At 39.9% G+C, this 72,089-nt stretch overlaps 3 protein-coding genes across 3 annotated transcripts; 1 reads left to right on the forward strand and 2 right to left on the reverse strand.

Annotated features, from left to right (window-relative positions):
• Positions 1 to 10,925: 10,925 nt before the first annotated feature.
• vrtn (vertebrae development associated) lies at positions 10,926 to 13,214 on the reverse strand (the record flags this gene model as incomplete). The annotated part of the gene is made up of 2 exons (XM_080048033.1): positions 10,926 to 12,692; positions 12,903 to 13,214. 2 exons carry the CDS (start codon positions 13,212 to 13,214, stop codon positions 10,926 to 10,928), a joined length of 2,079 nt encoding a protein of 692 aa, XP_079904159.1.
• Positions 13,215 to 22,429: 9,215 nt separating this feature from the next.
• LOC307266386 (mitochondrial basic amino acids transporter-like) lies at positions 22,430 to 29,124 on the reverse strand. Its single transcript, XM_080048395.1, has 4 exons — positions 28,741 to 29,124; positions 26,523 to 26,566; positions 26,233 to 26,316; positions 22,430 to 25,247 (listed from the first exon to the last, which is right to left on the reverse strand). Exons 1-4 carry the CDS (start codon positions 28,766 to 28,768, stop codon positions 24,474 to 24,476), a joined length of 930 nt encoding a protein of 309 aa, XP_079904521.1. The 5' UTR covers positions 28,769 to 29,124; the 3' UTR covers positions 22,430 to 24,473.
• A 954-nt stretch (positions 29,125 to 30,078) lies between these two features.
• On the forward strand, positions 30,079 to 43,968 carry slc25a47a (solute carrier family 25 member 47a). The gene is made up of 6 exons (XM_080048099.1): positions 30,079 to 30,211; positions 39,067 to 39,110; positions 39,197 to 39,268; positions 39,606 to 39,785; positions 40,037 to 40,304; positions 41,933 to 43,968. Exons 1-6 carry the CDS (start codon positions 30,175 to 30,177, stop codon positions 42,238 to 42,240), a joined length of 909 nt encoding a protein of 302 aa, XP_079904225.1. The 5' UTR covers positions 30,079 to 30,174; the 3' UTR covers positions 42,241 to 43,968.
• The last annotated feature ends 28,121 nt before the right edge of the window (positions 43,969 to 72,089 follow it).

Below are 72,089 nucleotides of genomic sequence, written 5' to 3' on the forward strand. Positions count from 1 at the left end.
AAAACTTGCTTTGGTACTGGACTCTTGAATCGCAGTCTGTCGGTGAAAAAAGTTTTGCTGAGTCTGCAAATTAGCCACCAACCTCTCCGCAGTAGCATGCCGTTCTTGCGCTGATTGATTGCTAGCATAGTTAGCATGCTTCGTTGCAAAGTGACGGCTGATGTTATAAACTGAAATGGTTTCCTGGCATATCAGACATACAGCAGTTGATCGGACATCAGTGAAAAAATATTTTGCTGTCCACTCCTTATTAAACACTCGGCACTTACTGTCCACTTTTCTTTTCTTTGACCCGCTAATTTTTACACAAAGGCTCAATATACAACGTCGAAAAAGTTAAGTTGAGAGTCATGCTGCATTCATGTGCGTTTGGAAACATTAGATAAACAAGTCCCGATTTGATCTGGGAAAGATGTCAAATTTGTCGTGAGAAAAATATATTTTGTGATTTAAAAAAACTTTGTTTGTCAACGTTTAACTCAAACATTTTTAATAAAAACGTGTTAGAAAGGTGATTCATCAACAACAGTTTGGGATTTAATCCTAAAGAAAGAGCCAAATCGCCAATCAAAATGATGACCTTATGTTTATTTCGGACAATCCAAGGAGCACCTGAATGCAGCGAATATCACCACGGCACACTCCAACAAGGATCATTGCGGCGCTAAGTGGGGAAATGTGATATTGCAGGGACGTCAAAATTAATTTGATTGAATAATTATAAAATGTAATAATACAGTTTGAACAAGTCTGGCGGGCCGGATTAAAAAGTATTACGGGCCGGATGTGGCCCGTGGGCCGTAGTTTTCCCATGTCTGTCCTAGTGGTCAGACATCCTCTTGAGTATTGCCTTTCATAGCTGATCTCATTTACTGCAAGTTTTACAAGCAGAGGCATTCCTGGCTGATAATGAGTAATGCAGTCAATATTCCTCCGACAGATGAGACCTGTTTCGGATTGGACGCATGGCAGCACAGCTTCGCTATGGCTGCTTGCTTCAAATTCGAATCAGTGTGGGTCATCTGTTGCATGGCCCCCAGAGTTTGTTTCCAAAGCTGATAAATCAGGATGGATTGAAGATCCACCCTGCAGGAGAAATGACATTTAATTTACGGTTAATGAAAACAAAGCGATGTTCAACTACTTAATGTTTTTTTCCTCCTCTTCACCAGGAGGACAGTGACCATATCCAAACAAAAAACAAGTGATTGATTTTAAGGCTGAAAAGAGGATCACTAAAATACTGTAGTGCTGTTTTTGAAAAAAAAGTGAAATATAATTTTCTTTGAATTATCGGTCCTTTTTAATGGCAAAGCAAGCCTTAAATAACCTTTCTGTACAAGAGGAGGACTTTTCCTACAGCCCCATGCAGACCACTTGAACATTTGGAGAAATCCAAAAGATGAGATGAGGCATAGCCGGAAGAACTTTCTAATTCCATGGCACCTTGTGGCACAAGTATTGTTTGAAACATCAATCAGAATGGTTTGGTGAATCTAGCATTCCGTGTATAAATGTGTGGTTTGCAGTGCGGGTCAATGGAGCTCTGCACTTATGATGGTGCGGCATCCATAGGGAAGCACAAACGTCTATTTTTTTCTTATATTCACACTCTTTGCACCAACTACCTTGATTGATAGAAGATCATTTCATTTTCTCTGCAGGTGCCCTAGCCAACTACAATTGTGACTTTTTTCTTTTAACATTTTGAGTTGCCTACACCCTCCCGGCACCGATATCACTAACCTGCTCCGAGCAATTTCCTAACCCCACAGTATATTTTCAATAGATCAGAGGCAACACAAGCTCTCCTAAGGCTGGTATAACATCCGTATCTACCTGTACTATATATATATAAAAACAGTTTAAGCCTTTTTTTTCCCCTCAATGATTTCAAGAAACAATATGGTCCAAATCTCCAGACACAATCAAAGAGTTCTGCTTTTAGAGCGAGTAGATGAACAAATGCACTCAGACATATGGGGATTCGGGACTCCTCTGCCTTTGTGTGAAATATTACAGACCTGATTGGAAGTGACACACCTATAATTCAGAATAGTGAGATGGGACCGTGGAGCATTTGCTCCTGCACTCTTGTACTTGCTAACACACACACACAGACACACACACACACACACACACACACACACACACACACACACACACACCTAACGGATACGTACTTTCAAGGTACAGCAAATTTTCCCACATTTTCATCAGTATATATTTATGCTCATCAGTGCTGCAAAATCACATCATATATAATTTTGCAGCCTGCTAGCATGGTGACGGTGCACAAAAGAAGAACTGACATACAGCTAATGTTTTAGACCAGGGGTGCCCATTACGTCGAAGGCATTGTGGGTAGATCGCGAAGGCATTCTACTGCATTTTTTACTGGCTCAATATAGGCTTCTAATCTTTGAAGACCCTGTACAACTTTATTTAAAAAAATAAACAATTGACTGGCTCATTATAGGCCCCTAACCTTATAGGTAGGGGGGGCATACAGAGATCTGGCACCAGTACATTTTTGATATTTTTTAAATTACATTGTTCGTGGCTACGAAGAGCAGGGGCCTATATTGAGGGGTATACTGTATTTAAAAAAAAATAAAAAGGCTTCACAGAGAGATTTTTTAAACCTGTACATTTTTTCTTTCTGCTTTTTGGTAATTCTGTGTCCACAAATTATTCCAGAAAATAGTACTAAATAGCTCACATAGGACTCAGCTGATTTAGCCTTAGTATTCTTCTCAAAATGCACCAGATTGATAAAGTTTCACATTTTTCTTCCGGGGGGCATGCCCCTGGACCCCCCTAAAAGGCCCTGAGTATTACCTTGTGAATGATTTGTTTATTAATCAAAAGAAATATTACACATTTTGTGTTGTAAGACGGACTCTCAGGGGGCCTACGAAACCTCTCAGCCCCAGGGCCTAATATGTTTTATTATGTTATGTTAAAGGTGATTTTTTTTTTACTTGATTTAGTAGATGCAACCATAGATAAGTAACGATTTTATATTGATTGAGAATGACCTAATTAAAAAGGACTACATTAAATGCCCAGAAATAAGGCACAGATTATCTTCATTGTCTGTTTAGGAGCAATGTATACTGACTTTTGATGAGATCAATGCAATAAGTGTCCCTAGCAAATATCATGACATATATCATCTTTTTTTCATTATAAGCTATACAGAATGTTACCTTTTTTCTATCTTCTTGGTTCAATTAATTATTTAAAAAAATACAAAGTGTTCAGGTATTTCTTATGGATGATGTTGCACGGATTAATAAAATAAATAAAATGTGGGCATAAATCTTCAATAACCTTGTTTGTATGCAACCATTGTATAAACCCAAATACACACAAGCTCTCAAAAGGACAGTGAAATTTGTTTCCCTAAGCACACACCTTCTTAGTTCTTTAAATTTCTTTACTGCAGTCTTGAAGCAGTCCTACTGAAGCTTGAAACGTTGTATGACTCAAACAGCTGCAATAATTCAACCTTATACGTATACTCAACAAACGACTTCAACTCGCAGTATTTTCGTCAGTCTAAAATGTTTCTCCACAGTTTCAGTGCAGACATTGTGGAAGCTTTTCAATTGACTGCATGAGGGTGAAATGTGTTGATTTCAGCCTTAAAAATATCTGTCCCTTTCCCTTGTTAGCAGGACTTTATATTTGAGCCAAACACTGTCTGTCATAACTCTGCTTGTCAGTACAAGCACACGATGGAAGTAATACTATGAATACATATTAGGTTGTGCCGATTCTGGCAATCAAGACTTGGCTGTCATGAACGCAAAGGGCCCCAGATTTAAAAGTGTAATCTGGGAGTTACTACTGCAGACAGCCAGTTATTACCCGATAGTTATTCCCCCGGTACGTGGCTCTTCTTTTTCTCGTGCTGAAACGAAATCTAGCAATTAGCTCTTATCTTCTCATTTTGCAGACAATAGCTCGAGCTGAAAGGAGTTCATGGTTCACGGTGCTTTTAATCACAGCCCCGGACATTAGCCATTAGGGAAAGCTGCAGCTGTGTTAACACCCACCCAGTTCACAATAGAGCTCGCATGGTCATGATGATGGAGGTTCATTTGGCGAGGTGGAGGTTACTAATATGGCTGTCTTATTAACAGGGGAATCAGAAGAGGTTTAGCCTTCACTGAGCCCTGTTGCAAGCTCAGGCTAAGTGCATGTCTCATGATGGTCATGCTTGTACTTACTCTGCCCTTTTCACAATATTTAACCATAAAGTAAGAAGACTGTTTTAGTTTGCCAGGAATTAGAATGAGAATATCAACACCACTCTTATGTCCTGATATGAAGCTGGACCCAGAAGCCATTTAGCTTAGCTTAGCATAGAGACTAGTAACAGGGGGAAACAGCTAGCCTGGTAACACAATCCACCCACAGTCCCTCAAAACATAATAAACAATCTTGTCCGTTTCGTCCGTTTAACAAAAATTGGCAATAGTTATGGAATTATGTGAAGGCTTATTTCTTGGCCAGATTCACTGACTAGGTAATGATCTCCCTCTTGCCTCAACTCCAATCCAGCTGGGGTTTCTCAAGAGCTCCTGTTATAAGACTTGAGATTGATTGACAGTTAGGTGAACAGGGGGATAACATATGTTTCCTTCTGCCTTCAATCTTATCCTTAGATCCTGCTGCTTTATTGAACTTTGAAGTCGAAGTTTCTGCCCCCCTGACTCACAGTTTGGATTTTCCATGGAGGGATCAAGCTTGACCTGGCTCTCAACCATCTTGTGTTGAACCAAACTTGAGCAGGTGGTGGACAAACTGAAAAAGAGCACAAAACAGACATGCACAAAGGATTACATGATCGCAAAAATTGATTTGATCTATTTACCTGACCTTTAGTCCTGGTGATCATCTGTCGACATGTGGTCGGAAGCTCCAGCAGCAACTGGGATCAGAGTTGTAATGAATGCTCCTGCTAATGAATTGACAATACCTCATGATTCTCTCTTTCTCAAACACACACACACACACACACACACACACACACGCACTGACGTTCACCTTCATCAGTGAAAAAAGCTTCACAGAATTATTGATTCAGTGCAAACAAAGACTGGAACAATTGACAAAAGGAAAAATAAGTCAGGCGTTGTCATTCATTGATTTACTTGTCAGTGCAGGTCTCTGGTCAACAGCTGTACTGCGTGCATATGTACAGAACGTGTGCATTTGATGGAATGGGTGGTGCTGGACCGAACCACAGCAGCAAACCTACAATAGATCACTTTGAATGTGCAAGGGACATTGATCTGAGCAATATGAGGCAACACTAAGTACATAATACTTTCTTGTTGAATTAACTATTATTTTCCTCCTAAGGTTTTTAGAGCTTCATTGCCATGCCTTCGTGTGAGCATGCATGAACCCAACCCTTGAGCATGCTCAAGGGTACAGCATTATTAATATTTAAGCATACAAATTGCTCATTACTCATGGAAAATTCACAAAAAAAGAGCCTCGTGTCCCCAACTGATGTGAACAATTCAGGACCACATTTAACAAACAGCCATTTGCCTTGAGAAAAATGAATACACATCAACCTCTTTCCTTTTATTTTTTATAGAGTCTGTAATATACTGTCCTCATGTGATGGCACTGGTTTACACATCTTTAATTATTTAGTTGTTGTTTTTTGCCATCCTCAAGAAATATGCATCTGCTTATCCTCCGGAAACCCCGGATGAATTTTGTTGTATTTCTGCCTTCTAATGTGACATGATGCTGATTCTCATTAGGCCGCGCCAGCTGGTAATGACACAAATATGAATATTCTTGGTGAGGATAGAAACTCTGGTGATTCTCTAGAAACTGGGATTTTTCAGACCACGATTGAACCATTGAAGTTCCACAATTGAAACTTCTGCTAAGAGAAAAAAATATGTAAATGTGTCGTTATTTGAGAGGACTTGCCGCTCAAACATTAGATCCTCTGCCCTTCATACATTGTAAAGGATAAAAATACATGTGCATGAACCAACAATGTATTTTATTGATAGGCTGTGGAATTAGAAAAAGCAATGTCAATAAATATGACGGCAAGTAAATTAAGGATGATGAATGAGTTTTTCTGAGTCTAAAAAAAATCATGTATTGAGTTGGTTTTAAACATCATCTAGGGGGACAATAACACACCGTTAGTTTGGAGTTGTCTGGTTCATTAGACAGCTGAATAGACAGTCCTCATGTTGGCCTGGTAGTACAGAGGAACCGTTAGAAGTGTTCTGGCACAACATAATCCCTAAGGTGGGTTTATAGATGCTCTTGTCTCTTCTATTTTCTTTTCATTGTCTTCCTGTACTGTTCATTAAAACATTTTATTTCCCAGACGTCTTTGGGTTTATGCATTACTGGCTGCAGTGTCGGATTATGTTTATTAATGGAGTTATCAACAGCGGAATCTGCACCACACACCCCGAGCCATGCAGTTGCACATTGATTTTGTTTCTAAACCTAAGTGATCATGCCTGAGGTGAGCCTACATAAAGGCAACCAAAACCCATGGATTTTTCTCAGGAAGCAGACCACTGCCACCTAGTGGACACACTGTTTACATACCCAGCTATACTGCGTTAGGAACAAGGGAACTTACTGGAGCCTTGTCCTCAATGAAATATTGTTCTGAAATACATGAGGGTACGGGACTTTACTGGCATGAATCATCTTCTTTTTTCAAAAAAATTGCTTAAAGGCCTACTTCACCGGTTTGAATATGAAGGTGTATTGAATTCTGAGATCCTATGTAGTATAAATGTGCAAAAAAAAAAAAATCGGTTCATCCTAGCCTGAGAAAAGGCAGAAAGAGTGTTTTTTTTAACCCTATATTTCTCTTTCTCGTGACATCACAGAAATAGAAATATAGGGTTAAAAAAAAATCACTTTGTAAATATTACTGTGATGTCACAGTAAAAGACATCACAGTAATATTTACAAAGAAAGTTTTTTTTTAACCCTATATTTCTATTTCTGTGATGTCACGAGAAAGAGAAATATAGGGTTAAAATAAACACTCTTTCTGCCTTTTCTCAGGCTAGGATGAACCGATTTCAATTTTTTTTGCACATTTATACTACATAGGATCTCAGAATTCAATACACCTTCATATTCAAACCGGTGAAGTAGGCCTTTAACTTAGAGTGAGGAGTTGCGATCATTGTGAGTGCATATGCCCCCCTAAACCCAGGTCAAATCCATTGCCTCTGCAGAATTCATACCACTAAGGTTAATTGACAGCAAACCCGACACCTTAAGGGTCCCACAGGTCTGTTTTGTTTACTGGGGGAATATGGCATCCTTGAGATGCCTCTCTGCTTTATCGCTCTGTCTTTCTCAGCCGACTGCTGAACGCATATTCCTTGAAGACTCCGGCTCCCACCTGCCAACCCTCATTATTTTCATTCTTTTTTTAGAGATAAACAAGGTAGAGTAGCTCTGTGCCAGAGAGAGTTCCTCCTATTATACAGTAATGATGATGGAGATGACAAACAGACCCACAGGTAAAGAAAGAGGCTTCATCAAATATATTTGGTTTATGCCATGGTCAGATACCTTGGTGATTCTAAGACACCGATCACATGACTCTTTAAAACTAAAAACTAAAACTTTTTTTTAAAGTTTGAAATGCCATGCACTTAATCAAATCTTACTCCACTTCAGGAGGGAATTTAAAGTAAAAGTTCACATTTTTCTAAAATGTGTATTCAAACAATACCTCAATGCCCGTTTTTCATCAATTCAAATTGTTATTATTACTGCCTGGGATGTGATTTATTATTACTTCAAGTGGAATCCAAGGAAGGTATTTCATGCCTTAACCTGAATCAAAAAACACACACCAAAACTCACCCCCTTTAAGCATACATGTTCTTCGCTGAAGCTAATATCATCATAAGTCAAGTCGGTATCTTTACATGTTCCAGTCTTTTTAGATTAAAATGCTTTGTTTGTGTGGCCATCCCTCAAGAACAGCTCAGCAAAACAACCACCATCTGAGGAAATAAAAGGAGAAACATTTCCATTAAAAAGACTTGGACTTTGGAATATACCCATTTATTTTGGACTATCTCAGGTTGCTGCATTTTTGTTAAAAACAAGGGCTGCAGATGTTGTTTCCTTACCCTTAAAATAAGATAAGAAAAACACATAAAAAATTGTGTCTTTCTTATTAACTGCCTATTCTTATCACAAACATTCCTCTTTATTACTTTGTATTGATCATTCTTTTTAAACTTGTGATCGGGCCAATACATTTGACTGCAACTGGAACTGACACTGATGTGCAAAGGTATAAAGTAAACTGACCCTGTTGTCAAGCTGATAAAGTACCAGTTGGGTTCAGTGAAGGTTAAACCTAGCTGCATGATACAAAACACTCAGGGTGGCTGTTGCATATTATATTCCTTTTGGCCCTAAACACAGAGAGATGGACAACAATGAACATAGTAGAGGTCAAAACACAGGGGCTAAGAAATATTAGTGAAAAACCACACATAAATATAATAAGTAGTGGAGGTATCACCTGATCAAAACAAAGCAGTTCTTTAATAAGTCTGTCACAGCACCACTTTTTCTTCTCTCTACACCTCTAGCCCTCCCCCAAACTCTTGGATGTTCTTGGCCTTATCTCAAACACCTCTATCCCCATGCATACAATTAAAACCATCCCCCTCTCTCTGTACTCCATCCTACCCACTCTTTACCATTACATTCATTAGCATGAGTACAATAGCTTCATAGAGAAAAGGCAGTGAGCAAAATCCAAAATAAGACAACAAAAAACCGTCTAGAAGCTCATTTCTATTCTTTAGCCAATGGCTCAGTATGAGATATGTGGGATGGTTAGCATGTATGCAATTGCGAAGTGTTTGTGTTCCTTTTTCTCTTTTGTATGGCACACTGGTCATCAACATGAATTTACTTGGCTAGGCTATACATGTCTTTTGGGTCATAAAGTACTGCTGCCCTCTGCCACTGATGTGTGATGTGTTAAGCTGTCCAATTTACCCCCACCAGTTAATCAAATCATGATGCAGCAGATTGGGCATCATATTAAAAGTGCTTAGAGAGAGGTTATCTGTATCACTTAAGTCAGAATAAGGGCTCACCGGCTTGGAAGGAAGAACAATTGATTCAGGAAAATCACAGGTTTCATAGTTGACTGATTTATTGCACTGGTGCTTTAATAAGGCATGGAGCATAAAAAAATGGCACCTTTAACAATTTATCAGGCATGTCCTGTGTTAACGAGCTGACATGACAAACACCACATCCTAGTCATGAACAATACACAGCATCAAAAATCCAGCGTACAATTTCCCACGATATGAGACATTTTTTTTAAAGCGAAAATTAAGTAACAGATTGACGCTGATATAGTTTATTGATACACCGCCTAACAGCACAGATTGCCTTTCCAATTGAACGCAGTCTGTCAGTATCAACAGTACCAACTAAAGACATGTAATGTATGAGAAAAATAAATACACTTAGTACAAAGGTAGACTGACATCTATTTCTCAGAGTTGTACCAGTGAGGGGGCGCCTTTAGCTCAGTTGGTAAGGCGTCCCCCTCCCGGGCCGGGCCCAGCAGCAGACCCGGGTTCGATTCCCACCCGCGGTCGTTCTCTGCATGTCACTCCCCTCTCTGCCCCATTTCACCTCTGTCTCTCTGCACTATCAAATAAAGCATAAAAATGCCCAAAAAAATCTTAAAAAAAAAAAAAAAAAAGTTGTAACTTTGTGGAAGTTCTGCAAAATGCATCAATCTGTGCAGAGAAAAGGGGAACTTGAACTTATTTTACAGCAGACAAACATAGCTTATGATGGCATACATCCCTAAGTATAATAAAGAAATAGGTAGTTTTCACATGATGGATCGTACAAAAAAAATATAAAAATATCTTCAGTTATATTCAGTTTTCAAGTAAAGAAACCATGTAAACATTCTTTCAAAAATAGAACTGTAGGAAAATTCCAAACCTAACCAAAGGGTGCATACTGGTTAAGAAAATGCATTAAAAATTCCGTTATTTCAGTGCAAATAGGTTCATTACCAGGCATTTTTAATAGTTGGTTACTAAAACTACAAACATTTTGAGACAATCACCTAAACCTTCGGTGCACATAGTGAATCCCTGACGTGTGTACATTCAATAATCAAAAGTCAAAATATTAAAGAGGATTGGAACCCTGTGTACAGAGAAGTTTGAACAAGAAGAAGTAAACTCAACTATGCAAACACATACTGGCTCCTCTTAACATTGCATAGCCCAAAATAAAAAAAATTTAAATCATTAAAACCACCAGGTTGATCAACATTACTTGCATCAACACAAAAAGCACACATTTAAGCATTAACAATCTTACCACAATGAAAACTGAAAGAAATGTATGTAAAAGGACCCCAAGAACATGCTTAGCAATGATTAGCAAGGGGAATGTAGGAGAGAAACACAGCTTCAAACAGAATGGCATTCAAAAACAACAGCTTAGAACTGCCTGTTGCCTGGAGGGCAACATGTAACAGACCCACTACTCAGTTTCTTTTCACACACGTGCAAATGTCAAGGAGGGAGGAATGAGCTGTGGTGGTGGGGCAGAGGAAGGACACAATGCATTTAGATGCTAAGCAAGTGTACTTAACACTCTTTGAAAACATGAAATCAACAACGTGTAGGTAGTGTGTTTACCGGAAGAAGAAGAAAAAAAAATCAGGTAGAGAAAGGAATGTAAAGATTTTAGGGCCGAGAAGTTCCTCAACTGAGCTTTGAATTTTCTCCAGAAAGCCCTTTGCGTTTGTGTGCATGCTTGCGTGCGTGTGTGTGCGTGTGTGTGCGTGTGTGTGTGTGTGTGTGATTAAAGCCTTTGTGCATTCAGCCATGAACCAGTGACACCCCATGATGCAAAGCTCGCTTCCACATGTAGTATGTTGACCGTGGAGTGAAGGGGAAGTAAGACCTGAATTCTTTAAACGTGGGGAAGGCTTTCTCCTCGAAGCGTTGCTGCAGAAACAGCTTGGCCTTGGCCTTGAAGTTGGCAAGAGCCACAACATCCATCTGAAACATCTGATCATCTATGGGCGCCCTGACGTGAAGGGTGTGCTGTGAAGGTGGGGCAACGAAGGAGGGCATGGGGGACCTTTCTAGATATTTGGGACTCTCAACAAATGGGACCATGAGCAGACTTTCCATCCTCATCTGTGTTATCTTGTTCTCTGTAGTAGCAGTGTGCCCAAGACTCTCAGGAAGGATTATCTCTGTACTCTGCGTGACCATTTTCTTCTTATGGTTCGGCCCTCTACGCCACAGCCAGTAGAAACAAAGGGACATGGACGGGAACTTGAGCTTAAACTTCGTCAAAGACAGCTTGGACCTCTGGACATGCAGCTTTGCAGCATCTCGGAGCTGCTTTTTGCTCAGGTATGCCAGCCTGAAGCTTCTGTGTTTTCGTCCACAGATCCTCCTTCTGGGTGACCCAGGCTGGTTGGTGTTGGACAGGACTGGCGACCGACTTTTGGGACTGTGGCTCTTGTCAGCGTCTGAGCTGTCCTCACTGCTGCCAACGCTGCCTTTGTAACCTCTGTTGAACAGCATGGCCTCTCTCCTCCAGTTGTAGTAGGTGGATCTGGAGATCCCTGGGAAATTTCTTTTGAAGATCCTGAAGGGGAGGGAAGTGTTTGTGGAGATGCAACTCTGCAAACAGCGCTTAGCCTCCTGCATGTGAGCTAAGTTCTGGGCCCGCTCCATTTCCAGCTTGCCGAGGTTGAGGCCAAACATGCTTGCCACGCTGTCGTGGTGGTCCAGCTCATCCTGCTTGGCTTCAGGTGAAGACCAAGACTCCTGTTCCGTGCTCTTTCCAGGACTGATCTCTCCGGATGACGAAGAGGTGGAGAAGGTCCCTCCGGTTTTCAGGAGCTCGTGCTTCCAGTTGTAGTAAGATGACCTTGAGATCTCAGGGAAAAATTCTTTGAACTGGTGCAAAGGGATGAGCTTGCCCTCCAAGTAGCACGCCTGCAGGAAATACTTTGCCTCGTACCTGGCTGCTGATTTTTTGCAATGTGCCTGCGTCTGCCTCTTCCAGCGGTAGAAGGTGCGCTTGGTGATGTTGTACTTGTCCTTCAGACTCGGGTAAGACAGCTGCGATTCCTGGTTGAGCTGCCCCTCACTCCTGATCGGCGTCTCACTCCCCTCGCTCTCGGGGCTTCCGACCGTGAGATCACTCGTCTGAACCAGCGCCACAAAATGCTTGGGCCGGAACAAGGACTGGGACTGTAGCTCGCCGGACCACATGACATGGAGGGTTAGTGGCTCAGAGTCGGTGGGCCAGGTTCTCGGGCGTATGACCCGGTTGAAATAGGGTCGGATCTTGAGGTTGAACATGGGGTAGATGGAGTAGATGTTAAACTGGAGGACTGACGACAGGGCATACAAGTGCCACATGTTGGCAAAGGAGCCCGGGAAGCAGGACGCTTTGACATCCGCGTCAAAGATGGCCTCCAACACCGTCACGGGCAGATTGACCATGTCTTCCGACTCCTCAGCACAAAGACTGAAGCGCACAGCCTGGAGCATCATCTTTGAATCGATCATCCCAGACAGGTAGTATCTCTTAAACAGCACCATTTCCAATACTGTCCGTACCTGAGGAGACAATATTCATTTGATTAATATTAAAATTATGAGGTGAAATAGGAACAGTTAAAAGGTGGGGTCAGCGATCCTGTATGTTGGTTGACAGAACACATTCTACAGAATCGCTGACCCCACTCTCTTTCACAGTTTCCAGCAATGTATTGTGTGTTTAAAGGCTAGTATAAATTCAGGTCATAGAGACCAACCATCACTGCTCACCTGTAGCTCCATGCTAAGTCCAGTGTTGCCCACCAGCAGCACGCTAACGGCGTCAAACAGTAGGTTTCCCTCTCCTTTACAGTTCAGAGGCAGGAGGCCCGCGGGTGCATCGGCCGGGTACAGGCCATGGGCAGAGTCATCGACGCCTGCCCACTCGGGGAAATCCTGACATGGGGTGACGGGGAGGCGGAAAGGAGCTAGCACCTGGTCCACCTCCAGGGCAACTCTGGTCAGAGCGTCCAGGCCAGAGCTCTCTGTGGCCTCCTGGAGCTCCCCCAGAACCGACAGCACCACCTCCTTCCTTTGAATCATACCTGGGGATTGATGAGTGCTGTAGAGGGATAAATAGGAGGAGGAAGAGCTGGTGAAATAAAGATCATGGAAGAATAGAGGGGTGATCAGTGAAAACAGATGACTCTGGAGAATTTCAGTGATATCTTTTTTTTTAATCTCAATAAACAATAGGGAATTGACAAAGGAAATGTGTACATGGCTTTGTTATCAGTAGACTAGATTATGTAAATTACTTTGGTCCATCCAATGGCAAACAACAGCCTAATCAAAATTCTGCTGGTGTCTTAGAGCAAAGTAAACACATCTTCCACGTTCCACATGTATTGCACTGGATTAAATTCTGCATCATGAAGAATTAAGATGATCCATACACAGCCTGATTCTTAATGTTCAGTCACCTCATTGACCCGAGTCTAATGGCGCTTTTCCACCGCACATATAGTACAGAGCTGCCAAGTCTCACTCTTTGGCCGTGAGACACGCAAATCAACCAGTTCACACTCTCACACCTCAAATTTCTCACGCGGAGAAATTAATCCCCAAAATAACATTTGTTTTGCGGGACTTTTATTTAAAATTTCTTATTTTGAAAAGCTAACAGACATGAGTGCCGTGACTTCCTCTTTCTGAACGCGCGTTAACGTTATGCTTTGATGTGCACTGTGCATTCGAAGCGGGAGGCGAGCCCCCTACCTGCACCTTCTCTTCTGAGGTGTGTGTTGATAGCCTGCCGAGTTACCGCTGATAAGAATTGTGTCCCCGCCGGCCGGTGAGCGCGCATGCATCTAACATATTAACCCTTCAATCTCACTCAAGTAAATTCAGAAGATCTTTGGATCGTTTTGTATATTGTTTTTGGTAATTTAGTTTGAAAATTAGGTTTGCAAAGTAACAAATGGCTCATCCGCAAATAAAAATGCTTTTATTCTTCTGTGTAATGAACTGTAGCCTATGTATTGCACATTTATAGCACTTTTCATAACACAAATCAAGGTAGCCTAAGAGGAGGGACCAAGTAACCCAGATGTTTTATTTTAGCCTAGTAGTTTGCATTGGTGTTCAACTGTTCCCTAATTTTTTTCTTATTTGAATAAAGCCTAATGCTGCTAGAAAAATACCACCAGCCACTCAACCCTCAATAGTAGACATGATATAGAATAATTACCTTTATTACAGTTTAACCAAATGTTTTAACAAAAGGCTACAGGAGATATTTGAAAGCACTACACATGCATTGTAGGCTATTCAATTAAATTTGTGTCAGAGAAACCGTGAATGTTCTCTTTTACTTTACATAAAAATGAATGTAGAAAAGGCACACATTGCTTCATAAAAATTCACCAGAATGCAGGAAATTTAGTGTTTAATGCTCAAAACTTTCCAGATCCCCACTTATAATATGTCCACACCCAATGTTTAATTAAAACATGTCCTACGACTTTGCAATTCATGAATTGGTTTATTTTAATAAGATTGTTGATGTTTTATCACATTTTCCAATTGTCTTTTATTTCTGATTTATTGTGAACAATATGTAAACTTGCAGGACACTAGCAAAAATGATTGGGTGGGAAAGAGGACACGGTTTTGGGTCCCTCGGCCAAAAAATCTCACTCCAAACTTTTGGTGAAACTTGGTAGCCCTGCATATGGCTCGACTCGACTCAATTCAACTTGGTTTGGTAGCAGCACGGGTCGTTTTCCACTGCAAATAGTATCTCCTGGACGTGGGCGGGGTCGTCATACAAAGGGGCTGAAAGCCAACTCCGGAGCAAAGTAACAAAGCAGAAATTACGAGCAGTTGTTGCCTTATTAACTGAACCAACCTCCAAAAAGAGAAATACCCCCCTTGTATCTGTTTGCTAAAATAAGTAGAATAATATTGTGATGGGCCAAGGGAGGGTTGGTATCCCGATGGGTGACTGACTCTGCCACACAGCTGTAGGGATGCGTCATACCTATGCACGTAAACACGGACATGATATAAAGTTGAATGTTTAGTGCTTGTTTCAGGATACGTGTTTTCAAATGCAAGCCGTGTCTCAGCCTGAATATTTTATTGAGGTAATCAGTTCAGTCCGAAGCTTGTAATGTAATCGCTCGCTATCATGTCTGTCCCAGCTGGCTTCTATAGGCTATTTAGCCTAGCTGCCCTACATGTCTCCACTCGTATGTTTAAAGTAACTTCCCCAACAACCAACACAACTGGGTGAGCTTAGCGAATATATGGCACAAAAAAAATCAGATCTGTGATGCAAATCAAATGAAAGAGAGCCAGAGAAGGCTGCACGCGGCGAGACAAACTAGGCCTACACTCAAAAGTCCCGGAGAGTTGGGGAGAATTAAACAACAGAATGATGCCGGTAGTCTCTGGCCAATCAGAAGCGTCGGCTGTCTGCTGACGTCACCTTTTAGCATCGGCTCAGCTCGCTTGGAACCTAGAGCGAGGCGATACCAAAAAAACAACCTCAGCAGGTACCAGGTACCATGTTTTTGCGATGGAAACGCCAAAAATGCGAGTTGAGCTGATACCATGCAGTGGAAAAGCGTCATAACAAGTCTTACAAGTACGACACTGGGCCATGTAATGCCCTATGCGAATTACATTCAAACAAAAGTAGCCTATGTCAAATTCGATTAGGCTATATTTGATAAGAGTTTGATTTCTTATATTTGCGTAGTAGGCTACCCTATAGCCTATCTATTCAACGACAAAATAGTCCGATAGCCTATGATTTATTGGGTCAACAAACAAATTTAAAGTGCTTTCCTACAGCAGCAGCACAGGGGCTACTTTCTGGTGCGCCATGTATGTTTTGTATTGTTTGGGCTCGCTGTGATTAAATTGTCCGTTTCGGTATATTTGGAAACCTAGCCTACCTGAATTTGCCAAGTTTGCATCAGTTCAAGACAATGTATCGGTTATCAATTTAGCCCCTCCGCTTAAAGAACATCAACAAAACGTATGTTAAAATAAAATAAAAAACAACATCCTCCTCAGTCATTAATTGCGACTCAGTATCACAACAATTATTTTCCTACCTGAACGTCCAGCCACTGGAGAAGAGACTCAAAGGAAGCCACTTGTTTGCAGCGCAGGGTTCCACAGCTGTTAATCTCTCTGTGTGTGTGTCTCTGGGAGTTTCAGTCCATTGTGTGCGTGCAGCTCCAGAGTGGCCTGTCCTCCGATGCGCATTGGCGATTTGGGGAGCGATAAGCAGCACCTCCCTTCAGGAAATAGTTCATTGTCGATTCGCCTTTCTTTTTCTTTTTTTTTACTCTGCGTGGAGAAACACCCCCTCTCCACCCCCATCCCCTCCCCTTTCACCCCTGCTCAAGCAGACTACAGCCAGGGTCAATTTCAATGTGATGTGTTAACAAAAGCCAATGTGTCATGGGCCCTCAGAAGAAAGAGGCAGTGGGTTTACAAGTAAGGGTGACTTTGGTCGAAGTCTCCCTTTATTGCTTAATTGGTTAAATTATTCTGCGATACAGAACATTTAGAAAACGTTTGCAGCAATGAATGAAAGAAGATAAAGAATACAGACTTTATAGCTATTTAACTCTTTCTCTTTCACAGTTTCCAACAATTGATTGTGTGTTTAAAGTCTAGTTTTGTGGATTAGAGTGGATATGTGCAGACAGGGTGTGGACATGGGCTTTCTATGAGAGTAGAGGAAGGCTCCCTCGCCCAATGTCTGCCTGGCTGCTTCCTCCACTGTATCACTTTTAACACCTCCTCTCCCCTGCCTTTTGCAGGATTTCAGTAATCAAGGCCTTTTGTTCCACACACGCACAACAATCCCAGTGACTGTCCCCAACCCCCCACAGCCCCTACTGTAGAGACCCCAACCCACTTTACACACACACACACACACACACACACACACACACACACACACACACACACACACACACACACACACACACACACGCACACACACCAGGGGACAACAGCATTTGGCCCCCACTGATCTGTCCACTCCAAGCACTTGGCAGACACGCTGGTGCCTGAGTTCAACAGGGTTCAATGCTTTGACTTGAATCTTATCAGCCACTTGGACAATGTGCTAGAGTGTGGTGTCCTGTATGTGTGTGTGTGGGGTGGGGGGGGGGGGGAGATTACAAAAGAATAGGAACAATTTCAACACTTTGGTTTGTATTTTCTGACATTGCAAGCGGAGATTAATGGGACTAGACACCCACTTGTTAACAGGTATGGTAATGTCTGTGTGAATAAAAAGTTCTCTCTCTCTCTTGATGAAGAGCATCCTGAAAATGTTTGGAGTCCAAGCACAAGCAGCAGGATTAGTGTGACCTTACACGTAGTCGAAACTAAATTCTGATTAGTGGTGATGGTGACATGTTTGGTAAGGGAAGGTCAAAGAAAGTGTGAACAATTGCATCAGGGGAGTCCGGTGTATAAAAAAAGGAGAAAAAAGAAAATTAAGGTCACACCGAAACTACCTGAACACTTTTTATTTCATTTTCAAAGCTACTGTTTAGAAAGTAAATTGTAGCTTACATTAGGAAGGTCCAAGACACATCTATAACACAGCTTTCATGTATTAATAATGCAGATATTATTCAATATACTGTATCTTCATTGCTTGAATACCTTGTAGAAAAACCTCATAGCTGAAGTTGGTTTTGGCAGTGTTGTACAACTACAGTATACTGAATAAGCCACAGCTTCTTCAGCTCTTCAGATTTGAGAAGGAGTTCAGAGACATTTTATTAACTTTTAATATATTTTATAGGGTTTTATTTTACTCGTGGCTGTTTCCCTCTTACATTCCCACTTTACCTTCATCTTCTAATCACTTACATGTCTTAAACTAATTGCATAAATATATGATCTGTTAGTATTTACTTTCAGCCTTTGCATCCCTTTTTTTGAAAGTTAAAAATGAACATCTTCAGAATCTGCGCGAGAGTGCCAATCTACAATCACCTGCAAATGCACCTTCAGAATCTGATCAGCGGTTTATGTTTCATGTGCTTTAACAATGGACTTTAACCCATATCTGGCCTCCCCACTTTATCCATCTCCACCTCTCTTGTCAATGTGTGTGGCTTCACCATCTCTTCAGCCCCCTCACTTTTCGCTGCACCCAACCACACACCTTAGGTGTGTAGATTAGCTGTGCTGCACTGCGCCTTGAACACAGTAGTGGGCTGGCTGCAGGCATTTAAAATGCAAATAGGGCAACACTGGGACCGGCTCCGGCAGTCTCTCACCTGCTGTGGCTGAGTGTGTGTATGTGTGTGTGTGTGTGTGTGTGTGTGTGTGTGTGTGTGTGTGTGTGTGTGTGTGTGTGTGTGTGTGTGTGTGTGTGTGTGTGTGTGTGTGTGTGTGTGTACTGTTTGGGCTGTGGTAGCCATATGATAGGATAGGAAAAGTAAAGTAACAAAAAAGGTTCAACGTGGACGTCATCATCGAAATCGATGGACAACCAAGAGAGAGAGAGAGTGTGCTGGCGTACTGGCGGGGGAAAGTAGACAGACCTGAAGACTGAAGCATCTCCACATTTAAATATAATTCAACACGTTCGCACTGACAAAATAGCAGGTATGCACCCATAGTGAAATGCTGTGATTGGCTGCGCAGCTTGGTCACAAGATTTGCACGAGAGTGCCAATCATCAATTACCTGCAAAAATGAATGAAACCTCACAAAAACAAAGTGAAAAATACTCTGTGGCTGTTTGTCGCTTAACTGGATTTATTGAAAAGGAAAAGCTCAGATTGTTTCATTTCTTTGGGTTCTAGACCTGGATATTGTTCAATTAAGTCAAATGATACACATTCTGTACACTCTGTGAAGAAAATGTAAGGCACAGGGAACACACATCATCTTCAAATGCAACACAAATAAAGCAAGTAAGTAAGTTTGTTGGAATATCTGTCTCTCTATAACTACTTTTAGTTTTTGTAATAAATTCACAGCAGATCTACTAGCGCAGTCTGTCATCTTTTGACTTATTTGGAACTGCACAGAGTTATTAGAAGGAAAAAAAAATCAGAAACAGAATTACTGACAATTAATGCTGAGTTCAGTGAAAGCATCCTCTGTACAATTGTACATCTCTGATACATATACAGGAAAAATAGGCAGTGAAATATAAATAAATTGTATTGAGGTAGAATATGTCAAATCACGTGAATATATGAAGTGAGGGTTGAAATGCAAAGTGTCTGAATCGAAGGGCAAAATACCCGTTAGGATCCATAATTACTTTAGGGGTCAACTGCAGTTACAGAGTTTGGGATTTGGTGTAGAGCTTACCAAAACACACATCATATAAAATATATTGAAGTAGTACAGTTCGAGCGCACAAACAATAAAAGCATAGGCTGCAAATTTATATTATTGGGCAGCAGACTTTAATAACGGACACAGGCATATTCAGTGGACTCGCACTCAAGGACCCCCACTCTGTCAAAGCCATCAGGTAGAATGAGGTCAGCGTAGATCACTTCTTCTGCATTCACAACCTATACAGACATGCAGAGACACCCTCTCATTAACCTTTTGCTAAAAAAAAAGATATTGCTCTCCGTGTTAATGAAAGGGAATTGACTTACGTTGTTGTTGGTACTAGTCCTGTTACCAGACTTATCGGCCAGCTGTTTCCCTTAAAATAGAGAAAAAAAATGCTTTTTTGGGAAAATTGTGTTAACATTAGCACTGAATATAAATTAAGTGTTTAATGCAGTATCTAATCTGATAGCTGCAAAAGAAAAAACCTTAGAGACATGACCCTTCTTGTGCCATCATGTGGGCAACAATGAAAATATAATTTGTAGGTAGGATATTAGCACATCCCATTTAAGTGATTGCCTCAAAGGACACAAAGCACAGTTGAGCAAGTTGGCATGTATGCATGTGGACAGCTATGTTTCGAAGTGACTGTATACCTGTAGGCCTATGGTCTGTGCGCAAGTAGACCTATGTGACAATTTTCCATTGCGGCCATTTCAACAGACAATTTCTATAGGTTCAGGAAGTTAAAACACTTACTTGTTCTTCTTTTTTTCACAACAAACACGGCAACCAGCAGCACTGCCAAAACCGCACACCCCACCACCCCCACAGCAGCGCCCACCGTGTCCTGGCTGCCACCTTGAAAGTAAAAATTACGACAATTTATCATGTAAAAAATAATGTACGCAAATCCTCCTTTAGCATTTAGGAAATAGTCTGAGATTTAGATTAGATTATTGTTAAACTTTTGTTTGTGAGCGAAAATACTAGCAGGTCTCTGAAAATACTACCGTACCTTGATTTTCAGGTTCTAGGTCGATGACCAATCCTCTTCCCCTCCCTTTAACAGCTGCAAAGAAAATAGCATTTTGTTGTTAATAATTCTTTGCATTCATCACCTTGGAGTCAGAATGGTTAAAATCAGTCATATATACAGACCTAGGGCTCTGACACTCAGCTCCACTGAGGTCTGGACTTGTTGACCCACGGTTGCCTGGCACCGAAACTTCTTGTTTTCGAGACTTTGAAGGGTGACGGTCAGAGTTATATCACACCACGAGCTCTGTCTTATCTGGTGTTGTGATTTGTCTTGTATGTCAGCGCCGGCCTCATCCACCCACATCAGGGTGACCAGTTGTTGTTGCCGTGTATAGCAAAGTCCCTGCTCTATGTAGGTGAGGAGAGCACACTGCAGTGACACCTTTTTGCCAGACATGAGGTTTAACTCTGAGGGGGCTGAAAGAATAGAGAGAACATTTTTGTATTTCTTTGTTCATGCCACAGATTTCTCCTTTTCAGTTTTCGTACAATCCGGTGAAACTCCATGTCCACCCACATAGCAATAAGACTTTTATCTTGACAGAACTCACTATTGTGTGGGAAGAAGACATCAGGCCTTTGTTGGCAGCGATGACGTCCAACATCCTCCGCTGTGAAACCTGTGATTTGCAGAGTGCATTTGGAGGCTTCCTCCTCTGCTCCAGCTGTCTGGATGTCTTCATTGATGACTATGGCGATGTAATCCACTGCTTGGCCTGTGCTGAGGAGCTGCCATATATGAAAGCAGATGACATCTTCCTCACACGGAAATGTGATATTATAACCCCGCTCTGCTAATATCAGACCGTCTTCTCCATTTAAACCTGCCGAAAGAGGTCAAAAGAGGGAGAGAGAGGTTTGCTTACCCTATATACTGTATAATCGAGATGAGATTATTAAGATAAAAAAACAAGATACGATGGTGTTGATATTTCACTTACCTGTTCTGATGAAAGCAAACAGCAGCAGCTTCATCCCCATGTGAACGGTTCCAGCCATCCTCTATGTAAATCTGTTCACTATGAAAAGGTGTTGAGGTGTTCTGTTGTCATCCTCAGCGTGAGTCAACCGAATTGCAAAATTCTCCTTTCCTGCGTTTGCCAACATCCTCAGCAAGCTGACGTGGAAGATCTTATTAGTCCCACTGTGCTTCTGAGTGCAACGTATCGTCCAGAAAAGCTTCAAAAGAACAATACAGCTGTTTTGTCAGGGTTTAGTTTGACACTTTTTAAAGGTGGAGTCAGCGATTCTGGAGAACGCTAGTTGTCAAAATCACTTTTTATCAATATCAGTGAATATTGCCTTACAATCCACTACTTGTCTACCCATCTGATTTTACAAAGTGATATTGACAACAAGTGTTCTCCAGGATCACTGACTCCACCTTTAAAACAAGTCGACAGTAAAGAGGAAAAGAGAACATTGCCTTTTTACTTGACATTTTCAGAAACTTTTTATTTCCACAGAATAATATTATTACGGTGATTATGTTGTATGCATTAATAATACAAACCGCTCCCTATTGTTTGTATGGTAAAGTAGCTAGGAGGAGGTTTCAGTCTTTGTTGATTCTAGCAGCACTTTTGGACGAAGGCCGTAGAGCAGTGTGACCCCAGCCTCCAAGCGTATGCCGACGGCAAATGCAATTGTTTAGGAAGCTAGTGAAAGACTGACCGCAGGATGCACCACAATGAGGTCATGGTTCTGTTTAAGTTACTAGGAACTTGGACCTGTGCATAGACATTAAGAATAGCTATTAACAAATAGCACACAGCTATAATTTGTTCAATTACGCAAACTGTTGTCAAAATTCACAAGAACAATATTTTCTGATCTTATCATAAATGTGAATGTGAAGGTTGTATTCATTAAAAAAAGTAAACAGCTGATGATTGTTTTTACTTTAATTTCTTTATTTACCCATTTGTACAGATCTAGATAAATAGAGTGGGTTTGTTACAAAAATACCATGTCTCAGTTTTTCCAGTGTAACAGCTAACTCAAACTTATCAAACAGAATCAAGACATTCAGAAACCACATCACTACTTTAAACATTGAAAAATATATGTTATACATACATGTGTGTATATACATTGCCACTTCAAAACAATCTCACATCTATACGGTTAGATCCTGTACATATTGCATCTTCCACATCAGCTGGACTAAATATTAGCTGTTTACGTTTCCAACGTAATATACATTATAAGTCAAAGTTAACAGTCACTCTTAGAGAGGTGGAATTATTGATTACAACACAAGCAACTTTGACAGACATACCAAATATCTCTTTGCACCTTTTCCAATTTCATTTTTTCATCAGCCAGCATCAAACAAAAACACAGGCGTGAAGATTTTGACGTTTCTCAGCAGCATTGGAAAAACTCTAACGAGTGACATATCAATGGAAACAACTGGATTCCAGAAAGATAAGTCAGCCCCTCGACCCTCACATAACCCGAGTACAGGTGTGATACATTCAATAAAGTATATGTGCATGTGTGTGACCTCCTGCTCTACTTTCAGTCTTCATACAGCAGTAGTTTGATTCTTTGACAGTTTGTACAGCTTTTGACAGAGCTTGGAAAAGCATTTCTTGAGGGCCAAATTATAAATTGCACATGATTTACTGCTTTGAGGGAGAACCCACACGTTATCCTACTGGTAAGAGACAAACACGGACTGCTTTGAAGCAAGAAATGTAAGAATCAGACATAAAATACAGGAAAAACATCTGATACTGAGCCCACACACATGCAGAAAAACAGACAATTGCCACTCATTAACAATACATGTATACCATAAATCCAGTATAGTAACTTATATTTAATTCTAATTAAAACCCTAAATCCAGGTCAGGGAGAGTTTAGTTCGATGGGTAAAATACACATGTGGAGAGCATTTTTCTGCAACCTCTTTCAGAAGCTCTTCACACATTGTTTTTAGTTCAAGCAAAGTGTACAAAGTGTGTGCGTGAGTGAAATAAAGGTGCCCGTCCTAAATTAAATATTGGGAAGTTTACTGGCCCCTCAGAAGCCAAAATGGTTAAAGGCTTGAGGCCCATAGCAGTTGTTACGGTACAGCTTTACAAAATATTTGAAATGAAACAGAAATTTACAAAAGATAAAATAAAACAGTAGAGTGAAAATGGTGCCACATGTAGCACCATGTTCGAGTAATAAAAGTTAGAATGATAAAAACGTCACATTATTTGGTAAAACAACATGCTAGGCGGATAACCAAACAAGATGTAAAACCATATACTGTGTGAACTTACAGTGCTTTGGTGATGATTGGATTATAGCTGCAATGGGTTTTTTTGTTTTGAAAGCAGGCGCAAGTAAGAACTTCTGCCCACTTATCAAATGCTACATTCCATCTTCCATGCTTAGCTCTTCAGAGGAGTACAGCTCAGATACAGTGAAGTGCCTCAGCTTCCTTACACAAAATAAAAGTTTTTATTTCATAAGGCAGGGAAAATGTGTCCACAGTTTATAAAAAGAAGAAATAAAATAAAGGTCAATGATATTTACACAGTTGCAGTCAAACACTGCACATTACGAGGAGTAGGTAATAGAGATATCAATTGCACTGTACACACTTCCTAGCCATGCCATCAGTCCAGTGGCTCAGAAACGGGCCTGGATCAGTCTCACAGATAAAAGCTGCTGTTAAAAACGACATGAATCTCAGCGCTTAAACTTACCAATCTTGTTTGAGGTAACACCATCTCTTTAACAAGTATGCATCATCAGAAGAAAACCGTAACTTTAAATACTGCTAATAATAAATATAGGTATCTCCTTTGTTTCCTTTTTTTTAACATGAAGGTATTGTCTGACCTAAACATCGGGAATGACTGGTCAGATGTGAAAGAGTCAGACAGTGATAAAAAGGGTTTGTACGTATATTTTGTCTTCCCATGCTCTTGTAAAGTGCGCAGGTTGAGGTGGGGAGTGACCTCAGTGCTGTCACAGGCTGGAGGCTTGGGTCTGCTGCTGTATCTGTGGTGCGTGGTGGCTGGGCGGGGCCAGCTCACAGTCTTGGGGTCCTTCCTCTGAGCCCCGGGCGTACATGAGGACCAGGGTGACGGTAGCAAAGGTAGCTGCGTTGACAGGGAAGGCTCGTAGCAGTGTGGAGGTGAGGCCTCGTGTGAACACCATGTAGCCCTCCCTCCTGACACTCTGCCGCACGCAGTCGGCGATGCTGCTGTACTGGTTGACTCCGCCCACCCCGTCCGCCTGCAGCCGCGACTTGATAACGTCCACGGGGTAGGTGGACAGCCAGGAGGCGATGCCGGCCATGCCCCCGGCAAACAGCAGCTTGGGGATCATGAAGCGGTCGTCCTGCTCAAAGCCAAGGCTGCGCGACAGCACGTCATAGGTCAGGAAATACACTCCAAAGCCGGGCGTCTCGCGGATGAGCGTGGTCACCATGCCTCTGTTTATGCCCCTCAGACCCTCCCGGTTGTAGATGCGCACCAAGCAGTCCATGGAGTTCTTGTACAGCTTCCTAGAAGACTTCTTCTCCCCGGTGCCCTGCAATTGCAGGCGGGTTTTAGCCAGCTCCATGGGGCAGCAGATTACACACTGGATGGCTCCGGCTGCTGCACCAGCCAGGAACTGGTTCATGGGACTGTCATGTCCGAGCTTGCGCATGGCATTTCCCTGAACACCAAACACTATAGCATTGATGAATGTAAGGCCCATCATGGGCGATCCAATGCCTTTATACAAACCAAATGCCTGTGGAAAGGGGAAGAGACCTCACATTAGTGTTTTAACTCATGACTTTACAAATAAATTTCCCCAGGGGATGATTTTAATTAACTTAAAAATGTACTCTGCAACAGTACAAGGCTGACTTCTGCTACAGTGCCGTCTCCACTATACTCCTTATAGTGACTGCACTGATCGCCACCTCTATAAGGTAACACACTAACTATGCATAAGAAATTCATATAAACACACTTCAAAAATACTGAACTATCTCTTTAAAACAGATAAAACCCAGGTTTAAAATTTCAAATCACATTTTGTGATCATGATTTGAGACAGAAGGTTACCAACCAGCTTGAAACCTGTCACCATAAAAAAGGGACTTAGGTTCAACTCTTAGATTTGTACAACACCACCACCCTTGTTCCAATCTCCCAAAAAATGTGACACACCCTGATGCTCCTGAAAAACAGGGTTCCCTTCATTTTGCATGTGCAGAGAAATGTTACAGCATTTTGAGTGACTTGCTCAGGGGAAGTCACCCTGATGCTCTGAACAACAAATTATGTGGGAAATCGGTTTTCCCAATACACTTCCCAGGATTCAAATCTGTAATCCTACTCACTTGGGAATAATATGACAAGAAAAGATAAAGCAAATCACAGAGATTAAACCAAAATAGTTCAATTAATAATAATCACAATGATAGCACTTATCTCACTCAAAGTGTCCCCTATTTTGGCCTCTTAACTAAAGATGCCTCATTCAGTCATAAGACCAAGAGTGACATAACTCGACTATCAGGTCACTCTGACCTCACAAACTTTTAACGATGTCAGGCCGGACCATCCTAAAGATAGAACCTGTCAGACATACAGTAATTATTGTAAAGGTGTCATTGTGACCAGCCAAGCACACAGTACAGTACATGACATCAACTTATTCACTGAATAAGAAGAAGACTGCATGCATATATGAGCATTAGGTATTTATAGGCAATAAAAGGACGTACCGACTCCTGCCGTACGATGGACTGGAAACAGTGGAAGGTCCCACGGTATAGAGGCTTATCAACACTCTGGACCTGCAGTCTCACCTGGAAAAGAAGACACTCTTCAGTGATCGGTTTTCCTACAGACATACAATCCATCATTAATAACAGAGTAATAGGGGTTACGGAAATACTCAATGAGCAACGTCCAAGTCAGTTTGCTGTCTACAATGTACACTGATAAAACTTGTCATAAAACTCTGTTATTACATTGTGCCTTGATTTAAAAAAAAAAAAACACCTTTGCCCACCTTAACTGTGTCAAATGGATGTCCCACCAAGACCCCAGCAGCACCTGGATGCAAAGGAAACAACAGTAAGAAAAGTGCATCAGAGAATATCCACACATCATCATTTGATCTTTCTAGTTTAAAAGTATCTTATTCCATAATAAAAACATGTGCTGTTGTTGTACATTACAAATACAGCATTTATGAAGTTATTTCATCTCCTTCTCCCAAAACAGAATTTGTGTGAGATTTGTACCAAAGTTGGTCATCCTGCATGGATTGGTGGGTTGACCAAAAAGTTCAGAACTTGAGACAGTCCAAACCTCTGGGTGTTTGTTAACTTGGTTATTTTAAGAGATCTGGATCCACCGACACTGGATAAGGCGTATTTAAGCAGCTTTTGGCCTATTTGATCAGTCTGTGCTGCTGGCTCTGTGCTGCCATCTTCTCCGGGGTAACACTGCCTTATGAAACCAGAGCAGGCTCACTGGGTACCATCACACTCTAAAACCTTGATCAGCGCGCCTTTGAAAGTTACATAATGTAGCGCCATTTGCAGCACATGGCCATGTTAGGATGCCAGTTTGGGTTTCAATGTGATGTAACTTCTTTACTTTTCAGGTATTTCATTTGCCCCATTACTGAAAAAAAAAAATACATCTCTGCCTGGAATAGATTATTTGTAAACAGTTTTTCAACATCAGGTGAGAGATAAATCGATATTGTGGTATGTAATTCCATATACTAGAGAGAAGATTTTAACCACATCTTCCACTTCAAGAGGTTAATAATAGCAATATGACTAATCCTTCAGTAAAAAACTGTGACATGCCCATCACTAGTTAGCAAACAAATAGTTGGAATGTAAGGATAATAATAGTCCTAATTTCTATAAAAATAGTATATTATGAAATGGACCTGAACTTGCCCGTCTGTGTCCCCACAGACAGCGGGCTAATCCTATAAGCACCTGCTTTGTCACCTGACCCATGTGTAAAAAGAGCCTATCAGGAGCTGTGAGCCAGGAAAAGAACACAAGCAGGCGCACGTGTGTGTGCGTGCATGTGTGTCTGCTTGCGTGTGTGTGTGTGACACAATGACGAGCGGTCATTGACCTCACTGCTTTGGTACGATCTAATAACAGGAAAAACAAGCAGAGACGGGTGTTGCGTCATAGTTATTATTACAAAAATGATCTTCACTGTTTCATCACCCATGTTGTTGATGTGTGAGGAAGAATGTTTGAGTGTAAACTTCACCCCCTTCAAAACAAGATGCCACTTCGAAAACACCTGGGTTTCAGCTTTGAGCTAGGAGAACAAACTTGGGCATCCTTGAAAAGCAGTGGGCAGCTTTCCATTTTACTGTAGATTGATGCCTGAATTCGGAGCACACTGGGAGAGAGGGTGGGGAACCACATGGTGCATGGTTAAGTAAAAGGAGGCATGGGATTGGTCTGTGAAGGGGTGTGTGTCTGATTCATGTCCTCTGGCATAGGCGTGTTTGAAAACTTCATCACAGCCAAGCCAAGCCATCTGAGTTTGGAAGCTCAGGTTGCACTTGTGTTTGCATGCTTTCCAGGCTCAACAGGGTGTACAAGTGACACCAGGGAGAAATATAGTCTGGTGATGAGGAAAGCACTTCCCTGAAACAAACATGTATCTATTATATGAATCCTGCAGTACGCTGTATATTGGAAATATCAAACCTGGTTGTTTTAATTCTGTATTTGAAGGTTAAAGCCGTTCATCTGGCCTTCTGTATGAAGGCCAGATGATATCAATGATAATGACATAATCTGCTGTAAGCAAAACAAAGTGATACAAATGAGTAATCAGTTGACAAATTACTCATTACTCAAAAATGGACTTCACATAATCATTCTCTCCCTGCACCTGCACCCACTCCCAATTTAACACTCCCTCAAAGTCAAGGTCTGTCATCAGGTCAAATGTAATCAGAGGCATTAAAGATTTGTTCAGTGCTTGTTGGTTTGAGAGTGCCAAACCAACAATTTCGAAAATGCACTTGAAATCGTGTGAAGGAATTGCATCATTTCATCAAGGGTGGTGCAGGGGACACTATTGCAGTTTACCATTTAAAAAAAAAAGATAAACAAGAGAAATGCTTTCATTTCCCAGGTAGGACAACCCATAAATGTGTCAAATCAAATGTGGCTCTTTGGCAACTACTATCATCCAACGTGGGACAATATCAAGTGCAGCTGACACCGACTTACCTCCAATGCATCCTGCGAGGAAGTCCATCACCGCTCTTCACCGTCACCCCGCTGAAGCAGGACAGAATATCTCCTAACACGCTAACCGAAGAAACCCTCAACGAGTCTATGAGGCGTTGTTTTTTTCCAAAACTCTTTATATTACTTCGATGTACAACTGACAGCCACTCTGTCCCTAACTGTTAAATCTATCCGTAGGACACTTTCAGTTAGCGTCTGTGTAAGCTAGAACTCGCTAGCTAGTAACCAGTGCCCTCCACCCCCCCACCTCTAAAACCTGCCTGCTGGCAATTTTATTTTCCTCAGCACGGTTAATTAGCTTCTCTATTGGCTCGACTAAAAACCCTCCTGTTGACCTACACGAACTCCATGTACTGTTGTGGAGTGTACAGTCAAATCGGGCACCCTGTCCGCCGTGTGTCAAGGAGGTTTATTTCTGTAGCAGACGAGCTCGCGTCACAGGAAGTAAATTGTAAAGGGGGCGGGAACAAACCGGCACCGGGTAGAGTTTCCATCCAATCCAAGCGAAGAGATGACGCCGACACACCGCTCCAAACGTAATCCTCGCCATTCATTGGCTGCGTACAGCAAGGAGGTCTCACAGTGTTAAATGCGACATCGGTGCCTTGTGATGTTTTGCTTTTCAATGAACCTCGTGTCAGTGGAGGCTAGGCCGTCCATATCATAACTATAACTTTTGCTACTGAAACAATACAATTTCCTTTCAGGGATTAATGAAGTATCTATCTATCTATCTATCTATCTATCTATCTATCTATCTATCTATCTATCTATCTATCTATCTATCTATCTATCTATCTATCTATCTATCTATCTATCTATCTATCTATCTATCTATCTATCTATCTATCTATCTATCTATCTATCTATCTATCAAGTGATGTTTTTATGTATACTAGTAGGCTATCAACATAAATATTTAGTCGACTCTTACATATGTACAACACCCCCACCCTTGTTCTTGACACCCTGATGCTCCTGGAAACAACAGGTCAAATTCCCTATGCTCTCAATACACTTCCCTGTCTTCAAATCTGCAATCCTACTCACTTAGGAAAAATATGACAAGAAAATATAAAGCAAATCACAGTGATTAACCAAAATAGGTAAATTAATACTAATAATAATAATATTTTTTTGTTTGTTTGTTATATTAACACTTTGCGTATGAAATAATCTAGTAATAACCACAATTTAAATGTATTGAGTATTTCGGGAATCTTCGGCTAAAGTCGGGAGATATGTTTCACTGGGCGCTGATTGGCTAGTATTAAAGCACGCCTCTTCGACGCGTCATGTAATAGCAACACACTCAAGGTTACAGTTGTGCATCATATGCTGAAAGAATGGGCTCATATCATGGACCTGGTTCATATGTGATAAGTATCTTTGGGTCAGTCACCATCTGACAGGATGCACATCGCTGATTTTGTGTCTGGATCGTTTGCAGGTAACAGCTAACGCTGCTCCGGACAGTTTGAAATGTAACGTTACCATCGTTTAGCCTTAGTGATCGACCGATAGCTAGTTGATGTATATGCTTCGGGAGATACCAATAAAACAACACATGGCAAGATTAGATGAGGCATGAAAGCAAATTTCTCCTGTAAAACTACGACGCTGAAGTTGGCAGCTGATTCGCAGCAGCCGATTCGGCAGTTAAGGAAAAGTTAAGGGATTCTTAAGGAGCGGCGAAGTGACTGATTCTCCGTTGTTTAACCCCCTAAATCGCCGCAGTAAAGCCACATTAATTAGTCTAGATTATCTAAGAGAGTCTAACCATTCTTTAAAAACAGTTTACAATTGATGTAACCTTTATTAAGTTTGTTTAAAAGAAAGAGGGGAGATTTCACTGCTTTTTTTGCATCTGGACCACATTAGAACTGGTCCTGATTGAAAACCACTGCACCTAGACTCTTCAATTCTGGACTAGAATATCACAGAGAGGCTAAACTTTGTAGGAAGCATAGTTTCTGATTTGTGAAACTTTTATTCTATTTGTGAAAATGCAATAAAGATACATTTCAAGGTTTTTTTGGGGTCCAGACCGCATTAGAACTGGTCCTGATTAAAAACCACTGCACCTAGACTCTTCAAATCTGGACTAGAATATCACAGAGAGGCTATACATTATATAAAACATAGTTTCTGATTTGTGAATCTTTTTTTCTATTTGTGAAAATGCAAAGAATGCACATTTTGATGGTTTTTAGGGGTCTAGGCCGCATTAGAACTGGTCCTGATTGAAAACCACTGCACCTAGACTCTTCAAATCTGGACTAGAATATCGCAGTGAGGCTATAGATTATAGAAAACATAGTTTCTGATTTGTGAAACCTTTTTTCTATTTGTGAAAATGCAATAAAGATACATTTCAAGGTTTTTTTGGGGTCCAGACCGCATTAGAACTGGTCCTGATTGAAAACCACTGCACCTAGACTCTTCAAATCTGGACTACAATATCACAGTGAGGCTATAGATTATAGAAAACATAGTTTCTGATTTGTGAAACTTTTATTCTATTTGTGAAAATGCAAAGAATGCACATTTTAATGGTTTTTAGGCATCCAGGCCGCATTAGAACTGGTCCTGATTGAAAACCACTGCACCTAGACTCTTCAAATCTGGACTAGAATATCACAGAGAGGCTATACATTATAGAAAACATAGTTTCTGATTTGTGAAACCTTTTTTCTATTTGTGAAAATGCAATAAAGATACATATCAAGGTTTTTTTGGGGTCCAGACCGCATTAGAACTGGTCCTGATTGAAAACCACTGCACCTAGACTCTTCAAATCTGGACTAGAATATCACAGAGAGGCTATACTTTGTAGGAAACATAGTTTCTGATTTGTGAAACATTTATTCTATTTGTGAAAATGCAAATAATGCACATGTTAATGCCTTTTAGGGGCCCAGACCGCATTAGAACTGGTCCTGATTGAAAACCACTGCACCTAGACTCTTCAAATCTGGACTAGAATATCACAGAGAGGCTATACGTTGTAGGAAACATAGTTTCTGATTTGTGAAACTTTTATTCTATTTGTGAAAATGCAATAAATGCACATGTCAACGCTTTTTTGGGGTCTAGACCACATTAGAACTGGTCCTGATTGAAAACCACTGCACCTAGACTCTTCAAATCTGGACTAGAATATCACAGAGAGGCTATACTTTGTAGGAAACATAGTTTCTGATTTGTGAAACTTTTATTCTATTTGTGAAAATGCAATAAATGCACATGTCAACGCTTTTTTGGGGTCTAGACCACATTAGAACTGGTCCTGATTGAAAACCACTGCACCTAGACTCTTCAAATCTGGACTAGAATATCGCAGTGAGGCTATAGATTATAGAAAACATAGTTTCTGATTTGTGAAACTTTTATTCTATTTGTGAAAATGCAATAAATGCACATGTCAATGCTTTTTTGGGGTCTAGACCACATTAGAACTGGTCCTGATTGAAAACCGCTGCACCTACACTCTTCAAATCTGGACTAGAATATCACAGTGAGGCTATAGATTATAGAAAACATAGTTTCTGATTTGTGAAACTTTTATTTTATTTGTGAAAATGCAAAGAATGCACATTTTAATGGTTTTTAGGTGTCCAGGCCGCATTAGAACTGGTCCTGATTGAAAACCACTGCACCTAGACTCTTCAAATCTGGACTAGAATATCACAGAGAGGCTATACATTATGGAAAACATAGTTTCTGATTTGTGAAACCTTTTTTCTATTTGTGAAAATGCAATAAAGATACATATCAAGGTTTTTTTTGGGGTCCAGACTGCATTAGAACTGGTCCTGATTGAAAACCACTGCACCTAGACTCTTCAAATCTGGACTAGAATATCACAGAGAGGCTATACTTTGTAGGAAACATAGTTTCTGATTTGTGAAACTTTTATTCTATTTGTGAAAATGCAATAAATGCACATGTCAACGCTTTTTTGGGGTCTAGACCACATTAGAACTGGTCCTGATTGAAAACCACTGCACCTAGACTCTTCAAATCTGGACTAGAATATCACAGAGAGGCTATACTTTGTAGGAAACATAGTTTCTGATTTGTGAAACTTTTATTCTATTTGTGAAAATGCAAATAATGCACATGTTAATGCCTTTTAGGGGCCCAGACCGCATTAGAACTGGTCCTGATTGAAAACCACTGCACCTAGACTCTTCAAATCTGGACTAGAATATCACAGAGAGGCTATACTTTGTAGGAAACATAGTTTCTGATTTGTGAAACTTTTATTCTATTTGTGAAAATGCAATAAATGCACATGTCAACGCTTTTTTGGGGTCTAGACCACATTAGAACTGGTCCTGATTGAAAACCACTGCACCTAGACTCTTCAGATCTGGACTAGAATATCGCAGTGAGGCTATAGATTATAGAAAACATAGTTTCTGATTTGTGAAACTTTTATTCTATTTGTGAAAATGCAATAAATGCACATGTCAACGCTTTTTTGGGGTCAAGACCACATTAGAACTGGTCCTGATTGAAAACCACTGCACCTAGACTCTTCAAATCTGGACTAGAATATCGCAGTGAGGCTATAGATTATAGAAAACATAGTTTCTGATTTGTGAAACCTTTTTTCTATTTGTGAAAATGCAATAAAGATACATTTCAAGTTTTTTTTGGGGTCCAGACCGCATTAGAACTGGTCCTGATTGAAAACCACTGCACCTAGACTCTTCAAATCTGGACTAGAATATCACATTAAGGCTATAGATTATAGAAAACATAGTTTCTGATTTGTGAAACTTTTATTCTATTTGTGAAAATGCAATAAATGCACATGTCAACGCTTTTTTGGGGTCTAGACCACATTAGAACTGGTCCTGATTGAAAACCACTGCACCTAGACTCTTCAAATCTGGACTAGAATATCGCAGTGAGGCTATAGATTATAGAAAACATAGTTTCTGATTTGTGAAACTTTTATTCTATTTGTGAAAATGCAATAAATGCACATGTCAACGCTTTTTTGGGGTCAAGACCACATTAGAACTGGTCCTGATTGAAAACCACTGCACCTAGACTCTTCAAATCTGGACTAGAATATCGCAGTGAGGCTATAGATTATAGAAAACATAGTTTCTGATTTGTGAAACCTTTTTTCTATTTGTGAAAATGCAATAAAGATACATTTCAAGTTTTTTTTGGGGTCCAGACCGCATTAGAACTGGTCCTGATTGAAAACCACTGCACCTAGACTCTTCAAATCTGGACTAGAATATCACATTGAGGCTATAGATTATAGAAAACATAGTTTCTGATTTGTGAAACTTTTATTCTATTTGTGAAAATGCAAAGAATGCACATTTTAATGGTTTTTAGGTGTCCAGGCCGCATTAGAACTGGTCCTGATTGAAAACCACTGCACCTAGACTCTTCAAATCTGGACTAGAATATCACAGAGAGGCTATACATTATAGAAAACATAGTTTCTGATTTGTGAAACCTTTTTTCTATTTGTGAAAATGCAATAAAGATACATATCAAGGTTTTTTTTGGGGTCCAGACCGCATTAGAACTGGTCCTGATTGAAAGCCACTGCACCTAGACTCTTCAAATCTGGACTAGAATATCACAGAGAGGCTATACTTTGTAGGAAACATAGTTTCTGATTTGTGAAACTTTTATTCTATTTGTGAAAATGCAATAAAGATACATTTCAAGGTTTTTTTGGGGTCCAGACCGCATTAGAACTGGTCCTGATTGAAAACCACTGCACCTAGACTCTTCAAATCTGGACTAGAATATCACAGAGAGGCTATACTTTGTAGGAAACATAGTTTCTGATTTGTGAAACTTTTATTCTATTTGTGAAAATGCAATAAATGCACATGTCAACGCTTTTTTGGGGTCTAGACCACATTAGAACTGGTCCTGATTGAAAACCACTGCACCTAGACTCTTCAAATCTGGACTAGAATATCGCAGTGAGGCTATAGATTATAGAAAACATAGTTTCTGATTTGTGAAACCTTTTTTCTATTTGTGAAAATGCAATAAAGATACATTTCAAGGTTTTTTTGGGGTCCAGACCGCATTAGAACTGGTTCTGATTGAAAACCACTGCACCTAGACTCTTCAAATCTGGACTAGAATATCACAGAGAGTGGTTTTCAATCAGGACCAGTTCTAATGCGGTCTGGACCCCAAAAAAACCTTGAAATGTATCTTTATTGCATTTTCACAAATAGAAAAAAGGTTTCACAAATCAGAAACTATGTTTTCTACAAAGTATAGCCTCTCTGTGATATTCTAGTCCAGATTTGAAGAGTCTAGGTGCAGTGGTTTTCAATCAGGACCAGATCTAATGCGGTCTGGACCTCAAAAAAGCGTTGACATGTGCCTTTATTTAATTTTCACAAATAGAAAAAAGGTTTCACAAATCAGAAACTATGTTTTCTACAATATATAGCCTCACTATGGTAATCTAGTCCAGATTTGAAGAGTGTAGGTGAAGTGGTTTTCAATCAGGACCAGTTCTAATGCGGTCTGGACCCCAAAAAAACCTTGAAATGTATCTTTATTGCATTTTCACAAATAGAAAAAAGGTTTCACAAATCAGAAACTATGTTTTCTACAAAGTATAGCCTCTCTGTGATATTCTAGTCCAGATTTGAAGAGTCTAGGTGCAGTGGTTTTCAATCAGGACCAGATCTAATGCGGTCTGGACCTCAAAAAAGCGTTGACATGTGCCTTTATTTCATTTTCACAAATAAAAAAAGGTTTCACAAATCAGAAACTATGTTTTCTACAATATATAGCCTCACTATGATAATCTAGTCCAGATTTGAAGAGTGTAGGTGCAGTGGTTTTCAATCAGGACCAGTTCTAATGCGGTCTGGACCCCAAAAAAACCTTGAAATGTATCTTTATTGCATTTTCACAAATAGAATAAAAGTTTCACAAATCAGAAAATATGTTTCCTACAATGTATAGCCTCTCTGTGATATTCTAGTCCAGATTTGAAGAGTCTAGATGCAGTGGTTTTCAATCAGGACCAGTTCTAATGCGGCCTAGACCCTTAACAACCATCAAAATGTGCATTCTTTGCATTTTCACAAATAGAAAAAAAGATTCACAAATCAGAAACTATGTTTTCTATAATGTATAGCCTCTCTGTGATATTCTAGTCCAGATTTGAAGAGTCTAGGTGCAGTGGTTTTCAATCAGGACCAGTTTTAATGCGGTCTGGAACCCAAAAAAACCTTGAAATGTATCTTTATTGCATTTTCACAAATAGAAAAAAGGTTTCACAAATCAGAAACTATGTTTCCTACAAAGTATAGCCTCTCTGTGATATTCTAGTCCAGATTTGAAGAGTCTGGGTGCAGTGGTTTTCAATCAGGACCAGATCTAATGCGGTCTGGACCTCAAAAAAGCGTTGACATGTGCCTTTATTTCATTTTCACAAATAGAAAAAAGGTTTCACAAATCAGAAACTATGTTTTCTACAATATATAGCCTCACTATGATAATCTAGTCCAGATTTGAAGAGTGTAGGTGCAGTGGTTTTCAATCAGGACCAGTTCTAATGCGGTCTGGACCCCAAAAAAACCTTGAAATGTATCTTTATTGCATTTTCACAAATAGAATAAAAGTTTCACAAATCAGAAAATATGTTTCCTACAATGTATAGCCTCTCTGTGATATTCTAGTCCAGATTTGAAGAGTCTAGATGCAGTGGTTTTCAATCAGGACCAGTTCTAATGCGGCCTAGACCCTTAACAACCATCAAAATGTGCATTCTTTGCATTTTCACAAATAGAAAAAAAGATTCACAAATCAGAAACTATGTTTTCCATAATGTATAGCCTCTCTGTGATATTCTTGTCCAGATTTGAAGAGTCTAGGTGCAGTGGTTTTCAATCAGGACCAGTTTTAATGCGGTCTGGACCCCAAAAAAACCTTGAAATGTATCTTTATTGCATTTTCACAAATAGAAAAAAGGTTTCACAAATCAGAAACTATGTTTCCTACAAACTATAGCCTCTCTGTGATATTCTAGTCCAGATTTGAAGAGTCTGGGTGCGCAGTGGTTTTCAATCAGGACCAGATCTAATGCGGTCTGGACCTCAAAAAAGTGTTGACATGTGCCTGTATTTCATTTTCACAAATAGAAAAAAGGTTTCACAAATCAGAAACTATGTTTTCTACAATATATAGCCTCACTATGATAATCTAGTCCAGATTTGAAGAGTGTAGGTGCAGTGGTTTTCAATCAGGACCAGTTCTAATGCGGTCTGGACCCCAAAAAAACCTTGAAATGTATCTTTATTGCATTTTCACAAATAGAATAAAAGTTTCACAAATCAGAAAATATGTTTCCTACAATGTATAGCCTCTCTGTGATATTCTAGTCCAGATTTGAAGAGTCTAGATGCAGTGGTTTTCAATCAGGACCAGTTCTAATGCGGCCTAGACCCTTAACAACCATCAAAATGTGCATTCTTTGCATTTTCACAAATAGAAAAAAAGATTCACAAATCAGAAACTATGTTTTCCATAATGTATAGCCTCTCTGTGATATTCTAGTCCAGATTTGAAGAGTCTAGGTGCAGTGGTTTTCAATCAGGACCAGTTTTAATGCGGTCTGGACCCCAAAAAAACCTTGAAATGTATCTTTATTGCATTTTCACAAATAGAAAAAAGGTTTCACAAATCAGAAACTATGTTTCCTACAAAGTATAGCCTCTCTGTGATATTCTAGTCCAGATTTGAAGAGTCTGGGTGCAGTGGTTTTCAATCAGGACCAGATCTAATGTTGTCTGGACCCCAAAAAAGCGTTGACATGTGCCTTTATTTCATTTTCACAAATAGAAAAAAGGTTTCACAAATCAGAAACTATGTTTTCTATAATCTATAGCCTCACTGCGATATTCTAGTCCAGATTTGAAGAGTCTAGGTGCAGTGGTTTTCAATCAGGACCAGTTCTAATGCGGTCTGGACCCCTAAAAACCATTAAAATGTGCATTCTTTGCATTTTCACAAATAGAAAAAAAGTTTCACAAATCAGAAACTATGTTTTCTATAATCTATAGCCTCACTGTGATAATCTAGTCCAGATTTGTAGAGGCTAGGTGCAGTGGTTTTCAATCAGGACCAGTTCTAATGCGGTCTGTACCCAAAAAAAAACATTAAAATGTGCATTCTTTGCATTTTCACAAATAAAATAAATGTTTCATAAATCAAAAACTATGTTTTCTATAATGTGTAGCCTCTCTGTGATAATCTAGTCCAGATTTGAAAAGTCTAGGTGCAGTGGTTTTTAATCAGGACCAGTTCTAATGCAGTCTGGACCCCAAAAAAACCTTGAAATGTATCTTTATTGCATTTTCACAAATAGAATAAAAGTTTCACAAATCAGAAACTATGTTTCCTACAAAGTATAGCCTCTCTGTGATATTCTAGTCCAGATTTTAAGAGTCTAGGTGCAGTGGTTTTCAATCAGGACCAGTTCTAATGCGGTCTGGACCCCAAAAAAACCTTGTAATGTATCTTTATTGCATTTTCACAAATAGAAAAAAGGTTTCACAAATCAGAAACTATGTTTTCTATAATCTATAGCCTCACTGCGATATTCTAGTCCAGATTTGAAGAGTCTAGGTGCAGTGGTTTTCAATCAGGACCAGTTCTAATGTGGTCCAGATGCAAAAAAAGCAGTGAAATCTCCCCTCTCTTTCTTTTAAACAAACTTAATAAAGGTTAAATCAATTTTAAACAGTTTTTAAAGAATGGTTAGACTCTCTTAGATAATCTAGACTAATTAATGTGGCTTTACTGCGGCGATTTAGGGGGTTAAACAACGGAGAATCAGTCACTTCGCCGCTCCTTAAGAATCCCTTAACTTTTCCTTAACTGCCGAATCGGCTGCTGCGAATCAGCTGCCAACTTCAGCGTCGTTGTAAAACTGGTGTATCTGGCACATGGCATGTGTGTTCCCTTGAGCACAGTAACGCGATGAATGAAGTTCACGTGGTAGTGAGCTAAACTCACATGCCATTACGTATCATCTGTCTGCACATGTACATTACACAAGTTTCATAAGTCATCATTTCGAGTGGGCTTGTCTTGGAATTGATTATTTTGTATGACTACCTCTCCAGATATTCATTTTTGGAAGGTGTAAAAAAAGATTAGCAACAACTGCTCACATTTGTCCCTGGTGCGCTTTATCAAAAGGGTTACATAATGTCCTCTATCCTTGAGCATGGCTGTGTTTCTGTTGTGTCCTCCTTGATTCTTTTTTTCTGTGCAAACACACAGGGGCATGTGGAGTAGCAGTTGGCTACCCTCTGGACACTGTGAAGGTACAGAAAGTGTTACATGTACACCACCAGACATCATGTGATTGTTCATCATGTTTACATCCTGCTCTTTATCTTTATCTTTCCAGGTTCGGATCCAAACCCAGAAACAGTTCACTGGAATATGGCAGTGTGCAGTGGCGACGCTTTCAAAAGAAGGGGTGAGTGTAGCTGGTGTATTTATGATGACATCATATATATATTTATACATATATATATATTGTAAATATTGTTATATTGTTCAAGACTAGCATCTGTCTGGGTCACTGGAAAGGCCTGAACCTCGCTTATGTCACATAATATCAGCTGAGCTAAAATAACATTAGACAGCGAGCCCACTAATGGTAAATGTGTCACTGTTGGTTAGGTAACAGTGTCAAAGGTGTAACAACATGTGAAGGACACATTTTCAACTAGTGAGATGCGGGTCAGCGTACATCTGCTTGTTAGCTGCTTTCCGGTAGTTTTTCATTCGCCGTCTGTCACTTGTGTCATCAGGTGCATGGCTTCTTCAAAGGCATGTCCTTACCCGTTGCCACCATCTCCATGACTTCCTCGGTGGTGTTTGGCACATACAGGAACTGCCTGCAATGTCTGAGCCAGGCGCGTGGAGCCGGCTGCGGTCCAAACACTAAGCTAGACGTCTTCCTGTCCGGCCTTGCAGGGGGTGTAGCTCAGGTAAAGGATGCCATTTTACAAACCCCTCTGAAAATTGTTAAATTGTGTGCCTCAATATTTGTGGTCCATATGACTTGAAATTCAGACTATTTAGAATTAAGTTTACGTCCATGTGTGTATTTGACATGTGTAATTTAAAGGGCTGCTTCACCTGAAAACGCACACAAAGTATCTGCGTAGATAGTGTTTCTTGCCCAGGTTTTGAGATTTAACGCCCCTGAGACCCCTGTCACCTTGTCGCCCTCCAACAGATATCAGTGATGGCTCCAGGGGACATGGTGAAAGTTCGCCTGCAGTGCCAAACGGAGTCCATGCGAGGAAGAGTTAACAGCAACATGCCCAAACCCAAGTACCGTGGTCCAGTGCACTGCCTGCTGAGCATCATCAAAGAAGAGGGGGTCACAGGGCTCTACAGAGGAGCAATACCGCTCATGCTGAGAGACGGGCCATCATTCGGCACCTACTTCTTGACCTACACAACCATCTGTGAATGGCTGAGAGGCAACGACAAGAGGCCAAGTGAGTGAAGTCCACTGCACATTTCCTTTCAAGAAAAGGCTTCAGTTTGTGTGTGTGTGTGTGTATCTGTTGCTTGTCCAGTTGACATTGATTCTTTAAGTATGTGTCTGTCGGTGCCGTAAATGTATCCTCATCTTTATCTTTTTTTCTTTTTACATTTTCAGTAACGGTCAACAACAAAAAAAGACATTCATAGTTATGGGATGTTTAAATAAACATGTTAAGTGTATAAAATATCGGCCTCATTCCGCACTTTGTATGATGGTATATCAGAATTTTAAAGGTCTCATATACACTTTTCTGTCAATATCATATGGTCTTAGAGGTCCCTAATACGTTTTTCTTTAGGTGTTTGCTGAAAAAAACTTTCAGATCATTTATTGTAGTATGCCTCTATACCCTGAGCTAATCTCACGATGGCCTATTTTTGAAACCGAGCAGCAGCTCCCCTCGTTTTATATACAATCTATGAGCTCCCCCCGCCCCTGTCCGTAAGCGAAGCCATTGGCCTCGCCCACCATCCATAGGTCCATAGCTTGCCGTGCCTGTTACCACGGTTAGGTTTACCAGTGAGAAGAACCATGTCTAGTGCTAGTAACGCAGGAGCTCAAGCGCACTTTGAACAGTTTGTCATGACCGATCCTTGTCTACATGAAAGACTATGTTCATACAGATGCACTGACAGCCTCAAGCTAATCGAAACGGCATGTTCACAATAAAAATGCAGCAAAAGATGGAGGCTACTCGGGAGCTAGCGGCTAAAAATATCACTAAAATCAGTGAAAACATTAGTTAAGAAAGTTTGACTTCTACACTATTACCTTCCAATGCTTTGTCCTGTTAAACACGAGGCATTGCTAGACTGTGGGGAATATAAATATGTTATTATGAGCAAAAGCTGGATGCTTGTCCCAAAGCTAATAGCTATACACCAGTCAGGCAAAAATACCAATAAAAACATTTATTTTAGTTTCACCGTTTGAAAAAAAGCACAAGTAGCTTCCTATCCGTTGTGTTATTAAAAACGAGGCATCAATAGACTGCTGTGGTTAAAATAAATTAGTGGATTATGAGCAAAAGCATTCTGTGTTGGTTTATGCAACACAGAATAGCGGGGAAAACAACATGGAGGTGAAGGAATATTTTTCCAGAGGATCTCGGGGCCGTGGACCAATAAGAAATAGGGGGGTGGGGTTATCATAGACTACTGCACGGTGGAAGTTTCTGGTTACTAATGTGGGGGGAGGTGGCTTTCCCGTTTTTGACGTCAGAAATGGGGAGAATTCTGACTGGAGTATATTGGGGGGAGGGGGGAGGTTTTCAGGAAGTGGGAGAGTGAGAAAAGGAGAGTTTTTTTTTTTTTTATACTTTGGCAGTCTCTAGGCACACCTTGGACCCATATTTATGTTCAAAAACATCGAAAAAGTGCATTTTGCATAATATGGGAGCTGTTGCAAATGCTGTGAATGAGCTCATATCTTTGATTTTAGCACAGCTAAGGACAACAAGCACATCATAGGGAAATGACAAATATAGACGAATATGTTAAAATATCTTTTTCCTCATTATGTTAAAAAAGTTTCAGGGCATCCCTTTCAACGTCAGTGTCCTTTTTCCTTTCCTTTCAGGTTGGGGTGGCGTGATGCTGGCCGGCGGTTTATCGGGCATGGTCGGTTGGACCTTAGGAACGCCCATGGACGTGGTGAAAGCCCGTCTGCAGATGGACGGAATGCGGGAGACAAAGCGCTACAAGGGTGTGCGTCACTGCATCACAGAGACGCTCAGGCTGGAGGGAGTGGGCGTGTTCTACAAGAGCCTGGGCATCAACTGTCTGCGCGCCTTCCCCGTCAACATGGTGGTGTTCGTTACATACGAGATTCTCACCGGTTTGCTAAAAGCCGACTGCGTTGATCCGCCTCGTCTTGGGTTGGAATAGAGTTTACTACCTCCGGTCTCAGCAACCTCATATTCAGTTTGACTCCACGTTTTAATTCTGATGTTTTGCTTTTATATCAGTGAGGTGCAAAGATGTTTAGTAAGAAAATGTCTGTTGCATTGCAGTGTCTTTAAGGAATGATGTTCTCCACTGCCGTTATTTTAAGTTGTCTGTTACATTATAATATTGGTTTTGGTAGTGTAATGTATTTAAAAATGCTCAGGGATCATTTGTCAGTAACGGGCACAGCTGGTACCACAGTTTCGACCAGCAGCCCTCTTCTGACCACTAGATGGCCCCCCTGGCCAGCTTTTTACCTTTATTTTCCTTCTTTTTACCATATGTTTACAACAAGAAAAACTGTCTGCATGACTGGTATAGTTTTCATCAGAAGAGCAGCACACCAAGACATCTCAAACAGCTTGGACACTTCTAAAACACAAGCTATGTTTAACTGAGAGTTTAGAACTTAGAAATAAGCTGCAGCACACACAACTGACATTATATGATAAGTATATGACGCCCGACCATACATGCCCGCACTGCATGTAGGCATTTTACCCATGGCAATACATCCACGGCTGCTCATTTCCAGCTTATTGGCAAATTGGCAAACATTTATTGATAATTTAAACTAGATTTCAACTAGTTATTGAACTGGATTCATGAAAAGGTGTGTGTGTGTTTATTTATCACCTTGTTCTTCTCCGTCCTCTTCCTTAACAATTGCTGAATTGCTTTTGGAAAAATACGGGACACATTATAAGCACAGCCACTGATGATACAGTAGGTTTGTTTTCAGAAGTGAGGAAACCCTGTGATATTAGGGTTGATTTTATCCAAGGGGAAAATCTGTGAATCATATTTCTTGTAATTCATTTTACAGCATTGTATTTTATGAAAATGATTATGGTCGTAGTATAAAGGAATTCTCACAGACATGTCACACTGACAGAGACTTCAAACCTTAAAAAGAAAAAAACACCAGCAAAACTCAGTATTGTAGCTTTAATAAATAAAACATGCAAGCGTCTTTGTATGAGTATACAATAAATAACCCAGTAAATAGAAATAAATGCATCAGTCAGGATGTGAACAAGAGTGGTAGTTTTATCAGGGGGAGCAGAAAAACAAATGACTGTATACGGTATATACAGTATATGTATATATTGAATTGGAAAAAGTGACCAATAATAAAGTGATGGAGCTGCACATTTTAAATTCTAATGGTTGCGTGTGGAAAATATTTATGAATGATTTGGATTTATGGGAGAACTGTGCTTCTCAAGTTTCTCAAGATGTTGCCAAACATGTAAAAAGTCCATTAAGGAAGTATTATATGATAATATAAGAATGAGTTTTTGCTGCAAATTGGATCTTACTTTAATCAATGTAAATCTTGGTTTTACAGGAAAATAATGGCACATACACAAAACAATCCAACATGAATACCTAAATAAACCCATTACAAAGAAATCCTTCACGAAGACGCCCCACTAACACCCTGGTTCCAGGTGTGTATTGTAAGGCAGGCCCTATAAGGATCAAATGTTGGGCAAGTGGGCTTCCATTCAAACTGTCTATAAAAGATGCTTTTGATAGTTAAAGAATGATGTTCTTTAATTTACTCCAGATATTGCTGCAAAATGTAAAACTTTTATAAGGCTGCAGTGCACACCATTGCTTGTCATGGAAGTTTACTTGAAAGTAACCTTAAAATCTATTAGTGCACACTGTCCTCTTTTGGAATGTATCCAATGTAATGTGCAAATAATTGAATTGTATTATTTTGATTTGTTTTGAGGAATCAATCATTAACAATATATGTGGAATGTAAAGATTCTTAATAAATTATGAAAATGTGCATCTTATGTCAACCCATTATTTTAAGGATAAGAAAAAAAGCTTGACCATAACTGTTGAGGAGGCAAGTAGTTTATTAATGCATTATATATATGGTTTCATCTCTGACTTTGAGGGTCTTGATCAAATAATTGCAGTAAAATAGTTAGTGGAACCTGTTGCTTGATCAAATCTGGACAACAGTACCTACCACTCTGGCACAAAGGGGCTCTGAGGAACTTTCAGTTTTTGTTCATTCTTGCACCCCCTTTGGACGAAAGCGGTAGTGTTTTTACTACACCAGCTGTTGTTCCCAGGTGAGCGTATGTTACAGATATACGAATGATGCTTGGCTCTTTCCTCTGCAACAGATTTATTTCCTGTTGGAAATATAAACAGTTCACATTAAAGATGCACTCTCTTTAGGGTAGCATACATTCATCAGCTATACTTTATGTACTGTCCTACCTCGGCGCTACTAGCCCATATAATCTAATCTAATACATCTCCAAAATACATGCTCTTAATAACAATACACTTTATAATACACATTAATCATATACCCTTGCAATAGACCTGCTACTCTTAGCACAATACTCAGTATCTATTCTACTGTTACTAGTCTAACTACCCATGCTAGGCACCTAAATACATGTTCACTATTACTATGATCACTTTTATATACTGTAAATAAAGGTAAACATAAACTCAAATGACAGAGCTTTAAAATAACATTAGGCTACTCTCAAACCAAAACAACAGCATTTGACCACAGACTATTACACTCTTATCCAAAACGCTAAACTGTCCCTTTAACTGACGTGACCGGGAGGAAATACCCAACGGCTATTAGCCTTAGCATTAGCTCGGCCCCGTTCATCAATACCCACGGCTCATTCCGTCTCCCGACCCATTCACCCGTTTCATCATGCATCAAACAGTCTGTCATCACTCCCGGTCCCCAACCACACATAGCCACACAGTTATTACACTAACCCTAACCCCACACAGGACGTAACTAGCTTATTTATTTAGCCGCGTCATTGCGATCGGCGCCGCGATCTTAAACACTGGCTCGTTCAAATACAACATCATCACCACCCTTAGCCATGGCCAACTTCAATGTTCCTATTAAAACAGGGGAAAGTCTAATCTCTACTATACATTTCGCTAGTGTGTATTACAACATATCTGTTGAAAATATAAACAGTTCACATTAAAGATGCGCTCTCTTTAGCGTAGCATACATTTATCAGCTATACATTGGCTGTATCCCATTACAGAGACCGTCTCCTTGGTAGGACGCGGTCTCGCGGTCTATGAAGGCTATAGCCTATATGAATGCCGATTCGAAGGCCGAACCAGGGCCGAACGAGCGTTGTTAAACGGCACGGTCTCCGCAGGTCTCCGTTTACGAGCATTTCCGGATTGCGTAACAAGCCGTTACCTTGCGTGAGGACTCGCCGCTCCTGTGCTGCCTAGCAACCCTGATAGCTGCCAACGGAAACAGCCTTGTCAACAGAGGAAAAAAGAAAAAGAAGTTGCCTACCAGACGAAAAGAAAAAAAAGTACAAGAAAAAAAGAAAGGAAGATAAAAGTTAAGAAGATGGAGCAACACGTTGCTGTTTTGTTATTTTTTATTTTATTGTATGCCATCTCTGAAAAAACGCAATGAATCATGGGATATGTTGGGCTGCGAAGGATACATCTGATGCAGCCTTCAAAACCGTGAAACGAAGGCTGCATTTCACGGCTGCATATGAGGAGCCTTGCAAGGAGCCTTGCAAATGGAACAACCTTTGCGCGCCGCTATGACGCAATCGGTCTTCAAATGCAGCCTTCGTAGACCGCAACCCCTGAATCAAGATACAGCCTTTATGTACTGTCCTACTTCGGCGCTACTGGTGTCAGTCACCGATGCCCATCCACCTGTAAGACCTAGAGCGCCCTCTGCTGGTGAATACGAGTTCATCAATAATGTAACCCTTTGAAAATACTTTGTGATATATTATACGACAGAATCTGTGTTTAGCTTGTTGACTTTGGCATAAATATTAAAAAGAGGGGGGCGGGGGGGGCAAATAATCCTTTGTCTTTTAATACACAGTGCCACACGTACCCATGACAAAGGCAAGAAAAACTATATAAAAATAGCATTATTTGCACTGATGGTCTTGTTTGCTGTTACATATAATTTATGATCATCAGAGGAAAAATTAGATTTTCAGAAATATTTAGTTCCTCGGTCTGGTGTGCAGAAACACTGTTTTAAAATTGAAACAGGGTTGTGCTGAAAATGATGTAACTGCAAGCTAAACTCTGAAGTATTGGGACTATTTTGTCTGACTTGAAGTGGACCATGCAGGAACAATTTTGTGGCGCCCCCATGTACAGCCTAAAACCTAAGTTGTACCAGCTGAACAGATTTTCAATAAGGAAACGAATGAAGCTTTGATTATTATAACTGATTTATTTTATGATCTGAATACTGCCTTCCGGACCTGTGATGTGAATTAAAGAATGTTACCACACCTGTGAGGTGAGTGAATACAGTGTAGATTTAAGGGTGTTCTTGGGTTTGAGCTTGGATGTTGTTTGTGGGGAAAGCTAAATAAAAAGGAGGCGAGATCCATCAGCTTGCTCACCAAAAATGCCCGCTTTGCAAAAGATTCTCGAGTGTTAGCTGCCACCTCTCATGTTTCCCCCTCCAAATTCCAAGAATGAGGGACAAACGTGCCTATTGTTTAATGAAATGATTAACCAAATCAGATTATCCCACAAGCCATATCAATTGGAATCCGGAAAACATTTGCAGAACTTGGACGTTATACTACTGCACTAACTCTCCATTTATCTCCCCCCTTTGGGGTTCTTGTTGTGCGAGCTGCAAATTCATGTTTCATCTGTTTTACACGTGTAAATTGCTCACGCTTAGCCCGCCATGTGTGCAATAAAGAAGACCTATTATAAAGAACTCAACTGTGATGATTTGATTGCCTTTGAAGAATAACAGATACGCTCTGTGGGTGAAGTCGGGTCACGTAGGGTGAGAGGCAAGAGGAACTGTTTTCAGTCAGTTCTGCGGCGGAGCTGTAAAACAAGAACTAAACTAAACACAACAGGAGTCAGCATATATCCACAACTTTTCTAACTTTAAAAAGTGAATTAGTTTATAGTGACCTAAGGGAACAATTATGAGAAGGTCTGCTCAGGTCACGGCTTTTCATCCACACCAGTTAATGGTTTTGCTGAACATTACAGGTTTGCTCAATGTGTACACGCCTTAATGTCAGTTCCAAGTCAGTGACGAAACTTAATGTACCGGGTTTCTCCACAATGGGAGACTTGCTGAATTTCAAGGTCAAATGGACGGTTATGTGAAAAGAGACCCCCCCCCCCCCTCTTGAATGTTGCCTTTGTTAGCTGCTTTTAATTAAACCCTGCCCTTCTTTTTCCCCTTACGCAACAACAGGCCCACAATTATCCAAGTATCTCAGCATCCCAGGCGGGTTGTTGTTCGAGAAATTACGTGAGAGTTGAGTGACACCTTTCCATGGTGATGTTCAGTTAATTCCCAGCGTATTTGCAATGCTTCGCCGTTGACGCAACAACAGCCACACATGAGACATGCCCTGTGCTTTGACTGTGATCAGGGGGAAGGGGAGAGAAGAAAATAAAGAGATCTGTTTCTGACCTGGATTATTACATTACTGGAAATTTTAAACAAGTTTGGCAACAAGAATTAAAGCAACACATAGTCGAAAGTCTCCATTTATTAAGAGGAACACAGTTGTCGACAGTTCTGTAAAATAATTAATCTCAAATGTGTGCTCGTTTCAAACAAAATCTTTTTTTGACGGCTCTCTAAATAAGTGCTAATGCACAACCAGTAGGCTTTGCATGAGTGACTCAATAAATGATGGGCTTTCACATGATGTTCGGAATGCATCATTTTGTTGTCAGAATCGGTCCATGGTAACAAGCACTTGGGCCCCTTTTCACCAATTGCTGTTTGGGCTATTTTAGGAGCTCTGCACTCCCCCGTTGGTTACGTGTGCTGCTGGGTAAATCTGCAGCTCCGGCGGGCGGCATAGGCCTGCAACCTCAGATGGCATCAGTCGGGAAGACAGGGAGGGGTGGGAGGGATGAATAAACAAGGGTAACAGGGAAGATGCTACCATTGCAAGACGACACAATGAGTGAGGTTTGAATAAGATGAGATTGGGTTCAGAACCCCCCTCCCCCTCCTCCAAAATCTTAAATCTAATAGAAATATTCGGGAAACCAAAGGTCTTTCTTTTTAAGGGAATCTGAATCTGAAGAGGGAAATCTTTTTGCATGCATGAGGAAAAATAAACTCTTGTTCTTACCGATGACAAACAACTAGTGATGGTGATTGTGATGACGGAGGAGTGGGGGCGCTATTGTACTTCAATGCTGCACTGTGCCAAAGGGGAAGGAGGAAAGGACATACTGAAACAAAAAAATACAATCTATCACTGATTCAATTCTTGTTTGTTTTCTATTCATCCAATAACGTTTTTTAAGCCTTAGCTACTAAGTTTGATAGCAAATGTGCCAAAATGCGCCTATTAATATTAAATTACAGACTTTACCTAAATTCAGTAATTGAAATTAGTTACATTGCAACTCCTTCCAGTTGCTGGTTGCTTACTTCTGTAAACCAGGTGAGGGTGTGTATTTTACTGTGATCCACTGTCATAGTTACAAATGAAATATATCTAATTAAGCTGAACAATAAAGTTTGAAAACAAACGCAGGGTTAGTACTGTAACTTCAAAGCATCATCCATTCAATGCAGGAGGTCAAAAGTGGTAAACGTTAACAGTGTTTTATCTCTTTTTTTTCTGTCCAGCCTTATCTTAGCCATATCTTTTTTACCTTCATCTGTCAGATGTTATAATTGCAGACCACAATAAATCTAACAATGTCAGTAAATGATATCTATATGGCCTAATTTCACAAATTTGCTTTAAGGGGCTTTACAATCTGTACTACATATGACTAACTCTGTCCTTTGACCCTTTATTTCGATAAGATAAAGGGATAGAAAGAGAAAGAGAAACCCCACAAAATTCAGTTCAAATGGAAGCAAAAGAGAAGAGAACTTCCTCAGAAGGGAAATACATGCAATAGATTTTGTGTGTACACAATAGTAGATAAATTGCACTATGGACAATATGGATGACAAAAATCTTGGAAAGATTATATGCATATACGTGACAAATGTTTCTGGGAGGATTTCCAGCAACTTGAGTTGCAAAACAGACAGGACGTGAGCCACACAACCTCCGAGACAAGGACAATGTGCACACAAGGGAGGAAGAAGAGGAAAGATCCAGACTCAGACATCTGGAATAGAGGCACCTACAGATAGGGGAGACATAGAGGACGACTGATAGTCCTGCCCAGAGAAGCCTGAGTGAAAAGACAGGTTGAGGAAGTGAAAGTAAGGAGAGGAAGAGAAAGAGAAAGAGAGATAGGCACCCAGCTGTGCATTAAAGACGAAAAAACATAACAAGAGTGTTGAGCAGATGCAGGGGTTTTCCAAGGATTTACTGTATTCTCGTTTGGCAGGACAAACGAGGACTGTGAGTACTAGAATTTAAAGATACATTGAGAATGAGGCCGACCAGCCAATAGGATAATGGTAACAGTCACAATTTGATCAACAATAAGCTGACGACTGAAAGTTAAAGGAGAATAGTTTTAAATCTGGATTTAAAGGGTGCCAATGGATTCAGAATGTCTGATGTCAAAGGAAGTTAGTTACAGTAGGAAACGGCCCTGAGACCCACTGACTTATTACAATCCTACAGGAGCCTTGTATTCTTTAAACAGACAGCTGAAATTGGTGTATAATGGTGAAAATGTGTTGTTCAAGTAAATATGATATAGCTGCATTCTTTTTTAAACCATTTGTACACTTTTTAGTATTAGCATGTGGTAGGCCTGACAAGCACACATTTTGCTGGTGCTTATCAACAGAGAGGGTAGCATCGAAACGTAACACAAAGATTCTGGGCCGTCAAACCTAGTGGGCTGACCCAGTTGGTGAGAGTCACTGTAACTAGATGGACCATACATTTCTTATCTTCCCCAGAGTTTGAATAATTCCAAAGGTGGTGCAGAGAACACCCCATGAGGGGTTTTCTTTAAGCACAAGTAATCTGTTCAAATTTTCCATGCACTGAAAAAGAATTTACATAATTCGCATGAACACAGCAACAAGTATGTTCATTTGAAACACGGGCACTGTGCCAGGTTTCTGTCACGCTTAATAACACACCATACACATTCCAACTTTGGATGCTAGTGAGTTATGTGTGGGTGTGGAACCTATAGCACTCATAACATATATGAACTTAAAGTGACAAACACAATCCATCCCTAACCTGACAGGATCAGAAAGCATTATTCAGCTTTGTCTGACATTCCCTAACCCACATGTATGTAACAAAATGGGCGACTCTATATAACACTTCTTGTAACTTTCGGAAAACAACAATCAGACATTTAAACCCACGTCAGACAGTAATAGAGAGATGCAAAAAGGCAGGAATTGAATTTTTCTTATGTCATCACTTCTGTGACCTCTCTTCAAGTGCAACACCATGGCTTTCGAGGAAAGACAGCCGTAATAAAAGACCAGTATCACCAGTTTTTCCGGAAGTGTCTGCCATTTAAGTCAAGAGGGCCAAGATATTGCAAAGCTGTCAGCATTGAAATGGAGAAGGAATGTTAGTTCCATTTTGACTGGAAAGCAAGGCAGCAACGTATGACTCAGCTTTTTAGAGTGAAAATGTTCCCAACATTTAAAAATAAAAAGACAAAACTCAATAAGACAGATCACAATAAAACTAAAGTTCTGTTCAAAGCCAGCCAGTGCTCACTAACCGGACAATGGCAGTTTGTGGTTGAATAGTCCTTAATCCTTATTTTGACGAGGATTGCAAATAAAAATGTGCAAAACAGAATCTTTATTAAGAGCAGACGGACATAAAGGACAAGCCACACATGGATTAGAGATCAGAATTGTTTAAAGGTACAAAATCATTACCGTGAGTTAAACTTAAGTAATGCAGTATGTTAATCAAGGTTAATCAATGGATTTATAGAAGGAATGTTAGGTGATAAAGCCACCTAAATTACCCAGGTGGAGAACCCTTTTCTGTCATTTCCCCCATCTCTACAAAGTGAATTGGCTTGTACAGCATTAAACTGGGCCGCCCTAGACAGCATGCAAATAGCGGGGGGAATGCAAACAACACCTCACCTCAAATATTGATCAGTAGCACTAATTGAGAAGTCTCTTAATCGAGGCTGCGACAGCATCATTTACTACGAGCCTTTGTTTAAAGGAGCAGAAACAGGCCGCAGGAAGAGCTCGAGAGAGTAAACCGAATTGAACCGAGCAAGGGTCTACAGCAGGGGTGTCAAACTCATTTTGGTTCGAGGGCCACATACAGCCTCTCTGATCTCAAGTGGGCCGGACCAGTACAATAATGGCAACATAACGTACATATGTCAACTCCAAATCTCTAGCTTTGTTTTTCAGTAATATGCTTTATCACTCAGCCTACATTTGTAACCTACATTATCACGGATCACAAGGGATCTCTGTACCCCCCAGGAAATGTCTTAGTAAAGGTTGCTGCTGGCCATGGGAATAGGAGGTGCGGCGCGAAGCGCCGCAGCAAAAATTTTGGGGGTATTTTGCTCAAAGATGCCAATACGCACTAATGAAATAAACAACTGTTTATTTGAATACACAAATACAACAGGCACTGACGTTACAGTTGTCCAATTTTGTTTACTATATGTACAGGGACACATTTTGTGCAAACATGCAGACAGTACAAAATATAATTAAATAAAAGTGCAACTTCTACTGTTTTGATTTATTTTTAAATACAGAAGTTATTTGTTGTTTTGGAATTCGTTTGTCCCAATTTAAAACATAAAAATAAAGCAGCATGGAAAATTAGGAAATAAATCTTGTAGGCCTACACTAGCATGCTCCTGCTCGTTTCGCGTGTGCAGAGCCGCGGACACATCGCGCTTGCTAGTACATTAATTGTTCAGCACTAAAAATATATATATATTTTTTTTTTTTGGTTTTTACTTTGCCATAAAGCACTGGAGGAAACATTAATAGCAGTGAAGCAAGATTGCCATTTACCATTTCCCACGTTGCTAAAATGTGCTTTTTAAAATTTTGGCTGCCCCCTAGCGGCTGGAGTGAGCATTTTGGTTATTTCTTTAAAAATTCATATCTCCTCACAGGAATGGGCTAGAGACTTACTTTTTTTTTTGAAATGCTCATAAATGTGTGCTCTACAAGTCGCGGGCCGGATTAAATCATCTCGCGGGCCGGATCCGGCCCGCGGGCCGTATGTTTGACACCACTGGTCTACAGAGTGCACCAAAAAATTAATGAGAAAGGAGGATGCTTTTTTCTAAGATCATAAGCAGGCATAGAGGTAACAGAGACACACAGAAGCAAACCGAGGACAAGTGTGACTTGGAGAGCGGAGAAGAAAAACAAGAAAAAGTAGATACAAGAATCACGCAGCGCTGGAAGCGAGCCCTTCGGCAGCCTTGATGTTTGCATGTCTAATGGCCTACTCACTCTGACAGCGCGCTGCAACAGCAGAGAGGGTTCACACCAGGTCGGTTGCACACAACAACTCTTTGGCAGAAAATGCCAAGGGTGAAGGAAACACAAAATATTTAAACCATGTGTCGAGCCAGATATTGGCTGTTGATAAATTCCACATTTCACCCATTAGCGAGGACATTTTTTGCAACATAATAGTTCATTTAAAAATGTGCCCAAACACCATTTGGATGACGAAACAATTACATGTCTTGTGCAGTATGATTGTAGATTCTACATCGTAAACCAAGCTTGGTGTAATGGCAGGATAACAGGGGCATTATGCACAATTGGCATCACAAAAATGAGAAAAGAGGTTTTGTTTAGTTTGTTTTGTATATCCAGCTAAATAATAGAACAGAAAGATCCTTAGCTCCAAGCTTCATTGGATTTTACCACCAGATAGGGAACAACTGGGATGAGGGTATGAAGGGGCATTACAATATTAATGGATAACTTGTCAGAGCCATGTTACTGGTTGAGCTTTCGGGGTAATATGCTTAGAAAAGTTCAGCATTAATAGCATTGGAGCATAAGTAACTACCATTGTCTAGCAATTAGCTACATTTGAATCTTGCCTTTTTGAGACGACATACTTAAAATAATCTACACTATCTTCACATTTATCTGCAAAGAATGAAAGTAACATGACGATAATGTTCTTGCTAAACCTCTTCAGGAGAGGATGGGTGGCTAACAAAGCGTGTGGCTTGGACACTGTTGGCTTCCAATTTTCTAAATTGGACAGGGTCTGGTGGGAACCCTGGAGGTGTGTGGGGATAGGGGGCATTTCCTGTCCTCACATAAACCCTGTAGTTCCAACGGAGCGCAGGAGGACATTGTGTTCTTTGACAACAACAAAAAACGGTCAACAGTTATTATAAACCAAACCAGGACATTGATCTTTCCCTTACTGTAACTTATGTTAGCCAAGACCAAAATGGTTTTCTAAGTCTCAACCTTAACTCACCGATTTTTAAAAAATAAATAAAAAAGCAACAATCTTTGCCAAGTAGCTGTTGTGCCTGAACCCCCTTTAATCAGTGACCGACCAGAAATCAGTCATGTGAATCCTTTTGTAATAAGCCTTCATTTGTAAACGTTGTGTAAGGCACTGACAAATAATGCTGTGCATCCATCACATCAGAACGTTACATGAGTTGATTTAGGAGATAAAAGGCCACATTTATTTGTAGTTATATGGAGGACTGGCCGGTCCCTACAGCCCCTACCCTTTGCTGGAAGTTGGGGGGTTCTGACTCAGAGTATGTGGTGGTACTGATCCTCCAGACTTCAGCCAAAAGTGAAAAGCCTGAGAGCTCTTCCCAGCCACATAAAAATGTATAAGAAAACCAAATTGGATGGGCAATTCAGATATTACAAATGCTTCTTTATAATTCCCCCAAAGTTTTATTTATATAAACAAAAAATGCTTGTGTGCAGAAATGAAAATCCTCTTCTGGATGCACCATGAACACATTTTTAAAACAGTTTTCTTGACTTACTGTATTTATTTTTTATCTTCTGAAGATGTATGTTCTTAACAAATTTAGTCTGATTCTGTTTGATCATGGCAGAACACTTACTGTAAAAACATACTGTAAGGTTATACAGTCTATAATCTTCATGGTATGCGATAACTCACCAGATGCTTATAATTAGAATATGTGTTCACAGAGACTACATTAGGGTTGGGTACAAAATGTTTTAGTACCCAACTACACAATACCCCCGGACAATAATTAGAAATGTAAAAGTCGAGTGGCACAGTGAAACCATTCATTTAATTTTCATTTATTTATTACGGCTCACGGCCATAGCACATGGCATGGAGCACACAATTCAACTGAAATCATTACAAAACAAACAATGGTGCACGGCAAGGAAAAACAAAACAAAAACAAAACAAAAACATCATTTAAACAATGGCAAAACATTTCTCAAAAAGGCACCTGTTTTAACAATAACCCCTGGCCTACTTTCCCTCAAAAGCGAAATCAGTTTGGTCATGGATGGAAAATAAACATAATAATTTGGCAGGTACTTTTTTCTATAATACATTACGTCCACATTTTCACACTCAAAAAGTACATGGTATTCATCTCCAACACAATTAGAATCACAGAGGTTGCATATTCTTTGATTTCTTTCCAGCACTTTGTATCTTCCTGTGACTTTAGGTATTCGGGTGTTATTGGTTCTAAAATTGCATATAGCCTGTCTGGACTTTTGATTTTCATACAACAGATATTTTTCTAATTTAAACTCTTGTTTAAATTCTATGTATAAGTCACAAGAAGTCATGCTTGTAAGCTCGCTCTGCCACCTCTGGATGAATTGATCTTTTAGCCTCTGCTCAACAGTTCTTTTCAGCCAGTTAATGTTGTTGTATTTTTGTGTTATCCAGATGTATGACAACCCGCAGTCATCCAGTATCTGTTTCTCCTGTGATACCCAGGGTGAAGCATACACACCGCTGCTATGCAAGCTGTGTAGCTGATTGTACATGATTTTACTAAGTTTACTTTCTTTACTTTCTAACAGTCTCCCTCAATATCCAATTATTATTTTTTTAACTGTAACACAAAGTGGGTACCGCCCAAGTTCCCCATATACCATATTACTGCAGGTTGTCATTTTAACTTTTAAGATGTACTTTAGAAATTTGAGATGTAGTTTTTCTAACAGATGTAGTTTCTCAAACCCCCACACTTCACATGCATACAACATAACTGGAGTAACCAACTTGTCAAAAAGGTCCAGAGTGACATACAGCAAGCTGAAGGTTTCTGCATTTGTTGAGTAAAGCAAACATTGCGCGTAATGCTTGCTTATGCAGTTCCTCAATAGCAATTTTAAATGAGCCATTATAATTCATGATGACACCAAGATATTTAAAACAATGTACAGTCTCTAGACTTTGACCGTTGCACACAAACTGTAGTTTACTAGTATCAGCTCTTCTAAAACCAAAAACTGTAACTTTAGTTTTATCGTTATTAACTTTTAGTTTCCATTTCTCACAGAAGTCACACATATGATTTATAGCTTTCTGTAACCCTCTCTTAGTTGTAGACATGATAATAGTATCGTCAGCGTACATTAGTACCATTAGTTGTATATAATTGTCTAACACAGCATCATCGAAAGTAATGGGCTCACAACCTTTATGTAAAAGGTAATCCTGTAAGTCGTTAATGAAGAGGGCAAACAGCAGTGGTGATAAGTTTTCACCCTGTCTAACTCCTGTTAAACTTGCAAAAAACTCAGATTTAGCGCCATTAACATATACACATGATTTTATATTTGTATACATATTGATAACTACATTAAGGAATTTACCCTGGATGCCTATTTTTAAGAGCTTATGCCAGAGTGCATCTCTCCAGACTGTATCAAATGCCTTACTGTAATCAATGAAACAGCAAAATAAACTTTTATTTTTAAAGTACAAATCAATAATTTGTTTTAGTAAAAAGATATGATCAACGGTTGAGTAGTTCTTTCTGAATCCTGCCTGGTTCTCCCTCAGGGTAGAATTCTCTTCACAAAATGCACATAGCCTTTCATTCAATACATTTGTAAATAATTTACCTAGACAACTCAAAAGTGTGATTCCTCTATAATTATCACAGTCTCCCATATCCCCTTTCTTTTTATATATGGGCACTATTAGACCAAGCACCCAGTCCTCTGGGATAACACCTGAGTCCAAGATCTTATTAAACAAGAGGACATATAAAGGCATAAAAATAGTTGAGGTGCTTTTAATATATTCGTTCAGCACTGTATCTATGCCTGCAGCTTTTCCTGGTTTTAATTTTCGAATAGCCTCATTAATTTCTTGCTCCGTGAAAGACACATTCAGAACACTACTGTCTATTATATGTCGGTCACTTTCAAGTTCTTGGAGCTCATCTGTAGGTGTATCCCCATCAGATAAGTTTTTAAAGTGCTCATGGAATTCCTCTGCTGAAATTGGACAAACGCTTTTGATTTTGCTAGAATCATTCAACTTCTTCCAGTAAAGCTTTGGATTCTCCGATTTCATGCTCATTAACTCGTCACTGAGTTTCTTCCTATGGGCCCTCTGGGCTTTGTGCAAGACTCTCCTGTACTCTTTACTTTTTTCCCTTAAACATTCAGCATTAGAATGCGGGTTCACCAGAACATGAACCCGCAGATTAAACATATAGGGCCGGTTTCACAGACAGGGCCTAGATTAAGCCAGGAGTAGGCCTTAATGTGGACTAGTTAAACTGGGACGTTTAAGTCACTTTCATGGATATGGCTTAAGTTTGGCTTAGTTTGTCTAACACTATGAAGTCCTGGAGTAAGGTAAGTAAGCCTGATTGTAAACACCTGCCCATGAGCACATGCTGCTGTGGAGCAGGAACACCATTGCTTGTGAGAAAAAACAATGGCAGAGGCTAAAAAATCCCATCAATAAACTTTAATGAATTTGAAAAAAATCTCTTCAAAAAGAATAGTTTGAAACCATCCGGTTATTGAATCTAAAAGCCATACTGCTGGGACTGAGCAAATAAATAGTTGGGCCGCAATTTGCAACAAATTCAATTCTAATGACATGTTACCAAGAGAACAATACACCAACTTCAGGTTATCTTCATTATTATCGGTATTTCACATCTTTCTCATTTATAATTTTGACATTATATTTAATGATATCTGCACTGATAGACTCTGGTAAAACCCGAATCTCACTTTAAAGAAGAGCTTGGCACAACCTTTCAACAAAGGACAAAAAAGATGACGTTGCATGAAAGCTAGCCCGAGAATTCTATGAACAGAAAATGCAATATCTGAAGGAAGTATGACATGAAAATAAAATTCTACAGGTGGAATTGGACATGAAGTTGGAAGAGAGAGCTATGATTCAAACAAGATACAGTACTGAGACAATTGTGATTACTAATCACAGTGAAGATATAAGTAGAAAATAAAAGGTGTTCATGTTGTGTTTTGTCATTTTGTTATTCATGCGTGTCAGTATTTTCAATCACAACAACCACATTTGAAAACAGAATTGTTTTAGACACTCATTTTATTATGCTGAATATATCTTCAATTTAAATGCATCCATCTCATAAACTCTCATTTTCCATATTGAAAGCAGTCTCGAAATGTAAATTCATCAAATAAATGTTTTGGATAAGACCTATCCACAAGTACTTTACTTCTGGCTGGCCTCTGCAGTGGGAGTTGGTCTTCATTTAGATATTCCAAATAGTCCATGCTCTCTCACAAACACCACTAAACTTAAGTTAAACCTGCCTCTTTGGAGGATTATTTTAAACTCAAATTTAGACCTAGGGTAGCTCTAGTCGTCCGTCTTGCAATTGGCTTTGTTTAATCCAGAATATCTTTAATCTAGGACTATTTTAAACTGAGTCTGTGCAAGTATCTTTGAATTAATCCAGCTCAAACAGGCATTTTAGTCTAGGACTAGGCTTAAGCCTTGTCTGTGAAACCGGCCCATAATCGCCTATAAGAAGGCTAATCACTCCTATTTTGCTGAAGTAAATGTTCAAACTAAGTCATTTTGAGCATGCTGCTGATAAGCCTCAGGTTTTAACAAACATTTTGGCAAAGGCACAGTCATCTGAGGACAAGGATAGAAAATGTGAATGTTCTGCAGATTTGTGTGACAAGGTGCCTCAGACAGAGCCAGGTCACTAACTCACTGCAATTTATTGCTGCTGCTTGTTATTCCTCAATTTACCGTTTAATCCTTTATTCTGTTAAATTTAGGAAAAACTGTGAAAGTGTTTAATCAAAATTAGTGAAAAGGGACGTCCTCAAATGACCTATCATATCCGACCAGCAGTCCAAAACCAAAACATTTTGTTCACAAATACAGAAGACCGAGCAGATCTGCAAATATTAATGTATTATTATTGATGTCGAGTCAAAAATGTATGAATTTACCAAATATTTTAGTTATAATACAGACTAATGCTACTGAAAACATTGCACATTCTCTCAAACATTGATAGGTATACAGTATGTTTTAAGGTTGAGGTGATTATTGCGCAGCTGGATCAGTGCCGTGATGTTTGCACCAATGTCTGTGATCGAGTCCATTTAAAGAAAAGCAGTGACTCATCCTTTAAAAACACACCTGCTCATTTACAAAGCATTCAGTGCTCTGATATGCAGTGAGAGTTCGCGCCCAGTAGCAGAAGCTTGTACATGGTTGTACCCGCATAATCTGTACAATGCAAACTGTGCGGAGACACTGTGCTCTCATCACTGGGAACACAGATGGCAGCATGGGCAAATCCTTGATGAATGCCAATAAACCAGAAGTAATGAGGACGCTTTGGTATTAGGTCCACATTCATTAATTTGCTGTCTATAATACAATCTACAATACACTGTGCATTAATTGCTGGACAGTGCGAAAATGTGACATATCTGATGAGCGACCTGGAGGTGTGAGATGAGGGGGGGAGGGGAGGGTCAGGAGGACATTGGGCTTGATGACAAAAAAACAGTCAAAGTTGGTTTTCTTTCAACTATGTACTTTCCCGTGTTCTCTCGTTTGCTGTACTCGCATGAACACTGTTGTTTCATTCCCAGCTCAGGGGGACGTTGTACTTTTTGACAAAGAAGCCTTGTATCCGCTTGGAACTCCACACAAGGCCACAAACCTTTTGTTTCCCTCAGCGCAAACTTCTGTTAGAAGCAGAACTCCACTCAATGTCAAAGTAAAAAGTCTGGACCCAATTAATCAAAGAATATGTCGCGTCACCCGCAAAGGCATCTATTTTGTTGTGACACTCCCATTATATATTGTTGGCACCATTTGTTTGAATTCCTGTGAGGTCGTTATGTGACTTTACATTCCCATGCCTTTTTTCTATTTTGATTGCAGAGCAACCTTAAGAAAGAAAGTTCATTCCTTAAAGCCTCTGGAAACCTGGTCTAAAACAGCAAAAGTCAATATACGATGTCGAAGTTAGCTCTCTTAATAAGCTTTTACAAGGATCTGATTGAAATTGAAATGTTCATGAATATTATAAAACTTAGTTTAAAAAGAACTAGAAAGAAAATAAAAGTTGTGTTTATTGAATGTTCTTGCAGATAACTGCTGTGATTGGTTCAAAATAATGAATGTGTCCTATAAGAGCCAGCGCAAAGTTGACTGCAATGTCAACGCCATGCATTATTGTGTTTTCTTTGATGTGGTATTATCCTCGTGGATTAATGATTACTAGGCTACTGCAAGAGGGGGATTATAATGGGATTATATTTAAATTTGTTCAGGTATAGCTGCCGCACACATTCCTAGCTTGATCAGATGATGCCATGTGTCACTGAGTTGACAATGTATTGTGGTGTTGACATTGTGATAGAAACTATATGATTAAAGAAAGCAGAAATATTCTTGTCAACTGGTTTTGAGGAGAGAACAGGGAAACTTGAAAAGAGCCTTCTGGTGGGAAACTCTTCGCATATAACGTTCTGCACAGAAAACTTAAACATTCAGATGAAGGAACAAGTAGTAAAACCTGTGTTATTTTTCACTCATTTGCAAAGCATTAAAGCAGCTATAGAGGCTATGTATAGAGGCCATACATGTAATATATTTGTAAATATTAAAAAAAAAAAAAAAAAAATTAGGGGAGAGTGGCCTAAATTGTGCAACTTTTCATTCAAAGTGACTTTAAAGTAAGGCCTTGACAGTAAAGTCTCCAACTCAAATATGTACATATATTTCAGGGTGTTGTGCATCCCTGGCAATAAAAACTTTGGATCTGGAATAAACTGTTGAAGAAATATAGCTTTCGGAAAAACAGTTGTCTTGATGCACAACTTGCCCCCGGTGTGGTGTAAGTTGTGCGGTTGGAGAGAATACCATGGGGTGAATTGTGCCATTGATATATATCTCATAAACTGTAATGCAAGACAAATCCATAAGACAATCACTTATTTAAGGTGTATTTAAAGTAAATAAAGTAAATAGTTGACAAAGATTGAAGGACAATTTTCTTAAACAAGGCCTAGAAGATCTAATGGTTTTACCTGCAAAGCTCACAATGACAAAGTCACCATCATCATCTTTCTGGCCATCTGAACTCTTATCAGTGGTGTCGTTAAGTGGAATTGAGATGTCACTCTCTTCTGAGCTACTGTAGACAATCACTTTCTTTTGGTGACCAGCGTATACAGCCATGCCACTGGTACAACTCTCAGAAATGTACTTTGCACTAGTTGCTCCGTGCTTGTGGAACCAACTGCCACCTGACAAATGTGATTCCCCTACATTTCTATGGGGCTATTACTGTAGCTAAACGTTTGCAAATGTGTATTTGTGTATTTGCGATTTGTATTTGCGTTTGCAAATGCGTATTTGTGTATTTGCGATTTGTATTTGCGATTTGCAATTTGTATTTGCGATTTGCAATTTGTATTTGCGATTTGTGTATCTGCAAATGGTTTTGTGCGTGTGGGCACAGATTTGTGTCTGCAAATGGATTTGCGATTTGTATTTGCGATTTGCGATTTGTATTTGCGTATCTGCAAATGGTTTTGTGTGTAGACACATCTGTAAATTATATTAATTGTGGTTCTAAAAGCTCAAATAGACTAAGTCTTTTTACAAATCTCTTTTTACAAAGCCATGGAAGAACTGTAGCAAAAGTCACGTGGTGTAGCAAAAGTCACGTGTGAAAAGACAGACACTGATTGGTCAATGTGTTACAGTGGCAGGACTCTTATTTTGAAAATCCCTAAACCGGATGTAAACAGCTTTGGCTATGAACCCATGTGGGCTATGCATGGAGGTGTCCTGGAGACAGAAGGCGAAGAGTGCTAACGGACACTGCAGTTGACAAAGCACTTCAACTTCAAGTAGTTTAAAAGTAAGTATTGATTAACAATTTTCCTTTTTTTTCTTTTCAAGAATCATTTGTTCCTATGTAAATCTCAGTGATATCGGATACTGTACAAAAGGCTCTGCTGATCACGTGCAGCGCAGCTTGTCTGCATGCAGTGTCCCCCCATTGCTAAGCAACCGTTTGGGCTCGCGCTCCGTTTATGTGAAGTTCCGAGCCGTTTGTCAGTTCATGTGTGTCTTGCCAAAGTTCGGCTGTGTTTTATGTGTGGTGGCCCGTGTGCGTCGCTGAGAGAAAGTAAGTAGTGTAGAGAGGACACTGATGTTAGTTTATTTAGATCATGTTTATTGTTAAAGCTGTGTGCTTGCATGTTAACAGCTGACAGTTATTCATTGTCTGTGTAATAGTGTGCCGTGCGTCAGTTGAGTTTCACTCGTCTTTAACCCTTTGAGTCCTGTAATACTAACGTTCGCCGGCGCATACATTTGTATTTTTGCTCACTGTGAAGTAATTTCTTTGAGTATCTTCAAATTTTTCATATCATTAGAATCTGTATAACCCAAGCTAAAAGGTTATCTAAGTCAATAATTCAGAATTATTATTGAAAATGTTGAAATTGTGTCATAAATGAGAAAAATATAAATAGCGTAATGTATTTTCATCATATTTTATCAAATAAACAAAAAAAAAATATTGGTACAAAAGATTTCTGAATGTAGAAACCTGTACAAAATATTTCTGAAGACTTCATTAGTGATTTGAACAATGTACATGTTTTAGTTTTAGAGATATGATATTTTTTATGAGAGGAGTGCAAAGGCGTTTTGTTAGTTCCAGAGAAATATTTTCTTCTGCTCTACTCTCTCCGCTACTCTCTTTGGAGTTGCTGTGTGACAGTAATGAAACTCCAGGGACGTTTGCTCACTCTTGCTAGCTTCCTTAGCATGTTTAGCTTAGACAGAAGCTCAAATATGTCAGAAAGTGCTCTCCATAACTCAATAAACCTCTCCACACGATGTCCGCGATGTCGTTCACTCACTCAACTGAACACTGTTGGTTCGAATGTGTCGATTTTCCCTCGCTGGGGCTCGACCTATGTTTACCGTAACGTTTAGTGTTTTTACCGTAAAGCCTAGTGTGTCATAGCATATACCATCGGAAAGCTCTCGTTATTCCCTTTCAGAAACCGGTCGAATATTTTGAATTGCCACACACATTCAGGAGTTACGGTACTTTCAAGCTCATGTGACAAATACGTCACATGCTGGTGAATCTCGTCTGTGATTGGACGGTCGTACTGCGGAAGTCCAGTGGGCTACCGTAATGATTAGTATATGGTCGCAAAGCTCTACTTCTCCGCTTTCTGATAGTTTTTGAATTATCTAGATATCAGAAACGGTTTAAAAGTTACGTGGATGAGAAGTAAGCATGCGCAAACGTGTCGCCGAAGACACATTCGGACTCAAAGGGTTAAGCTAGTGCTGATATTATGTGGGCAGTTAGTGCATTTGACTGTATTATAAATATTAGCCATTTTATATAGCAGCCTGTTCATTTATGTTATTAATGCAGTGACAGTGTAGCTTAACCTGTACACTGTAGCTTACTATAGTGGTGTGTTCTTGCTTAAGTTAATACTGTGACATTATTGCTAATTAGTATTTCCTTTTGTATCTTCCTTTTAGACCACACACCCCCACGCCCACACACACACACACACACAAACACCAACACACTATATGCCAATGTAATGCCAACAGAAGAAGTCACTAAACTGGACCACTGCTTCATGTGTCTTATGGGGTTTGAGAAGATCTCCGAAGATGGAGCAGCGTGGAACTCACCTGGCAGTCACAGCACATCAGTCTGACTCTACACTCAACACACAATTTGTTTTCAGTATTTAGATTGTGATTATTATAAATCTAGACAAAGTCAGATCATACTCAATTCATAATCATATTGATTGCAGTAAATGAGGTGACATACTCAGTCATGTTTATTTGTTTGACATATTAAAAAGCTAGGGGAGATTTTGATTAAATATGGTAAACAGTTGGGCTACAGACCAAGGACTAAGTTACTAGTTTTATGTTTTGTTTTATAAAGTCTTGTTCCGGCACATGCCAGAGCATTTTGGGTATTTTGTTCATTTTCTCTTAATAAAATAACGCCATACATAACTTTACTTGGAGGTATGCAATTGTGAGTGCATTCTAGTTTTAAACTGGTTGATTTGTATTTTTCATTTTGACCGTACGTATATGTTTCCACAAATAAATCCACAAATATTTTAAAAAGTCCAAATCTTGTGATTTGTTTGTGGGGTAAGCTTTTACTATACATTTGTACTGATTGTGCTTTGATGTGATAGCTGCAAATCATAAATATAATTGATATAGGGCATTTATTAGTCTTGATTTAGCAGCATGCAGACCTACTTATTAATGCAGCCCGTGATCTGAATTAACATGTTCTAAACTGCATAAAATGTTATGGTGTAACACTTTGTGATTGTGATTAATTAAAGTAATCACTGAAATGAGGTTATATGAAGCTTTGTACCCTGTTCTTCTGGACACGTCACATGAGGTAAGGTGTATAGCAGAACTGTCTGGGGATAGGCACACTAGTTAAACCTGATCATGTAATTATCAGTTTGTGATACAAGTAGTGATAATTTCACATGGAAAATGTGAGATAGAGAAACAATTATTCCAATTCAGTTTTAATGTGTCCTCTATACTTTTCTATTGCCTTGTAGAGTAGGTTACTTATTAACTTCACAATTCACACGTTTAAATTAATTAAGCTTACTACATTTAGAAGACGTAAGTGTATGATTTATAAGCATATTTCTGGATTGCAGCAAGATATGTAGGCCTACTTTATCTTTATTTACTCTGGTCCTCAATGCCTGCAACGTCCTCCTCACCCCCTGCGTGTGGTGTGTTTTAACCATAGATAGTTTTAACAGCCAGGAGCCTTGACAGCGGCATCCGGTTTAGGATTTTCAAAATAAGAGTCCTGCCACTGTAACACATTGACCAATCAACGTGTCTGTCTTTTCACACGTGACTTTTGCTACACCACGTGACTTTTTCTACAGTTCTTCCATGGCTTTGTAAAAAGAGATTTGTAAAAAGACTTAGTCTATTTGAGCTTTTAGAACCACAATTAATATAATTTACAGATGTGTCTACACACAAAACCATTTGCAGATACGCAAATACAAATCGCAAATCGCAAATACAAATCGCAAATCCATTTGCAGACACAAATCTGTGCCCACACGCACAAAACCATTTGCAGATACACAAATCGCAAATACAAATTGCAAATCGCAAATACAAATCGCAAATCGCAAATACAAATCGCAAATACACAAATACGCATTTGCAAACGCAAATACAAATCGCAAATACACAAATACGCATTTGCAAACGTTTAGCTACAATAATAGCCCCATACATTTCTGCCTTTAAATCAAGGCTCAAAACCCATATGTACACCCTGGTGTTTCCTCCCCATTAACTATCTTACCTCTGCACTACTATCTGTGTTTATGTGGATGTATGGGCTTTACGTCTTTTATTTTGGTTATTGTTATTTTACCTTCATTGTTTACCTACTGAATGCACTATGTACAGCACTTTGGACAGTGCAAACTGTCATAAATGTGCTTTTATAAATACATTTTACTTACTTACTTACTTATAACTCACCAAGGCCATTTGGCACAAATCACCCCAATCCCAGAAATTTGGATAATAAGCATGATGCAGCAATTTAGGGCTGACATCGTGCTAACTGTATAGACTCAAAATGTAGCATACCAAAGCACTAAAACATGTGTCAAATGTTTTCAAACTTGTCTATAATTGTTCAGACACAATAATCAAAAAATCTTGATCATGGAAATTTTACTTTGAAAGGCAAAACACAGTTTTTTTTAGCTTAAATGTGCTTATATCTTATTCTTTGTGTCCATTTGACTCATCCTTTACAGGATGAGTCAAATGGATGGCTCTTCTTAAATATGTGGTCACATTTCCAATTTCTTCCACGGTTTTCTAGAAACAAGGGGTGGCACAAGTTCCAAAATGCACAACTTAGGCCACTCTCCCCTAATTGTATTTGTAACATCTTCTGGTCACATGTCCAAAGTACGATTTAACCTCTAGCACAATTATTTTTTCAGCATTCTCTCCATGAGACTTTCGACAGTGGCTTAGCAACATCATTTTCATTTCATTTTTATTTTCATTTATTTATTCATGATAGGGACAATGTTCATTCATTAACAGACAATATGCTGTTAATAAGCCAGAGTTAGCTGTGTGTGCTTATTTTCATCCGTTGTCACCAGCCAAAGACAACCTGGAATAATACAACAAAAAAAAAGTGTAAAAAACACAAACAACTAGGTACATAGTCTATCCATGGAAAGCACATGCAAGCTGGTTCCCAGAACAGCACAGTTCAGACCAATCACACAGACAGCGCAACACATAAAACATGAAGACTGTACGCCAACCCACATCTCCAAGAAATGTTTTCCTACATTTTTCTGAGGAGCGTTTAAACAGCAGCTGTGGAAGAAAGCATCCAAATGCAGCTGCCTAATCCATTTATTCCTTGTGCCGGAGTAGACCAGAAGGTATTTGACCTTGTTTGACAGTGCTGCGCCTTGGTGAGATAACAGCTTTCGAGTATCAGTATTGGATACTGGTGATTGTTGGCACAGAGGTCATAACTGTAGAGATGTTGTGAGTAATTACAGGTACAAGATACACACAACATCCCTCTTTCTCTATTTTTTGTATAATCACAGTTATTGTTGTGTAATCTCCAGGAATATAAAACCATAATTTCCAGAGTCAGCCGAGCGAGCAACAGAGGTAAAAGCAGAGCGAGATAAGTCAAAATTACAAAAACAATAACACTCATTTTGGAGATAGAATGAGGTCATCAGTGAACCCAGGCAGAAAGTGATCATTTAAACAAAGCTGGTGTGAGGTAAGTGACAAAAAAGGAAAAGAGGGGAATTATGTTCAGTTATATTTCACGTGCAGGCATACCCTTAAAGACCTTGTTTAGCCACACATCCGACACGATCCACCGTCACAGCAACAGATAGTGTCTTGTCAGGTAAGTTCAAAACTGATATCAGCTTTCATGTAAAAGAGACACTTAGAAATTGCCATTATATAAACAGTAATACAATTATTTTAATTGTTTTATTTTTATTACCTTATTATGAAATGAACACAATGTATAATACAATTGTTTTAATGGCAAGCACGGGTTATTTCTTGATACAATCATGAGTTGTGAGCTGTCTGTATATTTCAAACTTGAGTAGGAAGGATTCCTGAGTGTTCTTAATGGTTGAGCTGATGATTTGTATGCGGCTGACTCTGAGTGTACCAGCTGTGTGTGTGTGTGTGTGTGTGTGTGTGTGTGTGTGTGTGTGTGTGTGTGTGTGTGTGTGTGTGTGTGTGTGTGTGTGTGTGTGGCTTGGTTGCTGTGCCAGGCGTTATGCTCTTGTGTTTGATTGTCTCAATGCCTGTGCCATAACTTTTAATTATATTAGTTAATTGTGGCTCCCAGATGTGTACTTCTTAGCAGGGGCGGTTCTACAGGGGGGGCAAGGTGGGCAGTAGCCCCCCCGACTGAAGAGCCTGGCAATTACAGTAAACCAGGTTACATAATCATATGTTAAAGACATGAATAAATAAGTGAAGGAAAAGAGGGAAAAGAAGAAATAAATGTGAGGGATGAAGAGGAGGTTTTATATTCAGACAGAGGGACAGAGGCAGGTAGTGATCAGCAGGCAGATGAAAGGTAGGCAGAGGGTCTGACTGCAGTCCCAGCCTAAACTACTGTAGCCTATTGTTATTCTGCTTCCATATGAATTCCACTAGACTAGAATGATATGTCATGTCACTCAAAATAACATGTTTCAATTACACAGAGATTGCGGCATATTGACGGAACAACATCACTCCAATATGCCGGCTTTGCTTGCTTCTGTGTTATTTACACAGAACCAAGCAACGCCGGCCTGCTGGCGCATCAGTAGCCCCTTTTACACAGGTGCTTGTAAACAGCGTCAGGTGTGACGTAAACATTTAGCGCCGCGCCGGCCAGCTGCTTTACAACAACAACACTGGCCGGTGAATTGAGAGCAGAAGTGCTGGAGCTTGCAGTAAGAGGGCCGTATTTTACTGTCCCCACGATGTGCCGGTTGATCTCGTGACGCGCTGAGTCCAACATCTCTGGGACTGTTAACCAAACTGACAAAAATCACTCCGCTGCTCACTGCTTCACCTCTGTGTCTGTGTCTGTGTGTGTGTTTGTGTGACAGGTTGGCTGTGAGCGAGTCTCTTTGTAAGGACAGCGATCTGCCAATCAGACACACACATACACATACACACAGTGTGTGAAGTCACGTTACTGTAGACAGAAATAAAGTGTGGATATACGCTCAGACTTAGGATAATAATAGCGGTGGTGATCCGGTTGCAGCCTATCTTAGCCTAGCCTAGCTTAGCCTAGCTTTCCCATTGTACAACTTCCCCTGGGCAGAAATAGACTCATACACTCTGTAAAATGAAGCGTGGGGGTTTGGATTGAGCAGCGGACCTTATGACCAGCTAGATTATACGCCGTTCCTTTTGTTTGGTGATTTTTACGGGACAACAGGCCACCGTGGTTAATGTTAAACACACGTCCTTCAACTGCTAACATGGTCGCATGTTTAGAATGTAGGCGATGGAACGTCAAACGCCCCCCTGTTCCGCAACAACAAGCTGGCCGCATTTAAACAGAGAGGCGGAACTGATTGTGTCGGGAATCTTACTGCCCCCCGAGGTAGTAAAATTCCCGGAACAATCTCTCGCACCTTTCTTCCCTCGTTCCGCAACGGTCGCATTTATACAGCAGGCGGAGCAATGTGTTGTACTCATGGGCGTAAAATTGCGTATGGACGGTGTGGACGTGTCCATACCAATATTCAAATGTGCTGAAATTGTCCACACCAATAGAACGATATGACAACGACGGGAAAGGGTTAATGCGTTCCCTCTTTATTGTCCCGCCTTATGTATTTTGTGATTGGCTTTGCCTCCTGTTGGTTGTCGTGGGTTGTGTTTCGGTTAGCGGTGATTGGTTGCTTAATTTGAGAGCGGTAAAACAGCTTCTGCTGCCCTCTTGGAATCAATCAGCTCAGCTGCTGCGCTATGAATGTGGCTGATGTCAACTGAGGAAGAATGTCGGGGGAAAAAGGAAAGGAGAAGACATTCGTAACTATTTTCACCAAACAACGACGCAGATTCTTCAAGTCGAACCATCGTTTTTTTTTTTTTTTTTTCAGTCAGTGTACATTATAATACAAGTAATAGTAAGAAAATAAGAGCAAAACACTGACGTTATCATGCCAGGGCAATAGGTGGCGGTAATGTGTCACGTCCATAGATAGTATAATAGTCATGTCAAACGCCATAGAAGAAGAGTGGTCAAAGCTAAAGAGGAAATGGCAAAAGAAAAAACCAAAGCAGATGTACATTTGCGCTGTGCAAATTGCGCACCTTATATGCCTATTGATTCTGCTCTGCTATGTGCTGTAGTAAAGATAGGTCGCCTTGGAAACAACTAAGCCCCCGTAGACCGCGAGCATCTTGTCTTTTTTACTCGCGCGAATCACCATTCTCTACAGCCGTCACCGGCTCTGTGTTGTTTCTCTCTCACCGGCTCGCCGAGGCTCGGGCACGCTCGCGCTTCAGCTGCGCTCCAACTCCCCAGTTCACTCGTAAACTGAAATTCCGAGTCGGGGACAGCCCTACTGTGAAACATAAGCAGCCAATGATGTATGAATATAATACGTTTTTTAGTGCAACACGATTGATAGCCGCTCAACTCTTGACTAAACTGTACATAGATTGGCTACATGATAAAACTGGTTTGGTTAATAAACTAGTGAGCGGTAGGATGCTGGGTCTGGGGTGAGGGCGTTTCGCCAAATTGTGTGACGTTTCACCAAAATGTGTCCCCACCAATATGAACATCAAAGTTACGCCACTGGTTGTACTAAGCTATGTAGTCTTAAGCTATAGGCTACAAATGTCTTAATTCATCAGAAATGATGATCAATATAATATATATGGGGATTCCCGCTACCGTCCTTCCATGCCCCCCTGCCAAGACCTCTTGCCCCCCCTTCGCCACCCCATGTAACATTTTCCAGATCCTCCACTGCTTCTTAGTAGTGTTCGGCCTAATTTTAGTGATCTCACACAGAAGACAAAAAAGGGCATTGATAAGGTCAAGTCTAAATCAAAAGACATGCATTGGGTCATGCGTCTCTTTATGTTTGCCCTTACTTGGTTTATGTCTTTGTTCTTATTGGACTATGTGTTCTTTCTACATTTCATTTTTGTCTCTAAATTAAAATGTACACTCAGTGGCCACGCTATAGGGAAAACAAAGGTAGAATCAATGGCAGAGCTGTTGTGTTGAATGGCAATTATTTATTTATTTTATTTATTGTGCAGAAATGGATTGTCTGGCCAGTTCTGCACTAGGATTGGTCTCTAAAAGTAGCTAATGGAGCTGTAGCACAGTTAATGCTGGAGTGCTAACGTGCTCTGTGATAGTCATGTAATTCCCCAAGAAAGGAAAATCAAGTTACCAAAAAAGGAAAGAAAAAAATTAAACTGAGGTCAAACAAAAGCTTTGTGCCATTCCAATACCCATACTTTCCTGCTATTTAGTATTAAAACAAAAAATTAAGTGCAGTATGCTGAAAAATTGGATGTACTACATACGGTCGCAATTTTAGAGTGCAAACCAGCAAGCTTTTTTCGGTGGTTCTGACCCTCAATCTTCTTTTTAGCGAACTGTGCTTCACATCGACTTAGAGTCGGAGTGAGAAAAAACTATTTGACGGATATAAAAGCAAAAGGTATTTAGAAATATACAAGTATAAGTATGTCCCGTCTGTATGCATATTGCACACAAACTACATACTTTTATGGACATCTGCTGCATTTTATCAAATAAAGAGTTGGCCTAAGCGTTTTGGAACGCAGGGTTTGTCTGAACTCAGCCACTTACAGGCTGAACTAAACTACATCAAGTGGCAGAGAAAACGGTATGCTTTGGAAGAGAAGCTTATGAACATATTCAAATGGGCAGACCCCATATAGCAAAGCACAAAGGATATTGGCTGAAATTATCAAGTCCAATTAAATGGCAAAGCCCACTGAATTTGTTTATTTTTCTTCTCTCAGTTCAAATAATAGGTCACGGCCAGCACTAAAAATATGCACCATGTTCTTTCTGTTTCCATATAACACAGATGCCAGGGAACGGGCTGGCCTCCAATTGGCCCCATGAAGCTAACCCTAAGAGATCAGACGTACAGAACTTTCACTTACACAAAGGCTTGACACGTCAGAATGCTTCAAAACCTTCAAAAAAAATGTGCTCTACTTAACGCTTCAGTTTTAGCCATTATAGGGACGTGAGAACTATTGGAGGGGCTTTATTATTCCTAATTGCCACCGTCATTCTGCACTGCCAAACACAAATAGCAATGTTGATTAACTTTGACTAAATTAGTTTATTTTGGGGGTTGGTCCCGCTTGCATTAGACTTGCTAAATGAGCCCTCGTCTCGCTGACCTGACTCAACCTCTGTTGCATAGCTCAATTTGCCTGTTTGTCTATCTGCTGTATTTGAACATACAGGGCCCTTATTTTGTAAAAAGCTCTCTGCGAGCAAGAGGCTTTTCTAAATGTTTTCGTTATGTGACCACCACCAACCCAAAGCCTCATTACTGTAGAGACAAAACACACAGAACTGGAACTCCACTAAATTACCACATGCACCCATGTAAAATAAATAAATAAATAAGGATTCACAGAAGGAGGAGTGATGACAGAGCATCATTCAGTAGCGTAATTCTTTTTCGGTTGCAAGTTTATTTAAAGTTTCAAAACAGAATTGAGTTTTCTTTTGGAATATTTTACTGCACAGTTTTTCAACAACATCATTGCAAATAATGTATTGGTATTGTTGATTGATCAACAGAATGGGTTCCAACTTCAAACTTGTCCACTGAGTTATAGCTGATAAGAGTGCAGATTAAAGGTGCAGTATGTAGAATTTATTGGCATTTTTCAGAACAAACTTGGTAGAAATGGAATATAATATTCACAAGTGTGCAGGGTTTTTCCTGCATAGAGAAAGTTTTGGCGCGCGCCAAAGCGGATTTATCCACCGCCAAAGGAAAATCACCAGCGCCAAAGTGATAAAGATTGAGAATAAATATAGCTATTTAAAACCACTCCAAATTCAGCCCAATTTAAGTCATCCTTCTTGAGGGGCTGGGCAATAACTTGAATTTAATTTTCGATTACTATTACGGCTTCCCTCAATCATGAAAACAAAATAATCGTTAT

This window comes from Ammodytes marinus, assembly GCF_949987685.1.
Source record: "Ammodytes marinus genome assembly, chromosome: 19".
NCBI lineage: Eukaryota > Metazoa > Chordata > Actinopteri > Uranoscopiformes > Ammodytidae > Ammodytes > Ammodytes marinus.

What these genes read in the sequence shown, in the direction of transcription:
- LOC307266386 (XM_080048395.1), bottom strand. Translation starts at nt 28,768, where the DNA reads ATGGACTTCCTCGCAGGATGCATTGGAG. An exon ending in ATCCATTTGACACAGTTAAG is followed by an intron (nt 26,317 to 26,522) that starts GTGGGCAAAGGT and finishes CTTCTTTTCCAG; the next exon opens with GTGAGACTGCAGGTCCAGAG. An exon ending in CCATCGTACGGCAGGAGTCG is followed by an intron (nt 25,248 to 26,232) that starts GTACGTCCTTTT and finishes CCCTTTCCACAG; the next exon opens with GCATTTGGTTTGTATAAAGG.
- slc25a47a (XM_080048099.1), top strand. Translation starts at nt 30,175, where the DNA reads ATGCACATCGCTGATTTTGTGTCTGGATCGTTTGCAG. An exon ending in TGTGTCTGGATCGTTTGCAG is followed by an intron (nt 30,212 to 39,066) that starts GTAACAGCTAAC and finishes GCAAACACACAG; the next exon opens with GGGCATGTGGAGTAGCAGTT. An exon ending in AGGCAACGACAAGAGGCCAA is followed by an intron (nt 40,305 to 41,932) that starts GTGAGTGAAGTC and finishes CTTTCCTTTCAG; the next exon opens with GTTGGGGTGGCGTGATGCTG.